Below are 72,089 nucleotides of genomic sequence, written 5' to 3'. Positions count from 1 at the left end.
AATTCACATTCCCAACTCTGGCATTAGGTAGACTGAGAGCCACGAACCAAGCAGAAGAGCCAGGACCCAACAGTAAAGTTGGTATGGATCTGAACAATTCCAAGACCAATCGCCCAGATCTGATGCTTCAGTTGTTGCTGGGACAACACAAGGCTGCATACGAGCTGGAATTCTGGATGATCACAAATGCTAAAGCAAAAATCCAGTGACACATTTTGTGGAGGTTCCTCACATCTGGGAGGCTAAAACTGAAACTGCAGGAAACACACCTCAGTCCTACAGCGATAAGAGACAACAGATCTCACAGACAAGAACTCACCCAAAGGGTTGTTTTCATCCTCAAACTGCCAACAAATGTCAGAACACGGAATCCATTTGCCTTTCCATTTGTCCATAGAAATGCCTGTAACTCCTCAAAAACTACATGAAGAAGTAGGTTCTCAACTCTGCTCTCAAAAATGCACTTAGCTGCTGAAGCTGGATTTTCTTTCTGCATGTAATATGGTAATAGAAATAAATACACGTTCTTACTTACTTCTAAGAATACAAAACACAGGAGACTCAATTTTTTTTTTTACAAATTTAATGAATTACAAATTTTCCCAGTAAAATGCACTTCTTTTAAAAAACATTTCAACATAGCAGTTTTGCTAATAAATCTATAGGTTTTTTTTTTTTTTAAAAGAATATTTACAAAACTTTAATGAAAAATAAGACTTAAGCACATGAAACTATGCAGCAAATAGCTTACAATTAAATGGATTGTAAAGCAGCACAGCTTCCTGACTGCTGTACTGATCAAAAGAAGAAGGGGATAAATACTATTAGAAAGGATTTATTTTTATATTTGCCATTCTGCACAAGCACCCCATGGTTTAAGAACCACTATACAGACAAATCTACTAAGAACAGGTATCTATGCTGTATCTGTAAACACATCAAGTGAAGCACTTCTGTAACATCATGATTGCTTTACAAAACCTGAATTTAACACCCGAGTGCAATTCAATTCATGTTAAAAACTTGTTCAATTACTGAATTGTTTCTAAAGTTGCTTCTGAAACTGTGAAGGCTATTTTCTGGTTCTTGCACTGGTTCTTGTGCTTGATCTTGTTCTCCTGTCTGTTCCTCCAGGATTCCGAGTTGCTTTTACACCCGTTCCGTCAAGCTCTTCTTTGGCTTTGTTTCTTCTTCCTCTTTTGGGTGATCTGTTTTCATCATTATCTATTTGTAGACAGAAACGTCAATTGGAAATTTATATTATAAATGAAACATTTCATACAAAGTCAGTGTTCAGTCACACAGTTTTTCAAGAAATCCCCAGTGACCACATTCCAAAGATCACATCCATGAATTCAACAAACCAGCTACAAAACCCACACTTCTGCACATCCAATATCCTTCAAGATAGATCCCCATGGACTTACAGCTATTCCGGAAAGTAGGTTAGCATTAATGAGAGCACCAAAACCAATTAGCTACCATTTCAGCTAAAATTCATTCCACCGATACGCAAAACTAAAATACAATGCTGGAGAAAAATCCAGCAAAAATGAATTTATAGGAAGAGTTGCATGGCACACCTACAGCTAAGTCGGGCTTTTAACTGTAAACAAAAGACTGGATCTCTATGTAAGAACCTAGATAGCAGAGAACAACAAAGCTGCTCTAAGAGATGAGCATCAAGCCAAACACCACACAAGGAAACCATCATTAAACCCACATGGGAAAAGACAACCTCCCCAGAAAAGAAACTATCCAGGCAGGTAGGAAAGCACCAGTACAGGTGACTCATTTGGGATGTACATATAGCAGAGTCAGGAAGTAGAAACTAACAAATAGCTAAAGAGAAGCAAAAATTTATAAACGGAGAGAGAAAGATGGCTGAATTGAAAAGCATGTTACATAAAGGTTACCCAGAAGCTACAGATGCAGGAGCAGGAATTCAGATGATATTTAGGAGAAAACAAGCGTGAACGATGGATCTTAAAGATGCAATGCTCACGTTATGCCATTACCTGCTACTCCTGCAGGTCAGTTAATTGCCATATTACTCTAAATTGAAAGTTGCAGATTGAGAGAGAACATGCACGAGGGCATTTGAATATCCCAGTAGAGAAATACAAGCATCACGTCCATAAAAATCAATTCATCCCACTTAGGAAAAGCATCTTTTTCGAATAGGATAACATAGCTGCTCTTTACTTAAGAATTCTTGCTGTATTAAAGAACCACTCTTTATCTACATTAGCCTATGGCAGTCTGCAGTAATCAGATCTTTACACACATTGTTCTATCAATACCCAACTTAGCTACACACAGAAAATAGAAAGTAAATTGTTGCCTCACCTGATTTTAACTTTTTGGGTGCTAAGACATTGAGTGCTGGCAATTGACATTTTCTTCTGCGAGAAGTGGAAGCTGGCTGTGGAGCAGGGCTAACCTCTTTCCTAGGCTGCTTGTTTTTCTCAAAACCAGTAGATGCCAAACACTTATTTTGAGTTCCTGAAGTGTTATCATTTTCTGGCAAGTTGCCCTTATCATGGAGAGAAGTAGAAGGAGCTGCCTTTGATTTGAATTCTACCTTTTCCCTCTTATTTCTCAGCTGCCTACGGTTTTCCTGGGATGAGTTATTTTCCACAGATGTAACTTCATCTTCATTAAGATTTCCCTTTTGCCTTCCGTTGTTGCAGAAGGTACGTTTTTCCCTGAGAAAACTGGAACTAGTATACTCAGATTTGAAAGAAACTGGGTTTTTTCTGCCCAATCTTGATGGATTTTCTTCTGAAGATGGAGTTATTTCCAGAAGCATACTCTGCTGTTTCTCTGGGGATTCATTCTTACCATCTTCTGGCAAGCCCTGAAGAGACCTAGAGTTAACAGGCTGTGAAGTGTTATTTTTTGTCCTCGTGTTGCCTTTTGAAAGATCCATTTTTTCTTGGGAAGCAGATTTTTCAGAAATCAGGTTTTTAGCTTCCCTATGATTATTCTTTCCACCACTTTCCTTTGATAAGCTGTGTGTTCCCTGAGCAGAACTTGTGGCTTCTGACAAGAAGGTCACTTGATTCCTCCTTCCTCTTCTCAGCTGATTTTCTTTCAGAGATGAAGTAACAGTTTCTAAAGGAACATTATCCTCTTTAGAAGCCTCTTCTCTAACACTGCTTGCTGGTTTTCCTCTAAGAGAAATTGAATTAGTTGTGTGTGACACCAGAGCTTCTTTCCTTCTGCCCCTTCCTAATGGGTTCACTCTTGTGAGGGACACTGATTCCAAAGGCTTATTTTTTTCTCCATTAGTATTCGCCTCTTTATCACCATTTTGTGACAAGCCACACTTCCCCTGGAGAGAAGATGAACTTTTTGCCTCTGCTGCTAGATCCATCTTTTTTCTTTTGTCCCTTGCTGATGCATTTGTCTCTGCCTGCAAAGTTTCATTTCCCAAAGCTGGATTTTGATCTTCTTTCACAGTCATCTTTTTATCGTCACCTTCTTGCAACCCACGTTTCTTTCTGACAGAAAGAAAACTCGTCACTTGTGATGCTACAGCAACCTTTCGTCTTCTTCCCCGTCTCGGTGGATTGTCTTCTGCTGAAGAGGGAGTAGTTTCCAAAGCTGGATCGTGGTCTTTTACAGAAGTCTCATCTTTACCATGATCTTCAATTAAGGTCTGCTCTTTTGAAAAGGTAGAACAAGTCGCTTGTGGAATGGAATTAACTTGCTTTCTTCTGCTCCTCCTTACTTGAGAAGAAGGATTTTCTGAAGTCTCTTGCTGTTTGCAAGTCATTCCTTCCTCGTCCCCAAGTGAACTCCTTTTTTGCCCAAGTGCTTTGGAACTGGTTTGTTCAAGTTCAGAATTAACTTTTCTAATTCTACCTCTTCTCCTCGTAGAGCCATTGTTTTGTGTTTGATTCTCTTGCAGAATTTCAGCTTGCTTTGATTTTAGTGCCTGTTCATTTTCTGTCTGCTCTTGATGGCTATGAGCACCACTGTCACTGTTTACAGCAGTAACTGTTGTGACAGATGTGTAGTTCTGGTCTTCTTCTATTTTGCCTATCTTCTTTTCATCAACACAGCCTGAAGGCTCTTTGGGAGCAGATTCCTCCATTTCTGTTTCTGATTTCAATTTGGGTGTTATTAGCTCTGAGCTGTCTACATTTTTAGCAGATTCATCAGTCTTTTGCTCTGAGGAGGCCTTCTTGCCTCTCCTGCTCCTAGTTCTGTTTGTTTCTTGCACTGTGCTGTTTGATTCCAAGACTAGAACAGTAGTTGGCATTTTGTTTGTTTCTCCAGGAGGTGACTGTGATTTTAATCTCCGAGATGCTTCTGTTGTATTTGCCTGAGTATTTTCAGCTTCATCTCCCAGAGACACTTCCCTCTCATTTTTGGTGGATGACCGTGTTTCAGTAATAGTTTCATCTAAAGTGTCCTTGATTTTCTGAACGTTCTGCGTATTTCCAGGTGCCATCCCACAAATGTTAGATTTTACTTCTGTCAAGTGTTTTCTAGCATTTCTTGAAGAGTTAACTCTTTTTTGTGTTATCTTCATTTCAACTTTGGCTCTGTTCTCAGACAGTTCTGTTGGAGCAGTCTCAAAAGCCCGCTCATCCTCTTGTATTACCTTTGCAGCTGGTTGTTTACGAAGCCTCCTTGCTGTTGCATGAAGCTCCTCTGAAGAAGCTTGCTTAACTTGGTCATTCTTGGCTCTCCTTCCTCTTTTAGGGGCGATTGGTTCTTCTGCATTTTCTACTTTTCTCACTCCTCTAGCCCTCTTTCTAGGCAGTAGAAGCATTTCTTCGCTGTCTCCTGGACTGGCTTCATGAGGTGTGTTTTCAGAGTTTTTAAAATCTGTCTGCAGTTGACAATTTTCATTTTGACTGTTCCTAGATGAACTTTCTGCCTTCATGCTTTGAACATCATCTTTTATTGATACGTCACTGATGATAAAATCCTGCAAAGCCAGTTTCACAGTTGCAGGTTCTTTTTGTAACACCGAAGAATCTTTGCCGCAAGACTCAAGGCTCTCATCCAGAAGTTTTAACTCCTCTGCTTCTTTCCTTTTACCTCTTCTGGGTCTTTGAGTAGCAACACGCATTCCCAAAGTTGAAACAGCTTCAACTTTTTTCTCATCATTATGTTTTGAAATGTTTTCTTCCACCACACAAGCATTTGTTCTCCTTCCTCTTCCTAGATTTTTAGCTACTGAACTTGAAGTTCTGACCTCTCCAGTCTCTTCTTGGAAGCTCTTTTTCTCCAGTCCTTGCAATTCTTCTAAATTTAAATCCTTTTCAGTCTGCTTTATTGAAGCAAGATGTACAGTCTTCCTCAATCTGCCCCTGGTTGGTCTCTGGGTAGACTGGTCTTCACTAGTTGACTTCCTCCATTGAGAATCTTCACCTTCTGAAGTATTTCGTTTGCCTTCTAAAACAGTTTTTTCACCCCATACAAAGTTTTCACATAGAAAAGAGCACAAGCAGAAGTTAATCAGTACTATGCCTGATAAAAGCATTTATGAGTTTTTCTAGCAGAGTGGTCTTGTATATTTCATATTCTTAATTAAAAAACAGGAAAGTGTGGTGATAATTTTAACAGATTCTAGCCAGCTTGCTGCACCAAGTTGTTTTATTTGATACTGATAGCCTTCAGATGAGTTACTGAAAGTCTTTGCTAAGAAAGGTGATTTTAAATGGTGACCTTTTCATTAGTGTTTTTTATACACTGGTATGTCTGGAGATGACACCATTACTACATCAGAACATTATACACCTCTCCACCAATAGAATTTCAGTTCCAGTGAAATTCAGCTCTAGGAATTACTGCACACATTTCACGAGCTACTTGCTTTGTATACTATATAATTTTGAGTTTTTAAAGCATGTGTTAAAAAACTTCCTAATAGCAAGTATATTCATTACAACCATTATTAAAATAAAAGTATTTATACGCACCACGTTCAGGACTGCAATTAGTAGAAGGACGTACAGTATCTTCTTGCTTAGGATCCATAACACTTACTGACTTGACCTAGGGGAATAAACAATAATCAATAATTCATGTCTGACGGGATTGGAAATAGTGAAGCTAGCCAATATAAAATTAAAATAGTTGGGGAAAAAAAAGGTCTTGTTGAGTATTCTTCTCATAAAACAAAGTTAATTTAGTATAGTGACTGTATCCATATACAATATTAGCACACAAACTGAATTTCATATTTGTCATCTGAGCGAATGTAGCAGTTTTTAAAGTGAAAGACAACACTGTACAGGTTTTTTAAAAAGTGCATTCACTAAATTGGCTGAGAAGTGTCAAAATAAAACCCCAAAAGAAAGGATACTGATGCTGAGTCATTCGATGTTCTGTAGCATTTTACTGCAGTTCAGCACAGACAAGCACTCAGCCCAGTGATACTCAGTGTTTTAGCTATGGATTCGGGAGCTTACACAAAAATCAATGCTAGTAAAATGCACAGACAAGAGTAATGAAGCTGTGTAAAATCAGAATGGTAACTCAACGTTACTTCAGTAACCACATGGACAGAGCTCCTTCAAACAAAATACAAGCAAATGTATAGCATTATAGTTCTCTCTCTATAGTGCGTCCATTCAGCAAGCAATGAATGAAAGACTTATAGGAACAATGAGCTATCAAATGACCAAGAGGTTTCACAGTATTTTGGCAAAAGCTTAATATTTTTCACGTTTAAAGAAAAGAGAGCTTTAATATTTAATCTAGAGGCTATGAAGAAGCTGTACAAAGAAGCATATATACTTTACTTATGAAAAGGAAGGCATAGTAAGAATTTGACTATACTACATAAGTAATGTAAGGGTGCTATAAAAAGGAAAAAAAAAATTGTTCCTTTATATTTGTACTAAGCTACATCTTGTCAAAGGGGGGTCAGACTTGCAAAAAGCTTCCAAGGAAAACACAGGTTGCAATCTTTACTCTTCCCAAATTACCATGGTATTTTTCGTCTAGAGGTTGCATGCATGAGCTATTTTAATCAAAATATGATGCAATAAAACATGAGGTAGTATTAATGGCCCAGGGGTTCATTTCAGCCACAGACTTCAAGTCTAAATAAATTCCTTCCAAAATAGATAGATAAATAAATAAGCTTTACCTTTGTTTTCTCTGGTGTATCAAATATTTCCTTCACTCCAATGTAGTCCATTTCAAACTCAGTATTTTTCTGTCTGGGTTCTGCCATCAGCCTACTCAGACCCACAAAATCATCAACTGGGTGAGATTTCTCTCTGGGAGTCTTCATTAATCTACTAATACCAAATACATCTTCTATGGGTTTAACTTTTTCCTTTGGTGTCTTGAAAATACGGCTGATTCCAATCATGTCTTCTACCGGTTGGGATTTCAATTTTGGAGTTTTCTTAATTAAATTAACTCTTGACACATCTTTTAATACTTCTTTTTTTTGTATTGGAGTCTCCAGCAATTTTTCAGAGGCGTTTTCATCTGTAATAGGTTTTGACTTTTGCTGTGGGCCTAATAGGACCTCTGCTGGCTTCAGCTTTTCTTCTGGGGTCTTCATGAGCTGCTTGATGCCCGACAAGGACTCCACAGGCTCTAACTTCTGCTTTGGGGTCTTCATGAGCTGCTTGATGCCTGACAGTACCTCTGCTGGCTCCAACTTCTGCTTCGGGGTCCTCAAGAGCTGCTTGATGCCTGACAGGGCCTCTGCTGGTTCCGACTTCTGCTTCGGCGTCCTCAAAAGCTGCTTGATGCCTGATAGAACCTCTGCTGGTTCTGACTTTTGCTTTGGAGTTCTCAAAAGTTTCTTGATGTCTGACAGGACATCTGCTGGCTCTGACTTCTGCTTTGGGGTTTTCAAAAGCTGTTTGATGCCTGACAAGGCCTCCACTGGCTCTAACTTCTGCTTTGGTGTCTTCATGAGCTGCTTGATGCCCGACAGTACCTCTGCTGGCTCCAACTTCTGCTTTGGGGTCCTCAAGAGCTGCTTGATGGCTGACAGGACTTCTGTTGGTTCTGACTTCTGTTTTGGTGTCTTCATGAGCTGCTTAATGCCTGACAAGGACTCTACAGGCTCTAACTTCTGCTTTGGGGTCCTCATGAGCTGCTTGACACCTGACAAGGACTCTACAGGCTCTAACTTCTGTTTTGGGGTCTTTAGAGGCTGCTTGATGCTTGATACAACTTCAACTGACTCCAACTTCTGACTTGGAGTTTTCCTTTTATTTGGTGACCTCATTTGAGATGCTTGTTTCTCTGGATTTACTGACACACTATCCATGCCAGTATCTTCTTTCAGCATACTTTTTCTCTTTTCAGGAGTTTTGGTGGATACTGCATCAAACACAGACTTTAGAGACTCTCTCTCTCTCAGAAAGTAAGAGATGTCTTGAAAATCCTGTTTTTGTTCTGAAACATCTGACGCATTTAATGGCGACACCATCATCTCTCCTGAAATAAAAGGTAGGTTTATACAATTTGGAAGAAACAAGAACCAACCAATAAAAAACAGTAAATCTAACCATACTAACTGCTGTATAGCTAAGCAGAAAACAGACTCAGTCAGTCCAAGCATTCTAATAAGCTAAAATCCAATAACGAGCTTCAGCAATTAATTTGGTAATTATCATTAAGATAATCAGCTCCTATAAGGCACATCATAAATCTAAAACAATGAGTAGAGGTTACATAGGAAACCAAGATTTATCAATCTGATATAAAAAATGATTTTATCAATGCCTCTTCTATAAACATTGGATTATTTATTCTTATTTTTTTCTTTTGCTAGATGCTCATCTTTACTAAATTCTTAAGAAAACAGAATTGAACAGAACTGTGATGAATTCTAAGCTACACAAGGACACAATGACTGGTATGCAATTAAAAAAATACACCTACTTCCTGTTGTAAGATGTTGCCATTGGACAAAGTCAAGTCCACAAATAACCAACTAAAGAACTGCCACGCTTCAACAAAAGATTTGCCTGAAGCTACACTTTATCATACAGAAATGTCACACTAAATCCAAATACTAAAAAAATTAAAGCCTACAAGAAATTACTGAAGCTACAAAACGTTTTTTTAATACATTACAGATATTAAAATCTAGTTGCAAAATATCTTGTCTCTACACCAAGTCTGTCTAGCTCAAGACTGTTCGCTGTCTCAAATAATTGTAGACACTATTACCTTACACGTACACATAAGTCTTCCTTTCCAAACAACATACCAGATTCTTCAGGAGTTTGCAGATCAGAAATCTCCATTGTAGTGAATGGTGGTGTAAAATCACGAGCAGTGGTCAAAGCTAAGTTTTTTCCACCCTTATTGTCTGGTGTTTGAAACATCTCGGTCAGTCCTATAAAACACATTCAAAACAAAACAAAACAAAACGCATACAGTAAAAACAAAACCCACACATCAAATCAAACCAAATCAGTATCAGAAAACCCCACAGTTGACAGAACCAGTAACAGATTTTAAGATTTCACAGCTTACCTGTGAAGTTTTCATCCATACTCATGTTCTGTTTCAAGATCGGATTTTTTACCACTTTAGGGACCTTCCCAGCTGTTTGAACTGTGGTGGAGTAAGCTCTACCTACAACTATTGTAGCAGGAGACTCTGCATGACCTGTACTAAAATGACCTTTTATTTTTCTTTCTGGTGCCTACAGCAAGAAAACAAAAAAACAACACCAAAACCATTAGTAAATATTGTATATTTAAAACCAAATGAGAATCGTGCAAGACTGCCACATATTTATTGGCCTTGTTTAGTTAATAAATGCTGTTTGTTCAGCATACAGAAGCTGTTAAATTGCAGCTAAACTAAAGGGTTAGATCTCTGTGAAATACAGCTTGTATCTTCTGTTAGAATTTGAGGGACTGTGCTCAACGAGCCGCGTGACGAGTACTCTTAGCTTAAGGAATGCTCAGAGATTACCCTGAGAGTGCTTCAGTCTTACTCCTTTTCATCTTCACAGAATCAACTATCTAGTTGATCTATTCAAGGTCATCAAGTCCAGTCATCAACAAGAAGTGTTTAAACTAAAATAGACACTCGTCCAAATGGCAGTACAGTTTGACTGTAGACCAAGGGCAAATACTTCATCCATCTACCCAATGTATTTGGTTATTTAGACATACTCTTACGACGCTTTGATTACCCTAAGTTCACTTTCAGTTAATGAAACTCGTTACTTATTTCACATGCTCAACATAGCACAGAACCCAGACGCTTACCTAGTCCTTAACTACTGCTAGCACCTAATGGAGCTCACCAGAAAGAATAACTAGACATGATTCTTGACTTCTTCTTACAAGTCACAATATTCTTACAAGCCATGAAAAAGACACCAATACCATTTAACATCTTCCTAAAAACTTACAGACTTCAAGCTTTTGTAGCAAAACACCTACAAGCCTTTTATAGTTCAGCAAACCCACACCCTTTAAATAGCAGTATAAGAATATACCTTTGGTGAGCGTGTGATTTTCCTTGCTGGTCTTCCTTTCTGAACACATTTTTTGACAGCCTTTGCCTGTGGTCTTGCAACACCTAATTTAACCACTTCCGCCCAAGTTTTTGCAACTAGAAAACAAAACAGGAATAACAACCTAAATTCTCAGCCATGTAAATAGGAGTTCCTACCTATTTCTTTACGATTCCAAAGGATTTGCGGCAGTCAAACATCAGAAATCAGAAGTTGTATCATCTGATGGCACCTATACTCAAGTGCTGCGTGAAGACACTTCCAAATGAAGATGCTATTTCAAGCTGAAGCTTAACAAGCATCCAGAATAGTTTTGTTTCCATGACCAAAGAACAGAAAGACTTACACAATGTCATACACTACAGAACCTGGAACTGAAGGCTGACCCGATTCTGTCTTCATACTTTTCATCAAGGAAATACTTTCCCCAACAGAAATTTGCCACCAGATTCTCAGCCCTGCTCATTATTATAGCGGAACTTTTCTTTGGCAGAATGAGGTTTTAAGTCAGGGAAATGATTTTTAAGAGAAAGGTACTGATTTTTCCTTCATCACTTAACCAAGAAACTTTGTCATCATAAAATTATGTATTTATACTGCTTAGAGCATTTAGGTACATGTAGAAATTCTGCAACTTTCTTATACTACCTTCATCACATGTCTCTGAAAATTGCCATGGTGCAGCTATCATTCTGTACACAGTAATCAGGAAATTAATCACAGCTGTGTAATAAAGCTGTCAGCTGGCAAGGCACCTGCCTCATTTACTGCAGAAATGGCAACAAGAAGACTTTAAGTAAAGATAAAAAATGGGAATGCCAGTTTTGAAGATATTCTGAAGATATTATTTTCTTGTCAGTTACTGTGAAAGTTAGAGAAAGCTGGCAAAACAAAAATCAAAAGCTGTCATTACTAGATGTGCAGAATATAAAGACGAAAGCCAACCATACAGGGAATTATCTAAAAAAAGAACTGGGAAGACAAAGTTCTCCCAATTAGACATCCAAAAATAAAAAAAATAATTGAAGATAATGGTGTTATTTTCATTTTACAGAAGAAATTGATGCACAGATACTAAAAACCACTTACATACTAGAAATGGAGTGAAAAAGTGTCAAAAATTTGTGAAGAACTCTTGCTGATAAGTGAATGAAACAGACAAAGCGACTAAAAAAACCACATTTTGCTTTCAGCAGCATTACTGAGGAAGGCCTGTGATTGTATCTCTATATAGTGCAACAATCACTGAGATACTGAATGCATACTGAATGTGTAGCTCACTCTAAAAATGCTACTACAGAAAAACAGATTTAGAAGAGAATGATAAAAACTACCAAATGAATGTTGGGGGAAACTTTAAATTTCACCTTGAAAGAGTCATCTGGACCTACTTCTTCAAATTAAAATGACATCCTGTCTTAAAGTATCTTCACAAACATTACATTTTCAAGAGCAAGTCTCAGTTTTTCCAAGGGCACCAAAACTATTTCAACCAACATTCAAATTTGAAGGACCCGACGGCTCATTACAGTTAACCTATCAAACAAAACCTTAATTCTACCATTTATAAACTTTGGAGTATTAAGATTTACATTTAAAAGCTTTAGTAATTTATTTTTATATGTAAGAGAATGTAAAATTTTGCAATTTTCAGATGTTTCAGAAAATCCAAAATCAGAATACGTGACAATCATTGATGACACGGGTGTAATCAATTAACAACAGGTCTAATTCAATATTGCCACCATTTTTTGCAGTATTTAAATTCGTATTAAAAATTAACTGCAGAAACAAACCTAGTAAATTGGCACTAGAAGCACCACTTCTTCTTTTTGCACTGAGTACTGCCACAGCCCCACTTCTCCTCTTCATGGGAGTCTTCTTCAAAGCATGTTGTGATCTTCTGGTTAATTTGTTAGGTGTAGTCATCAAAAAGGATTTCCCATCTTCTTTAACATGAGCAGATTTAGGTGTTTGCTCTTGGCCAGCGTTTTCCTCCTTTGTACTCATATCTTTCACACCTGCATTCTGCTCTTCTGCAGTGGGGGATGGAGTCGTTATTTGAGAAACAGAGAAACGTCCTTTTGTGTAAGGTGGAGAGCTTAAAGTAAATGCTGGTGTTGCTTTTCCAGAAGCAGAGGATGAGCCAGGTGGGGACTTCTGTGCCGACACACTTCTCGGTGACATTTTTTCTTTCTGCAAATGTACACTAAGTTCCTGATAGAAAATAATAGAAGTGAAAGACAAGTTACTGCACAAAGCTCAACTACAAATGAGCTCTACTTATCTGAAAAGTAAATACAGTCCTACAAAATATCATGAGATCATTTGAAAATCCTTAGACGTTACTCTCTAAAAAGAAAACACGTAACAGTGTTTAAATTTCAGAAGTCCCATTCAACTGAACAAATTAAGCAACTTTATTATTCAACTCAAAACAGGTTTACCCAAATCAAGTACCCTACAAAGTTTTACCAGCTTAAAACAGCAGCAAAACGTTTTCCAATTTCTGGCAAAGCCACGTAACAGTAGTTAGCACATTCTGCCAAACTTCTGCTCTAGACTGTGGCTATTTTCAATTCGTTATAGCAAACTGGTGCTGGCAATCACAAACACACAGAAATAGATGTATGAGAACAAGCAAAAGCACAGGAGGACAAGCACAAAAAAGCACAGGTAGACAAAGGTAGACTGCACCCCTTCCTCTTAAGGAGGAAGTTTGCCGATTAAAACTTGCTATTTACAAGAGCCATCTTAAATTGCAATTACTATGTCCAGTTCCAAACATATACCTAAACAAGACCTATTCTTCATTTTGAATTCAGTTTTAGAAGCCTTTGAATTTCTAAATTCCATCCATGTTAATTAGCTTAGCAACTTGATTAGCTTTAGCATTTGACATTTACCTGTATAGCAAAGTGCTTCAGTCCCTGGCCCTTTTTCAGGACTGCCCGTGGTGAGTTTCCAAACGGTAAGCTCAGCCTTGCGGGAATGGCACCTTTTTTAATGGGCGAGTTGGGAGGCAAGCTTTTATCAAAGAGTTCTGGACTCAGATGACCACCAAAAGACACTCTTTTTCTTTTTCCTAAAGGCTGAGGTAACAAATCACCACTTGTCCTCTTCTGAGATTTCCTTTTATCTATAATAAATAGCAATAAAAGAAAATGACCAAGAAACAAGGAAGTGACCCTGTTAAACAACATAGAAAACAGCGTTTGTATGTGCATTTTGAATTTGGAAACTTACCAGATGGTAACTAATTTAGATACAAAATTTTACCCAATTGAGTTACCCACTGTGTAATTTTAAGGTCAACTACATGATAAACACCTTAGAATTAATTCTGTATTCTACTTAAGCAAAGAAATTCTAACACCAGTAGAATTTCCCCAATTCAGTTCTAACAAGGCATGAGATTAAACCTATTTACCTGGTTGCTCCTCAGTTGACAGGCCAGAAGTATTTCTTTCTGAAGGAGTCTCATTCTCTTTTGGTACAGTAGCACTTCCAGAAGATCTTTTGGATGATAATCTGTGAGGTCTTAGAATACGGGCATCTGCTAAATCCAATTTTTTTTGACATCCCTCGTTGGCCAGCTCTTGGTTAGCTTCACTGTCTTTTCTGTCTGCAGTCTCATCGTGATGTTCTTGAACTGCATTCGCCTCCAATGCTTTTTCAGCTAATTGTCCAGAGGTTCTCGTCCTTCCCCTTTTTCTTCCAGAGCCAGATTTCTGACTAGCAGATGCCAGCTCTGATGTGAACTCTTCTGAAGTTGATGTTTCTGAATGGACGCTTTTGTTTGCTAACTCATTACTTTGCCTGCTTTTTCTTCTGGGACTCTTAGATGCTGCAGGAGACCCAGAATCTCTCTTTTTCAAGTTAACATTTGTCTGATCACAAATTTCTGTCAGCGTGTCTTCTTTCACTGATTTTCCTGGTGTTTGTTGTTTACTACTTCGCCTCTGTTTTAAGCATTTATTTTCTGCCAAAGGCAGTTGTCGGCGGCTATCATCTCTGCACACTGCAACTTCCCCTTGAGTATCAGCTGAAATTGATGAAAAAGACTCATGTTCGACCAACACATCTCCTCGAGTTGATGGAGTCCCAATACTTACAGAATCTGTACCACACACTTCTTTGGCAGGTGACATGAAGCCAGACCGAAGGCTCTTCCTTCTGGGCCTTGGTGTAGACAGAACGCATTTATCGCCTTCTGAAACATTTGTCACGTTAGCTGCTTGTGTTAGTTTCTCTAGTATTACTGCAGAGGTGTCCATTTTATCTGCATAACTCAAGCACGGTTTCAGTGAACGTGCTGCATTCCCACTGCTCACCTTACGGGGCTTGGGTGTAACTTCAGGACCTCTCAATTTCCCTGATGCACTTAAGTCCTTACGATCTTGCAGATGACTTCCCTTGCCATTATCTTCTGTCATCTCCTTTGAAACAGAATTTTGAGGAGTTTTTGTAAGACTCTTCCTGGTAGCATTTCCTACAGTTGAGCTCTGACTCAACTCTGAATTAATTACATCTTGATTAATTTTACATTCTTCAGTATTTTCATTTACATCCATTCCTTTTCCTTTAGTTGTGCTTCCCAATTCATAAACACAACTTGGTGAAATTTGAGCATTTGGTTCTAGCAGAACACTCTTCCCATCTTCTTCTCCAGTTTTTTGAAGTAAGTTTCCTTCTTGTAGAAGTCTTCTCCCTTTAACCTCATGTTTCAGCTTTTCATAGAGTTTACTAAAAGGAGACATTTCATTTTCCTTTATAGCAGGTTCTTGTATTTTGCAAGAATTGAGTGCTTGTAGCTTAGCTGGTATGGCTTTTGAACGGTTTTCCTCTGTACTTTGTTTATTTTCATCGGTGTTTTGTTCTTTGCACTCAGCATTATCTACAGTTTAAGCAAAACACGACAGGGAGTTACACAGAAGGTGCAGAAACACAACTGAAAGTTCCTTAAATAGAGATGATAATCCCTTCCTTTCGTCCACCAAGAGTATCAACCAGGGTCCAGGGCATAGTATTGTAAATAAAGCTCTGTTAACAATAGCAATTCTCTGATAATAAAAATCAGTGTCAAAATGTTAACAAATTTTCAGCTGTAATCTGGACTTCATTCCATATACAGATAAGGCAATCTATATTTTCTCTTATTTTCAACAGTTCATACACGTTTCATGGCTGCCGCACGATAAATCACTAAGTGCAACATAAAAACACTTTGACCGGCTTACCACTATTCACTAACTATCCTGTCTCGTGCTTGCAAAGGTGCTGCACCGCTTCAGCTGTACGTTCAGGACGTTACAACAACGTTCCTCTGGGGTAAAGCAAGGTAATAGAGAGCTAGAAGTTCCCAGATGAGACACAGCAAGTAATTTGCGTGCGTGCTGGAAGCATGAAGTAGCATGTGGCTTCCTTTAGACTTGGGACATTCTAGATTCTATGGAACTTTCTATCTTCTCATGAAAGTATCTTTACTGGCCACAGGGAGGATGGTTCTGGCAACTAACCTGTTTAAGGGCTATGGTTACTCCAAATCAGCACCTCTAGAATAAAGTTGCTTTGTACTACATCTACATAAAATAGGCACTGTGAACTATGATTTCAATCAGCAAAGCTAACTCTGTCTCTCTAGAATTATACCTTTTACAAATTATTTTTAGGAAAGAATACCTGACAAAATTTGTTTGCAACAACATTCGCTCAAAAGCAATCTGTGAACATCTTTTAATCACAAAAGTGACTTTGTGATGTTAGAGCTGTCACTGGAAAGTAAAATGCAGTAATCAGTAGTTTCACACATCTGTTTCAACTGTCATCTTGCACTGCAGTTTCAAAAATTGTATAATCTTTATAAAGCAAATCTGCAAAAAATTACTTAAAGCAATACAAACATATTCTGCTAGTTCCAGCTTAACTGTCCTGCCTGTTTGTCAGGATGAAACTACGTTATTTCTCTTGATAGGACCTTGTTTTTGGTAAATCACAAAGTACAATGAAACAGTACACAGGTGTAGAAGAGTGCACTGTACTCAGTCTTGAAGGCTAAAGTCTTTAATAACATTTTTTTTTTCAGCGTTGCTTTTCCTGCTGATGCTCATAGAGTAAAATAAGGTTGGAAGAAACATAGAATGGCCTGGGTTGCAAAGGAGCACAGTGCTCATCCAGTTCCAACCCCCTGCTGTGTGCAGGTCGCCAACCAGCAGTCCAGGCTGCCCAGAGCCACATCCAGCCTGGCCTTGAATGCCTGCAGGGATGGGGCATCCACAGCCTCCTTGGGCAACCTGTGCCAGTGCCTCACCACCCTCTGGTTGAAGAAAAATATAACCACCCCCCTGTAATACAGGTACAAACCTGAAGAACAAAGACTTTTAGGTCCTGAAGTTTGTTTGTGTAACAGCTCCGCTTCTGCCACCTGCTGAACATGAAGAACCTGTAAATTTGTACAATATTACAGCAGAGCAACACATATTTATACTTTCCCTTCTACTATGCATTGAAAAAAATACTGAATTTATAAACGTGCAAGCATTATTTACTGAACAGCTTTAAAAGGATTCAATTTTAACTGTTGAGTATTGCACAGGTTAGGAACACTGGTAGTTTATACAGTGAGAGTTCAAGCGCTGTCTTATCATTATCAGCTCTGAGTGCACCTGTAGCAGACAAATACATACAGCATATTCTAAGCTCACTTCATTACCAGATGTGGTGAAATAATTTTATTTAAATAGGAAAAAACAGAAGAAAGAAAAGTCTTCCAATAACCACAGTATTCACTGAGCAACAGTATCCCCTCAAAGGGATAAAACAGTAAAAAACATAAAAAATAAAAGAAGGAAACAAATGAAAATAAATTATTCAAAAATAGACTTATTTTGACACTTACAAACTCCTACACTGCATTACTGAAATAGCACACAGAACACATGATTTCTGAAAAAAAGCATGCTTAGTCTCTGTGGCAAACTCCCCCATTTAATGCACAAGGATTCTGAACGCCACACTCCTCATTTCCTGCATCCCGGGAGCTCCTCGAAAATGCTAAGGATTAATTTTTAATAGCATACCTGTATCACAAACATCACAGGCCATTAAGTACTACCTGAAACTGGCTACTCTCAAATTAAATAAATTATATGTATATTAGAAAGTGTTTCTCTAAAGGACTTCTCTTGCATTTCTAAACAGAAAGTCTACCAGCAGTTGAAAAATGATTTCTAACTTTCTAAAAAGAAGCACAAAACCCCACAACAAGCACACAGTACCACAGCTGTACCAATACTGACGTACTTGCAATAAGCAATCTGCTGACACAAAATTACCTGCAGTGCTTCATCCTTTGGAGATCTAGATTGTCTCTTCTTTGGAGTTGATTGGAGAGGATATTCAAATCTGGAGAAAGTATTTGCAAGTAAAATAGAATCATAGAATGGCCTGGGTTGCAAAGGACCACAATGCTCATTCAGTCCCAACCCCCTGCTGTGTGCAGGTCACCAACCAGCAGCCCAAGCTGCCCAGAGCCACATCCAGCCTGGCCTTGAATGCCTGCAGGGATGGGGCATCCACAGCCTCCTTGGGCAACCTGTGCCAGTGCCTCACCACCCTCTGGCTGAAAAACTTCCTCCTCAATCCAACCTCAACCTCCCCTGTCTCAGTTGAAAACCATTCCCCCTTGTCCTATCACTATCCACCCTAAATTCTCATTATTAAGACCAATGCCCTAGTCAGACTGGTCCCACTCTCAGCAATACACACACCGCTTTTAAATGCTTTAACGACAATAGAAACTCTCCTAACATTAGTCTTAGAAATGCTCATCCTGGAAATAAAATAACAAAACTCTCTCTCCAGACAATTCCAGCTTTTTGATTTAGCTTCACATAATACGGAAGCAATAAGAAAGTCTTTCAGCCACCCTGCCTTCTAAAGGAGCTCTATAAGTTGTTGTAAAGAAAAACTAAATAAAGCAGGTTAACTTCCATATCTGAAGCCTCTCAAGTGGCATTTTCATCTGTTCCACTCTCTACCATATCTTCATCCAGCTGCCAGAGCCTGTGCCATAGAGCTCTCAGCACTGCTGGTCTGCAGAGCACTCTCAAGGACCAAGACATTCACAGTGGGTCCTTGACACTCACCTGAAAGAACGATCGATAATAGTTAGCACATCCCCATGTTTCAGAGGTACAGGCTGCTGGAAATAACCACCATTCAGCTGAGTGGGATTTACTGTACTTAAATTAGTCAATATTGCCTAAAAATAAAGCAAATATATCAGAACCACAGTGAGATGCAACAACATGACACAAATGTTGTTAACACAAGTAACCCACCTCCTTGTTCTCATTTACTTCAATTTTACAGTGTTCTTTTGAGACCTGAGGCAAGTGGATGCGAATATCACATTCTGTTCTCCTACAGGTTAAAAGGAGAAAAAGCAGAAAAATGGGATTGCTGTGGAATTAGGATGTCCAAAATTCCAGCTAATAATCCATACAATAGCACACCACATCTGCTAGGCACATAGAACAGGTAAATACTATATTTAGTGCTGACTTTGGTGACTCAAAGTAGTGAGAAAAACACTGAACTAAAAAGAGTAGAAAATGGAATGAGGCAAAGAGAAAAACACATGATCTAAAGCTAAATCATCTTATTAGTGAAACATGTCATTTCTAAAACCTGCCCAAGTACTAACAGTACACAGATCCAAAAAAAAAAAAAAAAAAAAAAAAAAAGGGTCTGGATATGGCATGGCTAAGCACAAGCCTAGTGCTACCCAACTGGCACAAGCGTGAAGCCAGAGATTACCATTAGTATCATAGAATAGGCTGGGTTGAAAAGGACTACAATGATTCCAACCCCCTGCTGTGTGCAGGTCACCAACCAGCAGCCCAGGCTGCCCAGAGCACACATCCAGCCTGGCCTTGAATGCCTGCAGGGATGGGGCATCCACAGCCTCCTTGGGCAACCTGTGCCAGTGCCTCACCACCCTCTGGGGGAAAAACTTCCTCCTCATAGCCAACTCAGACCCCCCCTGTCTCAGTTTAAAACCATTCCCCTTTGTCCTATCAGTATCTCTGTTAATAGCGTCGAACTCAGTGATCTTAATTGACACTGGACATTTTGCCATAGACACCAAGGAATCTGACTTGGGACAGAGTACTTACTTATTTAAGATATCAACCAGTCAGTAAAATGCTGACCAAATAGTTCCAAAGAAATAAAAACATTTTATTCATCGATTCTAGAGCAGCTCCCGTATTCCGCAACCCACGTCTCAGAGAACCAACCAAAACTGCAATTAGTGCGGGCACGGTGAATATGGTTGAACACAATGCATGTGCTTCACTTCTAGAGATAAGAATCGCCCTGCTTGCCTGTCATGTGTACACTACTTTCAGTCTCAGGTTTGCCAAACTCGTTTGCCTCATTTTCCTTGGCCAGAAGCTTGGAGAAAAAGCAGTTTTAGCGAAGAAAGAATGCAAAGCAGTGACTGGTGAATCCAGCCCCAACCCACAGCACCGTCCCTCCCTCAAATATCACCCACAAGCATATAAACATTTTTGATAGCAAGCATCAAGGAGGTTCCAGCAGCACGAAATATGCTATTAGCGCTATTCTAGTACATTCAAAACACGCTCACCTTCCAAATAAACACGAGCTGGCAGTGAGTGGAAAATAAATGCCGTCCGTCCCATTCCGTTTAATGATAATAATTTTCCCAAAAAGTGGCATCTTCGCACGAAAGGATCCTTACCTGTGGGAGAACGCCAAGACAACTCACGTGTGCGATGCCCTATGTATTTAGGAAAGGAAAGTCGCTTTCCCAGCCGTGTCACAGCGCGGCGCTGCCCGCCTCCCCGCCGTTACACGCGCGGGAGCTCATGGCGTAAAGCACGGCCCGCCCGAAAAGCGCGTTAGGAGACGCTTAGAAGAGCGGTTTGAACAGACTTACCCCGAGGATCCTCAGCTGCGCCTTACGGAAGCGGCGCTCCGGCTCTTCTCCCTCAGCTGCAGCCCGCGGGAGCGACTGGGCTGAGCGCGGCGCTTCCGCCGCCACCGCCGCTCACTGCGTCTTCCCGCGCGCGCCAGCGCCGCCGCGCCGGGCCTTCTCACCGCCACGCGTATCCCTGCGCCGCGCACCGAGGGGCACGAGAGCGGCGCGGACAGCTCTGAAAGCAGCTTTCCGTCTCGCCGCCTTCACCTGCCGGCAGCCGCCGTGGCTGGCGAGACTTACCTAAGCCATCCGGTTGCGGCAGCCGCCCCGAGGCGGCGGGATTCTTTTAGCTTTACCGGGTGCCGGCTCGGCGGAAGGAGAAACGAAAAACGTGGTTAAACTTCTAAAACGACTTTCGAAAAGGCGCGCGGCCTCTCGCGATTGGTAGAAGGGAGGTCACGTGGCGGCGCGGCGCACCCAATGGGAGCGCGGGAACGGTTTGATTTCAAACACCCCCTCCCGCCTCAGAGCCGCCCCGCTCTCCGGTCCGTCCCTCAGCGCCTCCGGCACAAGGGGCAGCTCCGGAACTGCGCTGCTGCTGAGCCCCACAGAGCAGCTCCGGGCGGCGGAGCAGGACCAAAAGCAGCTTGCAGCAGTAAAACAGATTAAAAATAAAAATAAATACTCCTAACCCTAAAGCCATCTCTACTGTTAGGTTCTCTTACAGACAGAAATCCAATTCCCTGACAGGAGCTCACGTGAAATCGTCACTGAGCGCCCTTGCCACTTGCTTAGACGTTTTAACTTAATTCAACTAGTAAAAAGGTAATTAGAGGAAAGCTATTTCACTGAGATCCGCCTTCTTAATGATTAGGCTCATCAGTGGAAGATCCAACAATAAAAGAGCCCCGATCATTAAAACGTGCTGGGTCTGAAGGCTGCAGCCAAGAGCACAACAACAACGCGAACACAATAATTCCTCATCAGAAGGTCCCAACACAAGGCTGTTTTGTCCTGGTTCTCAACAGGTGGGTTGGAAGCACTTGAATGAACGGAGCTTATTTCTCACAGATTTGTACCATTAATGTCCATCAGCCGAAAGCCTCAAAGAGCAGAAATTCCAGTTAAAGCTTTCCCCACACTGGGGGTTTTATATAGAATATATACAGTATATATAGGCACTATATATATAGCATTATAGTATTATATATAATACATAATATTATAGTATATAGTATTACATATAGGCACTAAACTCAGGCAGCAGTCTTAGGGTTAGTGAGATCAGCCTGTTACCTTTGGATACAGCACAGCATCCTCAGAGCAGCTGCAGCGTGGGCAGCAAATCCAGAATGCACAGCTGGGAGGAGAAGGGAGACAACGAAGACAGTCCTGGTGCCTGGCTTCTACACCTGCCAGCACTAAAAGAGCTGAGAAACTGCTAGCTTCTCACAAAGCATTCAAGCAGATGTGATTGGCATCAATCGAGTTGCAGCTGTCATCGTGGATCGGTCCTCCATTTACAAACTTTCCTCATGCACTCTGAAACACTGCAGTCTATTCACACTGCACAACACACGGCCAGTTATTTTAAGACAAATCTCTTTGCAGTAGATAACATAATGGCATATTACATTGATGCTATTGCACCTAAGATTTTCAAATGTGCGTATTCATACAGAGAACCTAATTATTTACTTTTAATTCGTAGGAGAGAATCCTTCAGAAGTTTATTAACAAACAGGATGTTTTCTGAAATGGCTCTTATTACAGACAGCTGCTACTTGTGTAAAGGTTCCCGATTTGTACACCTGCTTATGGAGTACAGGGCAGGATTCTGTGTTCAGACTGATAGCCACCTGCAGAAGAGCCACTTCCATAGGACTCGCACCAGGGAGCAGAGCCATTCCACCTTACTGCTTCCTCACAGCAGCTTACACTCAAGCCTCCCACTTCCCATGAGATCTAAACTAGAAAACCCTCCTATACAATTCAGAAACAAGATCACTTGAAAGCAAAAGGTGTGCAACTTCACAGAGGCGGAGGCAGTTTGCAAGAAGAGAGGAACATAGCCTTCTCTTGCAGAGACCAGGAGCAGGAGGGACACAGCCCTCTGCTGCTCATTGCCTGAAGCAAGAATGCGCTAAATAATTCCACCTGGAGCTCTTCAGAAGTGCTACAGTTTCGTTTTTCCTTGTGTCTACCCAGCTGGCACACAGCAGCAACCTGGATCTGTTGTTCAATGTTAATGAGTAAGTTTGAGTGGCATCCATGAAAACGAGGAAACAGTCACAAAGCAGTGGAAACAGGGGAGGAAGGAATGCTTATTTGTGACAGAGCTTCCCTGGCAAAGTCTGAGCCCAATTAATAGTTTGGTAGAAATTCTCGCAGACTGAGAGAAGTGGCACAGAAAATGCATCAAAATCGTTAGAATAAAGCTCTTATTAAAATATCTAAATTACAAAACAATCCCTTAATACGCAAAATGAACAACATTCACAGTGAAGTTCAATTGCTCGAAAAATTCTCAGAGGCACTGAACAATTTGTGTATTAAGGAAAGCTTAGCTTCCACTTGACACGTGTGCCCCATACAGAACAAATACGTCTTTGATCTCGCTTAGTCTGTATTGTTTAACCAGCCCGCTGAAATCAATGTTTCATGAGCAGTTTACAACCAAAGTCCGTTCTTTCTGAAAGTTCAGTTTCTAAACGCATAACCTTCAGCCCCACAGGTTGTGAAACACAAAACCTTCATGAAGAAGCGCGAGGTCAAGGAAACAAAAAGAAAACACAGAACAAACCAGGAAGTGCAGAGGAGCGTTTGTACCACTGGAAGCCTTCTTGAAGAACTGCAGGGTCAGGCTTTGAGTCATTCCCTCAATGCTCACAAAGGAAGGATGCAACGGGACTCGGCACGTCAGAGCTCTGCATCGTCAGCTCTCATTTGTTAACACAGTTTGGGAAGGCCTGGCTTTCTAATCGCTGTCATGAGTTTACGTGCGCTTTGGTTACGACATGAATCAGAGCACTGCTTCCAATAGCGACGGATGGTAAGTACCAAGAAGTTATTGATGTAGATAATGGGTTTTCAGTCCTTTAGGATACTTCGCTTAAATGAACACACAGACAGGAATAAAATTTAAAGATTTAAAGAGAGCAGTGCAGTTTGAGAATAAAAACAAAGCTTTGTTCTTGCATCAGAATGTATTAGATCTTGGAATTTGCATATACAAATAATTCAGCAACATTCACCGGCATTAAAAACACAGCGAGATCAAATTATAAATGTAATAAAAGGAAATAATAATAGCCGAAACTGTATAATACATACATACATTATAAAGATTTGACAAATTAAATACAATTTGGTTATACAGAAAAGTTTCAATAGCTTTACATTAAAAATGGTACTAGGGAAATGAAAGCATTTCAAAAGATTGAACACAGGCGGTCAGGCTGGTTTTAAAAGTTTAAAAAACTGATACGTAAAAATACCCTAAAAAACACTGGTAATTACAGTAAGCATTCTTCATTAAGGCCCAATTCAGCAAAGCACTTAAGGGATTGCTCCAGGAACAAAGAGCCAATGGTACTGTGTGTTCTGTGGAAAGGATGTCGGCAAATGCTTAAATGCTCAGGTGAACTGGAACCTATCTTAACACATGAGAACAGTCAGTCAAGTCACACAGTGACCAAAACCACGCACAGATCAGAATGTACGACTTCTAATCAACTATTTGGCGTTTCCAAACCATTCCATGCAACGTAGGAAAATTTCAAACAGAATTCAGCTATATCCACGTTGAGCCACAGCTCCCAGCTGAAGGGCTGCTGCAACAGGCAGCCTCTCCATTACTCATCGCAAGAACTCGAAAGCAAGCTTCTCAAAATATTAAAAAAATAAACGTGAAAATCACTACGTAGCTATATTTACGACTTCTGAACTACATTATTGTTGTGGGTTTTTTTCCTGTTTCCCTCACAGATAATACAGCTAGCAACTACAACCCGATCACTCACTGAACAGCTGATATTTCAGCTGAACTCCATCCTGCTCCTTGCTCAGACAGAGGCCCTTTTGTCACCCACAGCCTAAATGTTTGCAGCGCTCCTGGGGACAAACAGGACCGTAAGATACATTTGTTTGGAGAGCAGCTTCATGGCATTACGTTCTATCATCACTGAATGCCTGGAGGCATTCGAGGCCAGGCTGGATGTGGCTCTGGGCAGCCTGGACTGTGATTGGTGACCCTGCACATAGCAGGGCTTTGGAACTGGATGAGCATTGTGGTCCTTTTCAATCCAGGCCTACCTATGGTCCTATGATCACTTTACCTCTCTGACTCTCTGTGCTGCAAATGACCGTACCGAAAACTCCACTGTCTCACACCAAATTTATTTGGTAGCTACTTGAAATTTGATTAAATTTTAGCACTCAGTAGTAATGCAAACTTTGCATTCTTCTCATCTAGTCAACACTTTGTGTTCTGAGCACATCCAACAGCAAGTCACAGCAAACGCTCAGTCCTCAAACCACCTCTTTAAGTGCATAACTGCATGATTCACTGTGCAAATAAACACAGAAGTGCATTAGTGGGAAGACAAGCAGCAGGAAACGGCAGCGCTCAGAGCAGTGTGCTTACAAGTTCTTAACCACACCTTTTCCATTCAGTATGAAAGCGAGGAGAGGCAGAAGGTGCTCTTGTCTCCTTGCGGTGCGTCAATGCGTGATGCTCCGTGTTAGCAGCTGGGAGAAATCCTCACAGGAGTGGTGAAAGGATCCGTTTCAGTTGCTTAATTTTAAGTAAGGCTTTTATGCTTGCATTGATAAAACCCCGCCAACTGGACAAGACAGGACTAGGGCATATTAGTTAGGTACCCAAAGTACACATTCACCTATTTTGTGCTCATTAATTCCTATGCGCGTTCTAAAGAGGGGGAAATCCAGACTTTCCATTTGTTCAACATGCAGACGCCCTGCGAGCTTTGACTTTCTAACCCCCAAGCACATCCTGCCCAGGGATACAACAAAGACTTGTAGAACATATTTCCCCAATCATACTATCAGTAGTACTTTCATTAAAAATACATCTATATACACAACCACATCCCCCCTTTTAGATAAAGGAAGCACTTCTTTGCTGATAATACATACGGGAAGGTAAGAACATAAAGGAATTTTCTTCGTGTTGCTCATGCTACGCAGTTCTTTTTTTGTTTTCCAGACGTGTAATATTCTTGTTGAATCTGAGAGAGTTCTGCCCTCTGCTTTTTCTCACAGTAGTTGGAAATGATGCACACATATAGTGAAGCTCTATATCCATGGCCAACCAGGGCTGTAATGCCTCTTGAATTAGACAAATGCAAAATATACACTCCTGATATGCAGAATATTGTTCAATAGTGACAAAATGACATTACTGTACTCCTAGATTGATTCAAGCTGGTGCAGTATTTAGGAAAGAACGAAACAGGTGAACTTTGAAAGTCATATGAAATCAGAAATTCCAACCTGCATTTCTAATGGTTGTGTCCTACTGACAGTAGAACACAAAACAGAGCTGCCACCCATGGGGAGGTTCTTACAAACAGACTTTAAAAGCAATACCATTTTTCAGCTGCACTGTGCACTATCACACATGAAGGGCTGTGTTCTGACACCTGGAACAGTTCCTTGGCCTTTCAGTGAGGCCATGAAGTCAATTCCAAGTAAGCAGCAGCAAGTTATCAGAACACGGCCCAAAATAAACATCTCTTTTCATTTGCTATTGACTTCTGTGTCAAAGGTTTGCGGCCAAAACGAGTTTCCTTTAAACAGATGTACCACAGCTCATTATTTTAGTATAAAAGGTAAATGTAAAGATGCACGAACCGGGCAATGGCACTGCTGATAAATATCTGTAAGTGGAAAAGGAAATAATCAAAGAAATAAACCTTCCAGAATTAATTTACTGTTATTTAGAATAAAGACTTCTCTACCATCTTATAGCGATATACTCTATATGAACATTATACTTTGCTTTAGAAGATATTTATATTTCAGAAATAATTTTGTACAGCAAATGCAAATTTTAGAGCAAACACGAGGTCCTATTTACAGTCAAAGTCAACAAACAAAACGACGTGGAATAAATTAATATCATATACAACTATTTATACAGACAACTTAAAAAATAAGGCAGAAGTTTTTCATTTAAAGTTAGCATAATCGGAAAATATGTCGATGAAGTCTTGTACCACTCTGTAGCAGAATTCATACTGTTCCTGAAAAACAAGAAGACACCAAAATGTACTCCGGTTGCATCACACCTTATGAATCGTCGTTACGCAAATCCAAGCGGGGCAACGCGTTCCAACTCCAAGCTCACAGCAACACCCATCAGTTCGACCTCATCTCCCCCCCGTCTGCTCACTGCCCACGGTTCCATGGCTCTGCTCTCCCTGCATCCAGCTCCACTCAGGCTCCCTCCTGTCGCTGTGAGGAGCTCTGCCACCGCGGACAGGTGACCAGAGGACCTCAGCGCGAGCAGAGCCGAGGTTCAAGCATAGACCCACAGCAGTGCTGACACGGGAGGCTTCTCTCGTCTCACATACAACCAACTTTTTGTAACGGCCAAATGAGAACACCCTGACCCCACAGAACCACAGACCCGGCAGCACGGCTTCCTCTTCAAAGCTGTCAGCTTCCCTTTTATGTGCAGAAGCAGCTGAGGATGAATCCATTCTGATTTTTTTCTTTAATAAAGGCAGCGCTACTTCTCTTTTGTCAAACAGGCTGATTCCCGCCTGTCAGTTAACACGATTTCAGCTTTCTAGGGGATAATTCTTCAAATGAACATCACTTCTTAAACCTGTCTTCTCATTCGGGCTGAGCTGCTGATGGCACTGAGCTGTTCCCATCGCGCTGCCGCGGGTGGCTCTTCCTGAGCACCCCAGGGAGCCTGCCTGCTTAACTCCAGGCTCTAACAGCTTCACAGCAGAAACTGTGTGACAACGCAACTTCAAATGGAGAGAACATTAAAAGAAAACAACTTCCCAGTTCATTTTTTTTCCTGAAATGGAGCTCCGCAGGTAAATGCTGTCGGTATGTATCTACATACACAGCCATCCACTGGCGACGTGAGCCTGCCGCCTAGTGCTGTGCGTCCCAGTGATGGGACACAGCCTGAACCTGCAGGCATGCCCACAGCCTTCAGTGTGATCTGCCGGGCTGCCCGATGCCTAATACCTGATCAGAGCTGGAACAGGCATCTGCCGGAAAGCGGCACTGAACAGAAGCCATTCCACAGCGGCAGCTCAGCTGAGGATAGCCCTGGCTATTACACAGCACCACTAAACCACAGAGTCGGAGCCCCAAAAGAAAGATTTCCTCCCTGCAGGTAATCCCGGCGGAGCTCTTCAGCCCCTTCCCCAATACATAACAAGGAGATTTCTACCTGGGAAAGCTGCTTTCAGATAACTGTTTCTAAAGAAGTTCCTAATGGAAATTGTTACCAACATACAAAGCATCAGTGCTTCTATGTATTTCCCAAAACAGTGTCCCCATACATTTTCTTCTATTTGATCAGTAAGGAAAACACTCACACCAAGTCAGCATTTCTCCATGTGACAACTGCAAGCCCATTCAGCCCTGACATTTTCATGTAAAGAAAGAAAAACCTGAGCTATGGAGATAGGGCTTAAAAGGCATTTACTTCTTGACTTTGTCATCAGCACCGCAAACAAGATTTTGGTTTATTTAACTGTCACCAGTTCCTAACAAAGCACGGAACGTTTAGCTAAGCTTTACTTTCAGACAGGCTGTAAAAAAAAATCTGGAAAAGATACAGATTTCTGATGCCTTGTTCATACACAGCCGTCATACATTATTTATTTCAACCTGCAACAAACCCCCTTTGTTCTCCTCCCACAAGGATATTTACAAACATACATCCTTTGAGAAAGGTTCGGATTGTTAAATACCATACCAGTGTTTGCACCATATGTGGCCTCTGCAGTCTTAAGCTCTTCACAGCTTGAAATACATCTAAGAGCCCCTCAGCCTTCACTCGCTCCAGAATATTGCTGAGTGCAATGAATGTACCTGTCCTTCCAGCACCGGCACTGCAACACAAACACATCTGCTTGGCATACAGCAGGATAAAAACTGCAAAGATAATATTGATAGAGAATACCCAAATACTAAGAGCAGCTGATTTTGTCACGTCAGCCATGCTGAAAGCGAGCCAGAATTAATTCAAATGAATTGTGAGCCAGGCAGCAATTGAAGACACTGTTATAAAGAGGAGGGGGAACGGCTGTTTGTGAGTGTGGATGGTGATAGGACAAGGGGGAATGGTTTTAAACTGAGACAGGGGAGGTTTCAGTTGGATATGAGGAGGAAGTTTTTCACCCAGAGGGTGGTGAGGCACTGGAACAGGTTGCCCAAGGAGGCTGTGGATGCCCCATCCCTGCAGGCATTTAAGGCCAGGCTGGATGTGGCTCTGGGCAGCCTGGGCTGCTGGTTGGTGACCTGCACACAGCAGGGGGTTGGAGCTGGATGAGCACTGTGCTCCTTTGCAACCCAGGCCATTCTGTGATTCACTCTATGATTCACTGGAATTATTATTCCAAAGCAACGTGATGGACAGTGTCCAATCCAACAAAAAGATTGTAACTGCCCTTACAATCTCAATCATTCCTTTTCACACAGAGAAGTTAATATAAGGAAAACCCCAATAAGTCTGCATGCAGGGTGATGTTACATACAACTAAACAGAAGCGACTGCTCTGCCTCTAACCTGATTACAGCAAGCCACCAAATATAGTCCCCAGTAACTGTGGTTCCTTTTGTTCTGGCATGCTTCACTCAGGATATTTTGCTCTTTTATTCACTTCAGAACACAATTCTACACCAGCAAAATAGATTTGAGTGACTGTTACCTGACTTAGATACCTAACGTCAGAGACAAAAAAAAAAAGAAGTGCTTTCTCTCTTCTAACAAAATTGTGGCCCGTGTGACACCACACAAATACAACCACAAAAACATCAACAATCAACAGTGGCCGTGCACTGCCAGACCAATAGTCAATAAAAACAGGCTGGAATTTAGCACTCGGTGCTAAGCTGGATTGCAGAACAAGAAGCACAAAATAATTTATGAAACTTAAAAATTTTAATGTTTTTCAATCATTTACAAGCAGATAAAACGTAATCATGTGTCACTGCTTCTATCTTATTCCCATCAAATGAAAAAACATCTGATAAGCACAGCCCTATGCAAAGATTAAGTGCAAGTGCACATATCCTCAGCTGGAGGAAAAACAAACAGGAATGCTGCATGGGATGCATCCCTCCCTTCAGATAATTACTTTTATCAGGTTAAAGACAAAATCTGTGAAATCTAACAGGGCTGAGGTCTATTTATCCTTAGCTAACCTGTAGTAACAATATGTGTCTTTTAAAGCAACCTGTGAGCAATGCCCTTCATCTACAGCTCCAAAAGCAGGAGGAAAAAGACATGGAGTAACCCGGGATGCACAGGGTGCTCATCCACACACTGCTCTTCATGTGTTTATGTCTATACTCCTCATGCTGAACACTCACTCTCTTTCCTCCCAAAACACATTCTCAGCTTCTCTTTAAAGAGTTTGGTTTATGTTGGCTTAAGATTTTTTTGTATAGAGAACTGCATTTGAAATACCACGAAGAAATAGATGCGTTTCACGGGAACATGGCGCTGCTCTTTTCGTACCCGCTTCTCTCTCTGCACTTCTTCCAACACTTGTCTTAAGGAAAGGAAACTTTTCACTTTGACTCTCAAACTTTTCTCGAGACAAGTTCCAAAGCCAAGGGTGCTCTGAAAGGACACTGGGCAAGAGGCAGAAGGAAGGGGCCTTCAAACAACCCTGCAGTCTGGCGTTGTTTATTACAGAACAGAAAGAGTGAAGAGAGAAAAGCACAGGGAGCTGTGAGCTAAACAGAAGGCAGTGGGAGACGTACACTGGAAGTGAAGGGAGTTGGGATTCAGAACAGATTGGCTTTGAATTCCGTTGGCAACTCAGTCAGCAAAACCCTTCTAATCCACTTAGGGCCGTGCCTCTGTCCCAATTAATAATCGCTGTCTTCAACAGCTCCTGAAAGGGTTCATTAATATCCGGAAAAAACGAACTGCAGTTTCCACAAGTTTAAGTGAGCACTCCTCTAAACCAGTCTTTGAGTTGAGATGTGTTTACTTACTCATGAATTTACATTCATTTACATCTGAAGCCTCAGGTCTGACTTCATGGAGGGGTTCAACTACGCTGTGTAGAGGATGTCAAAACAGATGCAGCAGAAAATTCTCAGTGTGGTAAAACCAGGGGCGCACTGCATGCTTAGTTTCATTGTCCTTATTTTTTTTTTTCCCCCCTTTTTTAATTGTTACAGCAAGTTTTGAAAAATTCACTCCAAATGATTAAGCCAATGCTTAATTGCATTGGTTGCAATGCTGAAAGCTCAAAGTAGCAGCAGCAATGCATAACCCACATAGTTCTTCGAATCATAGAATGGCTGGGGCTGGAAGGGACCTCAGGGATCATCAAAAGCTCCAACTCCCTGCTGCAGGGCCACCAACCTCCCCATTTCATAGCTGCCCAGGGCCCCATCCAACCTGGCCTTGAACACCTCCAGGGATGGACGGGGCACCACAGCCTCTCTGGGCAGCTGTTCCAGCACCTCACCTTCTTATGCATCTAATTTGTGTATATCAAAGACAACAATTGCTTTTACCTCTCACTTTACTGGTTAGAACTATTTGATACTTTACCCACTGTCACTATCGCTCAGAATTGTACCTCCCCAGCTTTTCATTAAAAAGTGGCTGTTCAAATGGAAGCATCAAACTTAAAATAACATTGCTGCCATTGAGTTCAGCCACCACAGGGTTGGGGAACACACAACGCCCCAGGAAAAACACACGAGAACAGCAAAGAGCAAAACAGTGAGTAAACAAGAAAGAGAAGAAAGCTTTAACAATGAACACATGCTACTGCAAGATCCCCATGTCCAAAATACTCCAACAAAGCTGAGATCCCAGGATCTTTTTGCTTCAGCAGCACCTGAAAATGCATGATGCTGCAGACAGCCAAAATACAGACCATGCTTCTCAGGCTGAGACTCCTCAGAAACTCTTTAAAACTCACATCAGAAGAAACAAGAAGTCAGCATGCACTGCGGAGAACAGCTCTAACAAAGTCAGTCCTAATTCTAACTCGGGCTCATCTATCAAAACACTTCCATGGATTAAATAATCAATTTTGAGGTCAGAGACATGCTGCTTTTCCCTTTTCTCTATCTTTGCCTTGTATTTCTTCTTTTTTTATGGATGCAGCCCACTCACAAAGCTCACAAAGGAGAGCTGCCCTACCAGCAGCCAGACAGGAGAAAAAGAAAGCCTAGCACTTGGCTGACTGTGGGAAGGAGAGGGAGCCTCACCTGCAGTGCACCGTGATGGGGTGATTCCCCGTCTGCTGCTGCTGCTTTTGGACAGCTGCAATCAGGTCAATCATCCCTTTTCCTTCCGCAGGAATTCCGATTTCTGGCCACCCATGGAAGTGGAACTGCCGAACCAGCCTGCTTTGCTTCTCTTGGTTACCCTACGTGCATGCAAAGAACAGGTTCATCCAGATGTTAATTCCAGACAGCAATGAACTTCATACCTTAAAGATAAGCATAGGTTTTGTACCATCACGGTGAAGGGGGTTATTTTCAACCTGGTTTGTTATATATGAATCTGTTACATACATATCTACATACATGTAAGAGTTCTGTTTCTACATTACCTCTGCCTCTTAGCTTGAAACTAACATTACTTGTCTTGCCTTTATGTCAGCTGATTAAAAGCAGCCCTAAAAGTTCAAGTGAGCACTACCACCCTGCCAGTTTTGCCAGGCAATCTGAATGTTCCATCATTATTCCATATGTAATTCAATAGGATGTTTGGGAACAGACTTCACACGAAGCACTGCGTATTCACACCTTATCCACCATCCTCCTACGAAATGAAATGCACAGCATTTCAGAGGCCTTTGGCTTTGCACATGCCAGCTAGCTAAGTGCATAAATTAGATGCAGTGCAATTAATTAAATTCATCATATTCTAAACTGCCAGTAATTTCTTTCCCCCAAATGTAGCAATGCAAACCAGTTCTGAATGAAATGAAGGAGTGAGCAAAGAGATGCATGCAAGTTCAAAAACAGGTTTGTGTAGAGCCTGCCTGTAGCAGAGGTGCATGAAGGGGCAGCTGCCAGGCAGAGGTCAGTACGTGTGCACTAGAATGCTTCACAGGACTCTAATATCTGGAATTAAGTTTTCAGTAATAGGTACATGAGAGATGGTAGGAAAGGCAAGAATGCCAGCAGAGCAAAATACTACCAAAAAATCAACACCTTGCTTTGATCAAAGGTGTGCTTTACTGACCAAGATTTTCATGACACTTTATGCAAGTGTTCCATACAAGCTTCCTCGTGGCTGCTAATGTGACAGATGACAACTAACAGCAGTTATCTTTAGTCAGAAATTCCAGCATTGAAGTCACATCATCACATTTACGAATGCATTAAAACAAACAAACAACTCATATAATTAAAAACAGTACCTGATTATATGTAACTATGAAGTCCCTTACGCTTATAGCATCTAAAAGGCTGTCATTCTTTATCTCTACAGTTATCTCTCCGTGAGTTACTGAGCCCTCTGATGGCCAGTACTGGAAGCACTTCTCCTGCAAAATGGAGAGGGAATTGTAAGCATTCCTCGATTCGTTTTTTCCACTTATCTACACCACCACCACCCTGTGATACAGGATGTAACAAAGCATAACGTGTTCTGGACACTTTGCAATGAAAAGGCTAGAGCCCAAGAACACAGTTGTAAAACATTTCTGTAACACAAAGCATTAAGATGAAACGGGAGCAGAAGTCATATCTGATAAATGCTGCTTTACAAATAGACCAGGAGAAAACTAAGTAACTCTTACAATCAGTGCAGGGTTGTTAAAAATACTCAACAGAAAAACGCAACAACAGAAACCATTTAATGGCACTGAAGTATAAGGTGAACACTGCAGAGCAGGGAGATGCTGTTCTCTTCATTAATGAATGACAAAGGATGCAGAGGAGAGGTTCAGAAGCTTACAGAGACGTAACAGAGAGGGAAGTTTTCAAGAAAGCGTTGTCTGGCTCTTCTCAGACCCACATCAAGCATCCCTAAGAACCGTGCTTTTAAAATCAAACTGGGCCCTCTGAAAACCAATTCTGTAGCTTAGGTGTTTTTGTCCGACAAATCAAGCAAAAGCAGCAACACTGGCCTACACCTACTAGTGAAGCAAGAGCTCATTTAGAATCACAGAATGGCCTGGGTTGCAAAGGAGCACAATGCCCATCCAGTTCCAACCCCCTGCTGTGTGCAGGTCACCAGCAGCCCAGGCTGCCCAGAGCCACATCCAGCCTGGCCTTGGATGCCTGCAGGGATGGGGCATCCACAGCCTCCTTGGGCAACCTGTGCCAGTGCCTCACCACCCTCCTGGGGAAAATCTTCCTCCTAACATCTACAGAATCATAGAAATTTCAGAAAAGGCAACAAATCTTATATTGCTAGAATTTGTAGGAAAGTGTTAATCTCGTGTGAAGATTCATATCTACTGCATTTGTAAAATGGAGCCGTGGGACCCATACCTGCTCCCTCTCCTGCACCTCTGTGAGCATGACAATGGTGTGGCACTTCCACTCCCACACCATCCGCCAGAAATCCTCCACGGTGTGTGGCAGCGGCCCTTGCGTGGCAATGAAATAATCCTTCTGGCGATAGCCCTGCAGAGAAAGGCTGGGTTGTGAGTATGTCATGGCAGCACAGACAGAAGTCGGTGTTTGGAGAGAGCAGCACCAGCTTCTGTTCAGCTGCTGCCCACACGAGATGTGTTCCTGCACAGCGTGAGCATCACCCAAATCTTCCACGTGCTCTGGGGATGCAGAGCCCACCTGATTCTTGCTCACCCCTCCAGCACTGAAATGCACCTGAGATCTGAAAATCCACATTCTCAATCCTTTTGTCTACAGGTCACAGCAGTAACACAGAAGCAGCCCCACGGACATCAGGGGCTGGATACAGGCTCTGCTTTAAGGAGCACCATCGGTTCCTGCTGCTCACTGTCCTCATTAGTTCACCTTGCCTCCTCTCAGAAATGAAGATTCACGATCCTGAGTCTTACTTTATGACTTTTTACAGCCGTGGCTGAAGGAATGAAGTTCTGCTGTGAGAGCTGACGTTTTCACCAGGAGATTATTAACAACTGCAGTCATTACTATGGAATGAACATTAGACTTGTTTTTTGAGCTACAGTCCTATTTCCATACTGATGTGATCACATTGTAGAGTGTTCACAATCCTCAGTCACCGGTGGGCTTTTACTGTTTTGGGATATAATTAATTGCCATATTTAAATAAACTTAGGAATGGAAAGTGTTACCCAGGTTCCATCAGGAAGCCAGGAACTAAGCTGGGAATTAATGCAGGTCCCCTCAGTAAATGCTGGCTCCCAAACACTATGAGAGCTGTTCTCCATGATAGAAGTGGAGAGTGGGAAGTACATATTTGAGTTAAAAAACCACAAACAGTCAGACTCTTTATTAACCTGGATACAGGCAAGAGAACTGCTGGATGTTTGCTGCTTAGTGAGTCTGGTTCTCTGTCTGCTTTTCTCAGAACTGAATACAAACCTTAGTTTATAAATCTAGCAACAACAACAGGAGCGTTTAAATTACACAACACTTAAACTGGAATTCAGAACACTGAATAAGATTAGAAATTCATTTGGGAACTCTCATAAGCCAAGCCCAAACAAAACTAATGCTCTTCATAAGCCAACTTGGCTGAAACTCTTTAAGAAGACTTGCAAGAAGCAGTAAAATATTTGACTTGTAGCCTAAATGCATTGAAAATATTTATACTTACATCTATGAAGGAAGCATTGATGTAGTCTGTGTACTCCTGCCCTCTTTTCATTGACAGAATCACTCTATTAAAATCATCTGGAAGGAAAAAAAGCCACAAACATTCACTCTTTTTTTATTGCTAACTGTACGTTAACCGTTCCACAATTACATGTGTGGAAGAACTACAGATTGCTTATCTGAAAGCCAGACAAGGGGCCCTAAAGATCTTACTCAGGATCTACCGAGTGCGAGGAGGAAGGCAGTATTTTTTCTGTGGATTATTTCTGCATTCACACAGCAAGCAAGGTGTAACACTTATGTTCATGTGCAGACATTGCAGCACTGCCTCGGAGGAGGCAAGGAATCGTACAGAAGGTACGTTGGTGCAGTAGGTGGAACGGCTCCATTATTTCATTCTGTTCTTAAAACTACCTATCATACATTTTGTGCACACACTGTAAGGACATCTCTCTGTCCCTGACTTACCCAGCACAGCTGTATTCTGATACGAGCTGCACTGCCACCAGCATGTAGGCATAACTTACATTTATTCACAACAACCTTAGGATAACCACACATTTACAGCACCACTTTCTATACAAAGTGAATCATCTTACACGGGATAATCTGGATGACTCTAGCTTTCTTCATATTTGCTGGAAGATTGCCAGTTCTCATGTTCTCTTTCATTATCCGAACGTTTGTTAATTTCTGTAATGAACCACACAAACGAGGACGAGGATTAATTGAAACGGAAATGGCTTTATTTCATTATATTCTTCATAACCTGCACCCAGAGGATTGCTCACTGGGTACAGACCAATAGTGCAGTCATAGTTAGCTGACCGTTATGAATGGTGAGGTGCTGGAACAGCTGCCCAGAGAGGCTGTGATGCCCCGTCCATCCCTGGAGGTGTTCAAGGCCAGGTTGGATGGGGCCCTGGGCAGCCTGGGCTGCTATGAAATGTGGAGGTTGGTGACCCTGCCTGTGGCAGGGGGTTGGAGCTTCGTGATCCTTGAGGTCCCTTCCAACCCAAGCCATTCTGCGATTCTGTGAAAGCCACTTTGCTGCCTTGTCTGTACAAACATAATCATGAGAATAACACAACAGACCACTAAGATCATCATGTCCAACCAGCAGCTCCGCACACCCAGCACGACCCAGCAGGCTGCTCAGTCACACGCTCCAGTTCTACACCACTTCCCTTTTTAGAACCTCCACTTCCCCCATCACCGAAACGCACCCTGAGCTCACAGGCTCATATTCATCCTGTTCCTCCAGCAATCTTTCATTTATCAACGATCCTTCTTAAGATTATTAGAACTCTGCGACGCTCCGCAGGGCATGAGAAGGCTGCACGGGCTCAGAGCCTGCTGTGCACCAAATAACCTCATGGGGCTCCACATATCCGTGCCACTGCTGCTGCAGTGACCAGTGCCCTCTATTTCATCAGTGATGAGAGCACACACAGGACACAGAAGACAAGCACTGCCCTTGCCCACCAATCCGTAATAGCAGAGTTTACACACATGCATGGTTGTGCCAGCTGACCTGACAGCAACCAGCTGCTTCTGCTGGGGGGATCTGCCAGGTAACCACCAGTGACAGGGCTGTGTTTCAGCAGCTATTTAATACAACTTCAATTTACACTGATCTGAATTTAATTTGCAAACTGCAAGCACTTTTTCAGGCAGTGTTCTATATTTGCCAGTTTCAGAAGCACTTCTAATTCCAGCAAAAATCCAAGTACCACCAACAAACCATCAAAAAGAAATTCCCACATCTCAGAAATCACTTTTCAGCTGCTCTGTAACACTGTGGTTAACAGTGTGTGTCAGAGGGTCCCACACTGAGAGCACTCTTCTGTTCCTCGCTGTGGATGAGCTCCCGTGCCTCTAGACCATCTTTCAGAACACAGCACAACTGAACGCTGCTCGTAAGCTTCCTGCAAAGCCTTTCTAGCACAATGCACAGCAAAAAACAACACTGAGTATTCTAGTTTTTCCAAAATTCCTATCTGTTTGCTTGCTTGTTTCCCCTCAGCGTCATACTTTTGAATTCTAAACTTGCTGCTTCAACTTTTACTTCATTTTCTTCTCCCAGTTCCCAATTTCTGATTAAATGAATCCTTTAAAAGTAGAAGGGAAATGCAGTGAACACTGAATTCACTTGGACTGAATGACTGAAATGGTTTAATCTTTTAGATCTAGAGTACATATTTCAGCATAGTAAGTAGCACAGAAAAGTTCTATTTCCTCAGCATAATTAAAGTCTGTTTTAAACAGCCATCACAAAAATCCAGTATCATCTGTTTCTCCATTAGGGGTTTCTCCACAAAACATTTCTTTTTTCCTTTTTCCCCCCGGAAGATGTGAGTGTTCAGCACAAAATGTGAGAGTTCTCCATAATTCACTCTGCCAGCAGCAGTGACTGAATTAACATTTCTGCTGACATGCCAATTAGGTCAATGTAATCCAGCTTCATCCTCCAGCTTTATCTGATCTGGCATCCAGTTCAAGACCAGAAGAATAATTCCTTTTGTTGTTTTTTTTTTGTTTGTTTGTTTGTTTTTAAAGTAAATAAAATGCATAGGGGAAAACACCCACCAAACGATGTAGGTCTGAATGGGCTCCCATCACTGAGTCCATCGGAGCAATTCACAACAAGCTGAAAATACAACTGGCATCTCAGTTTGGACAGCCCTTCTCTTTTAAGATTGCACTTGCTCTGCTTCTTAAGTACCTTTTTGTTGTGAGGATTTCGACACTTGAAAGTCTCAGAGCAAAGGCCTTTCCTACTTACCTTAAATTCTTCTTCCAGCCCTATTTTGACAAGGTTTGGTGCTGCACTGTGTGATGTTTGTAGATGTTTCTCCAAGGATGACACATCTAGCTCTGTGTCACCGTAGAGGTAGTACTCAAGTAAGGCTTGATAAATGAAGGAGTACTGCATCTGGAACAAACAGCAGGCAGATAAGCACCCCCTGAGGCAACGGAGCAAAACAATCTCATGTCTGGCACTTTCATCTGTCTCATTCAGTAATGAACGAACTGATCACCAACGCACACCTAAGGCTAAAACTGAATTCCTGTCACATCATTCACGTTCTTTACAATTCCATTCAATCACAAAAGGGGAAAGCCTGGACATACCACAAGATAACGTGCTTCGTGGCATGGTCTTTACTGCCAAGGCCTCTATCTCCTTTCCCAGTGCTACCTTCCATAGAATGGTTGGGTAGGAACGGACCTTCAAGATCACCAGTTCCACCCCGCTGCCACCCTCTAGAGCAAGGTTCCTGTTCCAGTTATCCAGGCATGCAGTGGAACAGGGCACACTCACACACACACGTACATTATTTGTGCCGATGACGGCTTGAAACTTGGAGAGCTGTAATTCCAACCGGTGACTACTTACATCAGTCTGAACCATCTGCGGGCGCTGATTGCGTATTCTTGAAACAAACTCAAAAACGTCAACTTTCTGCTCAGCATGCATCATGTCTATCATGGCATCTATAACGATAAACGTGCCCGTCCGGCCCACACCGGCGCTTCGGAAGGAAACAAAAGACAAAAAAATGCCTCAGTTGAACAACAGAGTCTGCAGGAATCACTGCACCAATGACAAAGGTGGAACTTGTGCTGCTCTCAAGGGATGAAAATTCTCATCACTGCAAAACACGGGGCTTCAGTTTTTATTTTAGTAGTGACAATTACGACAAAACTAAATTTTAGCATTAAAAAAACCTCTTCTAACAGCTCAGAAGCTGACCAAAATTATATTACTCGAAGACCATTGGAACTTGTGCTTGTCCTGCTATAATTTCTCTTTTTAGCACTTACCTGCATGGTTGCTATTCCACACCACTTAGACACTTAGTAACTTACTGTGACTTCTACACTTCCTAACGCTGCTATTCCCATTTTGTTTTCTTTTCAGACATCCTCCGAAATCCACAAGAGGGAGCAAGATTCCCACAAATTACATCACTCCAGCGACATTCAGTTCTTCCTTTCAGAGGAAAAGGGCATGGCATCCTGTGCTAGGCATTAATAGCCCTCCTTTGACCTTCTGCTAGCTTACTTCATACAGCCACTGCTGCAAGGTCCCAAATCACGACGCACGCTTCTCCCTCCATCCCCACGTGCCCAAAGATACAGCTCAACTCTCAGCAAGGAAAAAATCAGGTTTGAAATAATATCAGGGCACAAGCAAACAAACAACGCCCCACCAACAATCTCTGTCTGTGGCCATTTCCTACCGCCAAGCCTCCCTTCCCTCTTGCTTCCTTTCACTCACGTGTGACCTCTCCGTGCTGCCGACAAGCCCACCATGTTCCCACAAAGGCTGCTCACTTTACTGACCCCCATGTTTGCCTTAAAGCCCCTTGCTTTTCCCCACACGATCCCCCTCTGGGCCCCCCCTCACTCAGTTGTTGCTTAGGATGACTGGATGGTATCCTTGTAAAAGCTTACTGAAGAAAAACAAAAGCACGGTTACTCACTACCGATGAGTTTCCCTTTCCTTTTCCCAACAATTCAATAGTGTCACATCCTGGCTGTGACGGAAATCGAGTGTCACCTTCCTCACTTGTCACCTCGAGCACACACTGAAGCTCTGCACTATCGCCCAGCCCACACGTCATGGCATCAGTGTGCTGTGCTGCACTGGCTGACTGAAATCTCTGGAGATTTTAATGAGATATTTTACACTTATCTCTATTTTGGCTCAACTTCTGTTGATTAAGTTAAGCACAGAATTTCCTGCTTGTGCAAAATAATGCTTAAACCCAGCATTGGTCTCCAGAGAACATCACTGCAAGAGGGTTTCCCAAAGGAAAGGCTGTGTGACACTGCTAAAAATCTCATTCCTTCCAAGAGTTTTCCTCAAGACTCCGATGTATGACACATGAGGGAGAAGACAAATTCTAGCCCAGAAAGGTCTGTAGAGAGGAACCAAAAGCTGGGCTGGGCAGGACAAACAGGCTGCTTTCAACAGCACACAGTGACTCTCCAATGTTCTCTGGGCAACATAAGCAACAGAAAAGAAAGAAATATATCAATCTACAACCACTGCCTTGAAAACAAAGCCCAGAAGGACAAGGCCACTACTCTTTTCTTTTTACTTCAACCTCGATACAATAATTGTTCCTAAAAAGACACTTCTAAAACTCCTTTTTATTGTGATTTCATTAACATCCAATTTCAAACACTTTTCAGAAATGTCTAATGCAACAAGTTCGTGTGTCGGCAACTGAAGGAGTGGGATTATGTTCTGCATTGGCATGTGGTACATTTCTTACATTGCAGCATTTAAATCTCCTAAATGCAAGCCTTTATTTCAAGATTTCTCGGCATTTGACAATTCACATAGCAAACTAATTCTGTTGTGGGAAAAGTGGAGGATGAATTCTCAGAGGAGCAGTTAATGGCGAAGGTCACAGATTTGTAATGACGAGGCTGTATTCTGACAAAGGACGTATTTATACCAAAGATCACTCACGGATAAAACAAAACCTTCTGTTTGAATATTAAAGTGACAGCAAAGACAGATCTTTTGGAATTGTTCTTGTCCCCAGCTCTAAGAAAGCTTAGCATAGTATTACATACCCATAAGCACATAAAATTGACAGCCTGTTATCAGAAAATACATCTTCAGCCTCCATTATCTGCCCCTAACTCCAGGTCAGCCAAGCACAGTGGCCTAACGAACGCCGACCTACCTGCAGTGAACCACAATTGGCCCAGCAAGGGCAGGATTCAACGCCTTGACTTTCTTCAGGAATTTCAGCATCCCAATAGGTGTGAAAGGCACCCCGAAATCAGGCCAGCTGGTGAAGTGGAGCTGCGTCACGAGCCTCAGCGCCTTACAGCCATCGTGGAGCTGCAGGGAATACATGAGCTCTGAGTCTGACTTTCATTTTCCACTCGGAGATTTAGAAAAGAACTCTCAGGATTGTTTATGACTTGCATTCCTGCAACACCTGGATCCTGACTTCACAGCATACATTCAATATAAACATCCGTTACCACACATCCTTAAAATGCATCTTGGCAGAGAAAAGGAGTAATCCCAAAGTAGGGTACGTGAAGAACGAGATTCACAATTTATGGTAACAATGGACCAAATCTTAAGTCCTTTTTCTGTCATAAAACCTTCACGACTCTCCTTTCAGCAACCTGACTGGAAGCTCAGAAAATGTGATCTAAACGTGCAGGATCTGCATTGTTACAAGGTGCCAAATGCCAGCTTTTGCAAACTGTTTTATTAGGACAAGGAGGAAGATGGGGACAAACTCTTAAGATCAACGCAGTAGAGGACAATGGTGGGTGTTCTGCAGTACTTCAAAAGGCCTGCGTTGAGTATTAGCACTCTGTACCACACATGAGAAGTGAAATTCGAGTACTTCCATGCAGCTGTGCATAGCTTATCACCTCTCACTAGATGCACTGGCTGAAATTAACATTACGGTCTAATCTGATGGCTTCCATCTGCATCAGATTATCACCGCATTAGGAGCAGCACAGCCTTTCCTTCCAGGAGCGAGATCTACAGGAACTTGTACCCATACAAGGCAACACGCTGTGTATGTGTATGGAGCCACCATCACTGTTTGCCTCTCTCCTGGGACCCAAGGAGTCAGCACTCTGCTCCTGTTCTCTCTCCCTGACAATCCAAATGAGTGACTTTCTGCGGCACCTGACTACACAGAATCACAGCATGGCCTGGGTTGCAAAGGAGCACAGTGCTCATCCAGTTCCAACCCCTTGCTGTGTGCAGAGTCACCAACCAGCAGCCCAGGCTGCCCAGAGCCACATCCAGCCTGGCCTTGGATGCCTGCAGGGATGGGGCATCCACAGCCTCCTTGGGCAAGAACAGCACCGAGCAGAGCCTCCTGCAGTTCATCAGCTGGCTGCAGACACATGGCGGCTGTCCCCCAGTGCCCACCATCCTGCCAGGCCTGGCACTGCACCCTTCTTAATAATTTGCAAACACACCAAACTGATTTTCCTCACTTCTTTCAAGCAGATATGGGACTTTGCGACCACCTGCTTGAAAAATTCAAACGCAGACGGAGCACAAGGATTGCGCCTTACCGACTGGACGCAGAACTTGCGAATGGTGTAGTCCACCAGCACAATGCAATCCTCCACTGACACACGGATGTTCCCATAAGTCCAGCACCCTTGGTCAGGCCAGTACTGATAACATTTATCCTGCAGAAACACACAGTGCATTTTATAACACTGAGCCTGACTCCATTGCTGGTCACACAGAGAACAAGGAAGTTACTTGAAAACAGAACGTAAGTATGCATAAGAGTATGTGGAGTTGATCATTTGACAGCAGACAGCTTTAACGCTTTGCCAGTGCTATTGATGATTAAATTTATGCACAGAAGGGTGTGAATATAGCTTAGAAACTTTTTTTTTTTTCAAGCTACCCAAAACTGAACAGCATGGGAGAAGGGCTTTCTGGTGATAGAAAGGGAACCTGATGTCCTGACCCTTTAATTTTAAGCTTTAGGTGTTCTTGGTGAGAAAAGTGAGGATGTCCTCATGTAAGAGTCAGCAGGAACACTGAGTTTTAACAGTTCTGGCTGCAAGAATGTGCCTCTGGTTACAGGCTGTGCAGGACAACATGAGCTATCAGGTTTCTTTCACAAATTCATATTTTTAGAAATTAAAGCTACATTTATTAGCAGGCGCTCATTTGTGCTAAGGGCTAAAAAAGAAAGCAGATGCTGAGCAGCCACAGCTGCTTCTGGAGCACACCTCCACGCACCCTCAGTTACGCTGAAAGCCCTTTACCTCTTTCCTTTCTTTCAAGTTTGTTAACATGACAATAACGGCAGACTTCTGCTCCCACACCATCCTCCAGAAGTCATTGACTGTTTCTTGCTTGGGTCCTGCACACAGAACACAGAGCTGCTCAAGAGATGTGGCAGAGCACCTACAACACATTCCTTACCAAGCAAAACAATAATAATTAAAAAAAGAAACAAACAACAACAAAAACAACTTATTTCTCTTTACCCAATTAGTTTTCCTCCCCCAGCTCCCCCGGATGAGATAAAAGAAGAGAAGCAAAGTGCAAGTGCTGGAAGTGAGTCTCCAAACTGAGAGCAGTATTAGTGGGTGAAAAGGCAGTGGCCTCCCTCATGCTCACCTTCCTTTCATTTACACTCTAACCTTTAAAGCTCACCTCACATTTAGCCACCATCTGCACCTGAAAACAAACCCTAACACTTCTAAACCCAAACACTTCTAAAATTAAGTACTTTTAGACACAAAATTAAGACTTGAGAATAAATTGATTACCTTGTGCAGCTATAAATTTATTCTTTTCTTTATAACCCTGAGGAAATAAACATCATAGTTAAAAAATGAAATGCCAACGTGTGCAAGCATAAAAATACCTATTTAATATTAATTGACAGGCAAAGTTAGCAGTTTGGCTAGCAGAGAAAAACTGAACTTACGTCTATATATGATGCATTAATGTAGTCTGAAGGCGAGACTCCATCTACTTGGGTCAAAATCACTCTGGAATGATCATCTAGAAGAAAAAGCATTATGAGAACATTTGCATTTGAACCATCTGCACTGGGTTTTGTCCTTGCAAACATCAGGATGGGTCCAGCATCAGCTGCCTCCCAGAACACAGGCTGGACACCAGCCGCTTCAGATCAGCTCCCACCAAACCCACTGACAACACGGATGGGTTTCGGTGGCCCTCCCCCTCCTGCTGCCACAGCCTGGAATGGCAAAAGCTGCAAGGGACAGCAGCTGCCTAAGGTTTGTGGCTGTGAGACCTGCAGCTCAGACCCAGTCGTGCACTGCTCCCAGCTCTCAGTAAGAAACTTCCCCCACAGAAGCACTGTTCTCACACTTGAGGGTTACCAGGACTGCATCTTTACAACAGCTGAAGCCCAAACTGCACTGCGCTGTCTCACCCAATGCTAACCTGAAATATCAGTTTGATGTACTGTCACTTGGTAGAACACCAGCTGCTGAAGGCCTTCTAGAACAACAGCTGATTAGCATTACACAGCAGCATCACGTAAAATGATCAACAGCTAGAGACACACCATGGCAAAACAAACAGGTTTTACAAAGACATGAAGAACATCTGCAACCAATGAAATTATGACCACCACCAGCATGCTCAATGCCAGACAGGCAGCTAAGGGCCTGGCTTAGAAGGAAGGGTAACATCTTACATGGGAGGATGTTAGGATATCTGTTTTTCTCCCTGTTTTCTTCCTTATTTGCCATTTCAAACGTTCCCTGCACATATCCAGGTGTTAAAGACTGAAAAAAAGAAAAAAAAAATACACAGAGTCAGTGTGTTATATCAGCTAAGGGCTGACTGCACGTGGCACAGGACAAATCTGCATTTGTACGTACTGCCTCTCAGCCAACAGAATCAAACATATTCGACTTCTTTCAAAAATAACTTTCATTCCTCTAAAACAGGAAACCGTGCCCTGGCAGATTTCACATCAGAAAAAGAGTTCAGCAGTTTTGAAAAATAAGTGATTTTTTTTCTACCAGCGATCGCAGTTATTGAGAAGCCTGTCGCAATCTGAGCTGCTGCTTTAAGATGCCATCTGCCACCGTGATTCACGGCGCCGCGACCCAGCCCCCGATGCACCGCTCTGCTCCCAGAGCTACTTTTAGCAAGAGCAGTTGGTTAATAACAGGAACAGAGTTTGATTGTTAAGAGCCCAGCGCTGAGAACGTGAAATATCAAATAGCTTTCCAAAATCTATAGGTGAGGACCCAACTCTGGCAGAAAGGGTAGAAAAAAAAGCAGTGGTTCCTTTCTGTTGAAGCTCACTGTAAGAGCACAAGTCAAAATTCTGCTCGTAACCAGTAAGATCTCAGACTGCAGATAAATTTAGTCCGGCTTAAAAAAAGTCTTGCAGAGCAATCAAATGAAGAAGAGAAATAAAGAGGGTCAGGATGAAAGCAAGGAGGAGCCCAAGGTGCGACTGCTGCACCTCCACGGGCAGAGCTGCTGAGCTGCACCTGCCAAGAAGTCATGAGAGAATGAAAGGGATGCTCTGGGAGGGCCCATGGAAAAGCAAGGAACGCTGCTCACTTGGAGACGTGGCCTTGTATTCCGTGTGTACTGAGACACCCCACTCACAGCCAAGGGTGTAAACTGAATGGAACTTCTTCAAGGTTCTTCTACTGAACATCTAGAGCAGTGTTAAGGTAAAACTGCTGTCTGGGAGTCAGAACTGCCTTCTCCCACTCATCACCTTCCTCCTCCACTTCCCCCAGACCTGCTCCATCTGCCCTGAATCACAAAGCAGAAAGGAAAATCGGAAAATGACTGCGTTTTATGAGGTACCCTAAAGAAACTGCCCTTGCCTGCCCGTCAGAAAGCACTGCTCAGTATTTCTCCTTAGAAACAAATGGGTGCTGCCAGGTTAAAAGGGAGGAAAGGGGCGGAGGGGAAGGAAGGACTTCACCACCGTCACAGAAAGAACAGCAACTTGCAATCGTGGGGTTTTTTTTCCAGCATCACTTAAACTTGTGAAGGTAAGTAGAGATAAGGTTAAAATAAGAGCTAGGAATTGAAAAATGAAAACTACTTTCGGTAAGCTGCTTAGCTCCTTATTTGATTGAAACCAGCTTCTTTGCTAATTAAACTTATTAAAATCCATTTACAGTCACAAAAACCCTCCCTGCCCCTTCCCCACGCACCGAAGGAGAACTCCACCTCACTGCTCACACCCCAGAGCAGAGGATGTGATTCACCACAGCTGCACAGTGGGCACTCCATCCCCCGCACCCCACCAGGACCTGATGCGTCAGGGTGGCACTGGGTCAGCAGCCACAGCACAGCCTTATCTGCTTCCCCTCCCACCAATGAAGGGCTACGACCTATCCCAACATCAGTGTGTTTTCTCAGCTTCCCACCATGCAAACCACAGGGACATGTGGCAGCAAAGTCAAATTTCTGCAAATTGTGTTCAAAAAAATCTTCCTTTCATCAATCTGAAGACTGAGGCAATGACCAGGCCGTCATAGGCTTCAACAAACAACGCACTCATTTTGCCCTATGGACAATAAGCAGAGACAAGGTTCACCTGAGGGGCCCGTGCTGGAAGGAATATATTTGGGTTTGGGCACAGTTTGTTGCTCTGCCTTGCTGTGAAGAAGAAGAACGGTCCCGCAGTGCTCCATTTGCACCAAAAAAATGAAGAAGTTGCTACTTTGGGTAGTGTACATGTGCAGTGTAGGGTAATTTAGGCTTTAAGTGTAAAACAGAAAGCATGACACCACAATCAGGACCACAATTCTATGAAAACCATCCATCTTATTCATAAGGGTGGATAGTGATAGGAGAAGGGGGAATGGTTTTAAACTGAGACAGGGGAGGTTGAGGTTGGATATGAGGAGGAAGTTTTTCCCCCAGAGGGTGGTGAGGCACTGGCACAGGTCGCCCAGGGAGGCTGTGGATGCCCCATCCCTGCAGGCATTCAAGGCCAGGCTGGATGTGGCTCTGGGCAGCCTGGGCTGCTGGTTGCTGACCTGCACACAGCAGGGGGTTGGAACTGGATGAGCATTGGTGTCCTTTTCAACCCAGGCCATGCTGTGATTCTATCACTGCATGTCTTTGCAGAAGGGCGCTCGCTTTGTTTTCCTTTCCTCAGAAACCCCTGGGCCCAGCTTCTCTGTGCAGCCAGTGCCAGCTCACAGGAGGGCCAAAACACCGATTTCAGCCCAAATCTACTTCAAAACTGCAAAGGAGACCAGGTACTCGTGCTCCCCAAACCTCACAGCAGGCATCAGAACCCTGGGTGCTGCTGCCAGGACAGAGCAGAATTCTCACCCACACGAACAACCACAGGCAACACAAGGGGAAACCAAGCGCAAACCCCTCCAAGCAGATGCTACAAGCCATCACCTCAGCCACCTCCAGGCCTGCTCTATGGATGCCTGCTCACTTGTGGGCACAGGAGCACAGCCTTCAGACTTGAAGCTCACCCGCTCACAGCACGGTACAGAAAGCAATCCGAGCAGAGGAGGTTTTAAAATGAAAACAGATTGCTTGCTTCAATCCTGACTGGGGAACATGTTAATCAGGGGAGTCAAAATTCACAAGCGTGCATCTTGTCAAATGAGTTTTTGCATTCATTTTGTCGACTTCGATAAATATCTCCGCAGTCCTCTTCCTCTCACAAGGAAAAGAAATTATATCTTTCAAATATATCGTCAAATAAATCACGGCTATAAATACACTACCAATTAAGAAGGTAACATAACAGACTGTCTAATCAACGCAAGCATTGGCTTTGAGAACTCTGTATTTGACATTTAAGCTCCTGCTCTGTGCAACTTGCTTCTGCTGCTATGGGAAGTGAAGAGGAATAACAAAAGTTTGGAAAAGGTCCTTGAAGTTGTGGGAGTGCAGTTCTATGTCTGCTCGCGGGCACCGGCTCTGCAACAGCTCACCTCAGGCTCTGGATAAGACTCATCACCACGACCACATGCAGCTGAAGTTGGGTTGAGTGCAGGAAACAAAATCCCCTTTCTGACCGAGTGCTTCAAAGAAAAACCCTCACAGCTGAGACACTCAATGGAAACACGAGGGCACCAAGCCCTACGAAAAGGGAAGTGATGGGATGATGAAGTGCAGACGGTCAAATCACCAGAAAACCCCCAAAGCTCATTAGGGTGACATTAAGGCCGCTCTCTCCTCCTACCTTAAGTACTTCCCACAGAGGTGAAGCACTCACTTGTAAAAAAAAAAAAAAAATGCTCCTTTCCATCACAAACAAGAAAAGTCAATGCTAAAGATATTTCACTTCCCTCCAGCTTTCAGGCAAACACTAAAGATCTTTAAGTGCTAGTGAGTGGCAAAGAGTCCATACATCACACACTGGGCATCGCAGTGTCACACAGCTCCAGATTACTCCCAGAAAAAGAGAGACTACACATGACAGCAGGAGCAGGCACGCAGAGGTGTATGAGCATTAAGGGATGCGAGCACTGGGCTGGAACTGCCCAAATGCCTCAAGCAACCTAACACGAACAGCAGTTCTGCCTCAAAACTGACCCAGCTTAAATGAAAGAGTGTTTAAGGATGACAAACTGTACCAGGACGCTCACGTAACACGCGCTAAGGCTCTGAGACATCAGCATCACACACATAACGTTTTAACAAATCGGTTTCCATTTGCCCCTTATTTTTCATATGCTGCTCTTCACTCCAAATCTGAGGACTTACATTAAACTCTTCCCGGAACAGTTTCCCTTCATCTGCTGATCGTATCCTTATTTCCTCTTCAAGATTTTCTACTGGAATAGGGAAATACTTCTTGGGGCCCGAAGGAGACCTGCTGAGCAGCATCACCCTTTGCTGTTCTGTCAGTTCAAGGAAAATCAATGTTAAAACCACGTTCAGAACATAGTGATAAATTATTTTACATGGCAAATTTGTATGCTGAAAGATGCCGAAATGCACTTCTCAAATGAAGCTCCAATGAGTTACAAAGCTGATTTTAAATGAAGTAAAAAACAAAAGCACAAGCCAAATGACTTCTTCAGGAATGCACTAGGCTCAAGTGGAACCACTACTGGTAAAAACAATAGCTTCTGCACCTACACCTGATAAAGAGGCAACGAGCTTTGTTTACAAAAGGAGAAGATTCCCTTCCTCCTGCTGAGGAGCACTGCAGAAGCTGAGAGCTGCTTTGCAGCATAGCAGGGACCAGAGGGACCATTTCTGGTATTTATTACCTGCCAGAACCCCAGCGTGGAGCAGGTTCCTGCTTGGCCTCAGCAAGCCAGAAGAGATGCTCTGGGTAGGCCAGGCCTGCCAAGGCAGCACAGATCGGATCTCTGCTGTCACCCTCATCTTACAGCCACGAGAACCAGCATGGCCTCCAGGAACTCAAACATTTGTCTCTCAATAGGGCTGGGAGGAATTAAGAGCCTGCTTCACTAAGACAAGTTTCACTTGCATCCAACAGCAAGCACGAAACTGGATTATCTCCCAAATGCTCCCTGCACACAGCAAGGGGGTTGAAACTAGACGGTCATTATAGTGCTTTTCAACCCAGGCCATTCTATGATATGCTGGCATGATTTCTAGCAGCCAGGCTCCAACACAGCCATACCAGTGAGTCAGGACCCTGCATGGATGGGGCACAGGAAGCTCCCAGCAGGCTGCCATGGGCTCATGCACAGCAGCCAGCACAGAGCAGGAAGTCTGGGCTCTGTATATTTAGCAGCCTGACTTTCTCAATGACTGTCTGTTACTTCTAACCAACTCTTCTATTCAAATGTAGCATCAAGGAGTTGACTGAAAGCACCAAAATAATTTTCTCACATTATCTTTTTTTCCCCCTTTGTTTTGGTAGAAAGAATTTCTAAGCAAGAAACGAACAGCTCCTACACACGTGCTAGACTTGAACTTCCTGAGCCCCACAGAGCAACCAGCCCCAGGGCTCTGTGCTCAAGGAAGTAAAAGCAGCACATTCAAAGAGGCGAGGGGAACGTGTTTATCCGTTCCTAGGAGTACTTTATTTTGGCACAACTGCCTTGCACCTCTTCTCCATCCCATTCTCTTGCTTCTCTCTGCTTATGCGCAGGGACCAGCTGGTACTTTCGCAGAGTGAATGAGGGGTTCTCCCTCTTTTAAGAAGAAACTGTGCAATCCTTTCTCCAAATCCAAAGAATCACAGTGCCAAAAACTCAGGTCTCAGTCAGCATCTTAACACTTCTAAATAGCTTAAAGAATGTTTACAAAGAAATATTTGCTGCATCACAACATAAAGTGTGAGGTGTTTAAATCCAACAGCTGGAAGTTAACAGAGAGATGAATAGATAAGAGATAAACGTGGACTTCTGTTGTTTTATGCTGTTGTTTTTACTGTTTTCACTAAAAACTCGAATTTACATTATACAGTAAGCAGCAAACATAACTAATGACTGAAAAACTGAATTCTTGAGTAACAAAGGAACGTGTGCACACAAACACAACTCCCATAGAAAAGGAAAACAACCCCCCTTACCTTGCTCCTCTAAGATTCCATTTGGCATCTTCTTGTCACCAGAGCTCACCACAGCTTTCCTGTGTCTCCGGAACCTTAAACACACACACACACACACACACACCACGTTAAACTGAGAAACTACATTTAAAGGCACCTGGTGTTTTTCCAGCCCAGTCTTTACCAACCAGGTAAGCCTGGAGAAGCTGCTCCTGTTCATCATCCTGCGACCAGCAGCCAGGAGCAGAACCGCTCGCTCCCTGCTGCGATGAAGGCTGTGCACCCCACGCACGCCGTGCTTTCACTTCCTCATTAGATCAACCCAACATGAGGCTGAGCAATGCGTGCACAGCTCCACACAGACATACCTGAAAAAATAGCCGGCCAACAGGATGAAGATGATGAACACCAGGAGCAGGATCAGCATGGAGGTCAGCAGGTCCTTGTGTAAGTTGTTCTCCTCTGTAGAGTCTGCAAATTGAAACACGGCTGACGTGAAGCGCTGCAGATGCAGACTGCCTTGTGCAGCACAGGCAGAATCAGCACAGGATATCAGCAGTCTTTGGAACACAACCATGTCCTGCACTTACTAAAAGCATCACAAATTATGTAACAGAAGCCAAACTGAAAGAGAACATTGGGGGAATTTTTTTTTTTTTCCTTCCAAGGAGCACAAACCGCTCCTGTGACGTGGAGATTTCTGGCTAGCAAAATCATAGAATCACAGAATGGCCTGGGTTGCAAAGGACCACAGTGCTCATCCAGTTCCAACCCCCTGCTATGTGCAGGGTCGCCAGGCTGCCCAGAGCCACATCCAGCCTGGCCTTGAATGCCTGCAGGGATGGGGCATCCACAGCCTCCTTGGGCAACCTGTGCCAGTGCGACACAAGCTGAAGGAGTGCATGATGCTAAGTAACACTTGAAGCCTATTCAGGAGGTTTCCTTGTGCAAGCATCCTGTGCACAGCTGCTGCTGCTCAGCCAGCCAGAAATCAGCCAGGCGTTACCTACTCCACAGATACAAATGTCTACTTAAAGCACACAGAGCTCATCCAGTCTGACACGCCACGACAGATGTGGCAACAGACAGTAACTTCTGCACCTGCCCAGAATGAAGACTACAGAAGAAATCTGTTACATCTAATATGAACTGCTGTTAACAGTGGCACTTTGCATTTCAGTTTCATTACATTCACGCTTACCAATACTCTTTCATTTTGTTTGCTTGCAGCAAACGCTTTTTGAACAGTCCCAGCCACAAGCCTTGACACAAACAGTCACCACAAGAGTACAGTAGCCATGTACACCCACAGAGCAAGTCCTCCTAAGGACAGCAGCACTGCACCCAAGGGTGCAGCTCTTCCACATCCTGAATGAACACCAAAGGGAAGCAGTTAGATTTAAGATATGGGTGAGAGAGCAGGAGGCAAGTCAGAGCATTAAAAAGAAACACCAAAAAGATGGGGAACATAACACCCAGAGAGATGTGAGGTTACACTAACAGCACATGAAGGTACGGAGTCACTTGCTTTACCTGAGTCAGAGTAACAGGATGAAGAAAAGAAAGGCTACAAAACCTGATGTTTCACTGGTATCTAGAGACCAAACAGGCAGTGCATACAGAATAGTCATCAGGAAACAGCACTTGAGAGCCTTTCAGAAGTACTGTGGCAGGGAGTGCTTGGATGAAGCACAGCATACAGGGCACTGTCCCAGCTGCTGAGTGGCGTGCAGCAATGCTGAGCCCCGTACAGAAACGGCACTCTTGACAAAGACAGAAACAGAAAGTACAGACCGGTCCTTCGCAGCCAAAATCTCCTCTGCTGCTTCTGACTGACAATTTCAGATCCTCTGCAGCCAAGGCCTTGGGGATTTCATCAGTTCTTATAACCAGTTTGGTTGCGAGGCACCCGAGATGCAAAGAAATCCAGCACAAAGCCTGAGTCACGGGAAATTACATTTTCCCGCAGTCCCTCACACGATGCAAAATCCCCTGTCTCCTTTCCGAGGAGCTGACACATCTCACACCCCATTTCTGAGGCAGCTTTGGACGTGTACCACCAGGCAGCAGAGGCCGGGGCAGCCCTGCCAGCTGCTGAAGGAGCTCAGAACCTTTCCTTTGGGAAGCTGAGCTTTGATACCACCCCATTCTTCCTCCTGGAATATGGGCACATTTATTGAGCTGCTTTGGTCTTGCAGGGCCACAGCAGGGGCTTCATGCTGCAGAGGCTGCACGTAAAGCATGGCATGTTTTCAAGTAGTTCTGAGATACGGTTTAGTAGCTTCTGGTACCAATAGGAATGGGAGGGTGGTTGGACTAGATGATCTTGCAGGTCGTTTCCAACCTTGCAATTCTGTGATTCTTCCACATTTGCCTACACTATCTTATAAGCATAATCCAAAAGTTGTAAGAGGAAGCTCTGATACGGATTCACAGACAAAAAGCCCTTAGGCCCACAAAACCAACCAACAGACACGGATTTTAAAGGGAAACTGACCCACAGACCTGAAATATTTCTTTAATCAGCTCTGCTTCAGAAGCTGACAACTGAAGCATCAGTCAGAACACGGAGGAAAGGCCGGTGGTTTCTGCAGCTGCTCTGTCCTGCAGCCACCGCCAGGGAAACGTCCCACAACCCCAAGGAGACAGCAGCCCCAAACCACACAGCTTCCTGCTGACAGCAAACAGGGCTTTCCAGCTGGTGGTTGGCATCCCGGCAAGGGCAGAGATGGGCCACCAGAAGGACGGTGACACCCTCGTGGTCCCCCCACCGCCCACAGCTCTGCCCCACGTGCCCCCCACGCTGCTGTCACAGCCCTTTGCTGGCAATGCGTCACCGCTTCCTTCAGGCTTAGGATGTTCCCAGTTTTAGCGTGTCAGCACCAAAAACAAAACCGACCACAACAAAAGGGAACTAACAGCAGCACAAAGCATCCCGCTCTCCTCCTTCCCGGCTCCCCCCAGACTTCTCCCTTCCTCATCCCTGGATCAGTTCCTTCGCATTTAGCTCTGGGGCTGAGAAGTGGCCCATGAATGTACGTGGAATTAGAACTCTTATTTTTTGTTTCCATTCCACAAAGGCTCAGCTACGTGACATATTGTGGATTAGCAAGTCATGTATCTGAAATAAGTTGGGGATTTGACAAAGAGCAAGCAGGACATCGTTCATCTGAGAGCGGGCTCCAACTATCCACAGCTCTCAATCTGCAGACAAGAAAATACACATACAATCCTCATCTTTCCACAGCTCAAAGCTAACCACTCTCACCAACTTGTGTTACATTTCAAGTGCCTTCTCTTGTCATTTTTCAGGCTGCGCCACAACACAGCTCATACCCATCCCACGTGTACAGAGCACACAGCCACAGAACAAACACACAAGTAGGGATGAAACTTTGAGCCCAATTTTAACAGAGCTGTTTTGTCACCTGCAGGTACAGCAGCATTGCTGCACAGGCACTGCTCCCACCAGGGACACTTCCATCAGGAGCTTCTGGACACAGCTCTGCTGCAGGTTTCAGCCCAGCCCGAACCAGATTGTGCACCCAGCTTGCCTAGAGAGCGTGCAAACATCAAGCAGTAATTTAGGAGCAACTTCAGAATGGAGGATCTACCAGGTAGGAGTGCTGAGCATCTTTCAACTCGTTGCTGAGCTGCAGGCACTGGGTATGCTGTTTGCATTGCTGTCCTCACGCTGCTCCTTGGGCTGATTTTGAGCTAAAGACACACCTGAGTGGCACACTTAGAGCAGAACTCAGCACTTATCACAGGCAGTTCTGATATCTCTGGATTGCATGAGAAAATGGAAGAATTTTGTTGTTTCTGTAAATACTGCTCCCAGGGCATAACTCCTTGGCATCTCAGCACATTCCTACACATTGATCCCATCACTTTCAGTACAAGAGAACACATCGTATGTTCTGTGTTCCAGAGAAGGCTATCACAATGATCAAGGGACTCAAGCACCTCTCCTAAGAGCTGAAAGGTAGCAGGACACGGGGAAATGGTTTTAAGTTGAGGGAGGAAAGATTGAGGTTGGATGTCAGGAGGAAGTTCTTTGCTATGAGAGTGGTGAGGTGCTGCAACAGCTGCCCAGAGAGGCTGTGATGCCCCGTCCATCCCTGGAGGTGTTCAAGGCCAGGTTGGATGGGGCCCTGGGCAGCCTGGACTGCTATGAAATGGGGAGGTTGGTGGCCCTGCCTGTGGCAGGGGGTTGGAGCTTGACGATCCCTGAGGTCCCTTCCAACCCGGGTCATTCTGTGATTCTGTGAAAGATCTCAATCTCAAAATATCAGCAGAAAACAGGGCAACAGAAGCTGCACATTTGTTATCTCCCAAGCTCCTGCTCATCTGATAGATTCATTACCCAAACATGTCAGTACTGATAGCAGAAAGGAAGCACAAAGAGGGGCATGAAACACGTGAAGTGTTCATGCGGTAAACTCTGCTGACATTCAATGTTTGGAAAGGACTTAAAAGCTCAGTAGTGCAATTCTGCCACTGCTTTCCCACTGAAATGACCCGACTGGTAGAACACAGCAAGGAGAGATTAAAAAAAAATGCAGCTGTGATTAATACTGGATAACTAATTAATCCTTAACGAACCAGTCGGCGTTTGCTATGGACAGCATCATCTGTAAGCAATTTGTTAGGTGTATTTGATAGTGCAAGGTCCTACCTACTTGAAAGATAGATATAAACCAACATAAATACTGATCTACATTGACAATTTCTCCAGTAAATGAAGGTGCAGTAAAAGACAACATTCTGATTTTGCAAAAAGGAAAATTCACAGTAGCAATTTCACAGTACTCCCATATGAGGAAAAGCTGCATAACACCGATTGTGCACCCATGTTTAGAATAAGAAGATTGCAATTCAGCAAATGTTTTAACAATTCACCCCTCCAGAATGAGGACATGCAATAAATTACAACTGTTTTTCTCATAATCAAATGCACCACATCTCTTTGGATCATTCAGCAAACCCGCATGCAAAATGAAAGCTCTTCTCAGTTACCTCCACATCCATTCAAGAGTCTTCTTAATGCTCTAATCAGAATTATTTTAATTAAAAATATTGTGTTAATTCAATGGCTTTTAAAAGTCTAGGATAATTCTACTGTCTTGCAACCCTCTATACAGGAAAATATTATATTTTCCACATGCACATATTTGTTTAAACAGACAAAACCTCTCCTCACAGCACAGTAAGGAAGGCTTTGATAGTTCTAAAAAGCAGTTTAGTTGTACTGATCATTTCTAACCCGGATCACTCAAATGAAGGTTTAATTAAGACATGATTTCTTTTACCCACATTACCATATTCACAGTGAACACAATACTGCATGAAAACATGAATCAAAGAACCATAGGATGGCTTGGGTTGGAAGGGACCTCAAGGATCATGAAGCTCCAACCCCACTGATGCAGGGCTGCCAGCCCTCATATCTAATACTAGAGCAGGCTGCCCAGGGCCCCATCCAACCTGGCTTTGAAGGTGAACAGCATCTACGAACAAACTCCCTTTCTACTCAGTTTATTAAAATATTCTCAGAAGCAGCAGAACTCACAAGCTGCTCCTTTTTCCCAATTCCTACACTGTTACACACTCAGACAAATACTAACACCTTGCTCTTACATTGCTGCAAGCGCCAGAGAAGAAGCAAGGCAAGGACAACCACTTGACAGCATGACAGCAGAGCTATTTACTAGCAATTTCATACTCAGCTACATTTGAATTGATATAAACATTCTACATCATCTCAAAGCTGTAAGCAAACAACAGAATCACAGAATGGCCAGGGTTGGAAGGGACCTCAAGGATCATGAAGCTCCAACCCTCCTGCTGCATGCAGGGCCACCAACCTCCACATCTAATGCAAGACCAGAAACACAGAAGTTTTCTCCATTGCTGCTTGAACCCCTTCCTCCTCTAACCAACCCTAAGGTTTGCTGGTGCTGGTATGCTGAGCACAAACTCCTGCACTGCTTGCCAATGTGGGCCATCCCACCACCAGCCATGCCTGGCACCCGACTCCTGCTTGGCTTCCTGGCCACACAGCCATAAAGCTCACAGGCAGAATGAAAACAACAAAAAGAAAACAACACAGAAACGCCTTCCTATAAAGACAGGGCATCAACAACAGAAGTCATCACGATTTCACAGGCTATTTATATGGAAAACAATCAGCTTGATTTTCTTTCAGCCCAGTCCATAGAGAAGCTATTCATACCCAAATCCACCTCTGATGTGAGTTGCAAGCCAAATCCTCAACAGATAACTGCTGTCAGACAACCAAGACCCAGCAGCAGCACGGGCAGGTGGAAGGCACCAAGCTAGGTTTGGGAAGCAAAAGGGCAACAAGCAACTGAAACTTGACATCCAACTACAGAAAGTAACACCAGCATCAATGGTCTTTAAAATATACATATCTGTCTTGAGCCAGCCCCTCTATGGGACTGCAATGGGTTAGGACAGCTATAGGAGGGCTTGGAGGAAAAGGAAGAAATTTGAAGGAGGTGGAACAGATGTGGTGGATTGGTGAGTAGAAGATCGCCCTTGGGCCTTCACAAAAACCTCTTCTGTTTTCACCTGAGCTCATCTTCCGCAGGATGCTGTGCTCTTATCCATCTCAGGTCTTTCCTTAGATAGCTCATAGGACTGAAAACACGGAATACACACAAAAATTCTAGTTGCTCACAATGTTTAGCTATACCACCTTGCCTTTTAAACAATCAACTCTTCATTTCATTATATCAGTCTCCAAGTCCCATCACGCCAATCTCATACGTCAGCATCATACTGCACTTCCCTGATACTGGAAACAGAAAGTAAACTGTAGGACACCAATAAAACACATCAAATTGATGTCATCAGGTAAGATTAGAGCATTAGTGGTGTCAAAGTCCCGCAAAAATATTCATGATGCCACTGCAGGGACCTCACCTGAAGTCCCTTCCACCCCTGCTCCCATCCTCACAAATTAAATGCTGTCCTTACTTGTAGTGCTGGTGGGTTTGGGTAATTCAGTTCCATTTGGTGGTAAAGCTCGCACAAACAGAAAGCTAACACAGAGCAGCAGGCATGGACAGGGCTGTTCCATCCTGGATCTGAAAGAAAACAAAAGCATGTGATGAATTTTGAGGTCAAACTGCTTTGTTTCAGAATCAAAATTAAAAGAAAAAAAAAAAACAAAAAAAAAAAAAACAAAAAAAAAAACAAAACAGTGCTTACTTTGGAAGAGGAAAGAGTTAAATCTCTCTTTATACCCTCCATTGCCTCATCACTTGACTTTCATTTTTGATGTGAAGAGGAAGGAAAAACTACAAGTTGCTGCATTAAGAATTCATTACAAAAATCCACGAAGAGGAAGACAGCGTTCAGACATCGCTCAAAGGCAGCTGTGGAAATGGGGCCAGAAGAGCTGTTCTGCACCAGCGACCCACAGCACACAGCTACACTGGAGCAACGAACCCAGGAATCATTTCCAAACTATTAAGTACCAGGCTCTGGAATCACGAGCATAAGAGCCCATCAGAAGTAGAGCACACGTTCAGTGGTTCCTGCCTTGATTGCAGGTTCGATGCTGGGGCTCTAAGCCACGTTTCTGTATTTTCTTATCTTACGTTTTCTTATGTTTCCATCCACACACAGAGCATCACAATGCATTCTTTAGGAGAACAGTTGTCACAGCTATCAGCCTATGGGTATAAAACATCCCAGCAGAGCCTTCCAACAACACAACACTTCATGCTTTGTGAGATCAGAAAATAATTCCCTGAGTACCGTAGCATCACAGAATGGCCCGGGTTGCAAAGAAGCACAATGCTCATCCAGTTCCATCCCCCTGCTGTGTGCAGGTCCCCAACCAGCAGCCCAGGCTGCCCAGAGCCACATCCAGCCTGGCCTTGAATGCCTGCAGGGATGGGGCATCCACAGCCTCCTTGGGCAACCTGTGCCAGTGCCCCACCACCCTCTGGGGGAAAAACTTCCTCCTCATATCCAACCTAAACCTCCCCTGTCTCAGTTTAAAACCATTCCCCCTTGTCCTGTCACCATCCACCCTCACAAGCATCTGCCCCCCCTCCTGTTTATCTGCTCCCTTCAAGCACTGGAAGGCCACAATGAGGTCTCCCTGAAGCCTTCTCTTCTCCAAGCTAAACAAGCCCACCTACCCAGTCCCTAAAGAACAGGTGAATTACAAAGGCTGCACCTCAGCCAGCAGGGCCAGCCTAGCCCAATTTTTGTGGTGTCTTTGGCAAAACCCCCCTGAGCTCTGTGTGCTGCATTGCACAGACAGCAGAACGTGGTCAGGCAGTGGTTCTCCATCCATGGCCAAAATTACAGCAACAGTAATACCGTGCAACAAAGCTCCTGATGTTATCAGTGTAATATATTTAACAGTACAATTTCCACAGGATATTATATAGCACTGCTTAACAACAGACCGAAAACACACACAGGAACTTCGCAGTCATTACAACTGTGATAGAATCCCTCCTTTCAGCACAAAATGCTTAAATCCCACAGCCTCGAGCCCCAGACCATAGATAGCTGCTGGCTTTTCCAACCTTAATGACTCTATGATGCCATATCAGCAGATTGGACACCTTATACCCCTCACAGCACTGCTGGTACTTTATGGATGCACTCACTGTGTCAGACACCTTGCATCTGTTCTCTTGGAAGTGCAACCTGGTTACACATTCAGGGCCCCCAGATTTATCAGAAATAAACACATCTACGTGACAATGAAAATTCTGGGATCACCCCTTTGTCTGAAGCTATGATTAAGTGCTTTGCATTGCTGCTTGCTGAAGGAGGAAGGATCAAAGCTGACAGCAAATGTAGGGGCAGATGCAGCAGACTGAGCTCCGTGTGCCCAGGCACTGCGCTCTGTATCTCTTGTTGCACTGCAGTGAGCGAGGTCAGCAAGTTACAACAATACACAACAGCATGGAATGTTTTACAGCATATTTATCTCCTCCATAAGCTCAGTGGCTTACAGTTACTGCAGGACCTCAGCTACAGCATTTTCTGATGCCCAAACTCAACTTGGACAGACCCAGCAACGCTTCCTTTCCTCAAGGAGGTGCAGTGCTGTGACATACTGTTAAAAAACAACAAAAACAAAACAACTCATCTCTGGAAAGGATAGGTAAGTAGAAAGGCACCTTAGACAAGGAACCATATACAACAAAAGCCTCTTGCTGATAAAATCAGAAAGGAAGAAATAGGGGAGCGAGGTGTCCACTGCCATTATCACAGGGCTTCCAGGCAGCCCAACGCTGTCAAGGCACAAAGCCATCTCCTGCCTGCAAAAAGCAACAGGGGCTGCTTTGGGAACTGCACTTTTGTCTGCTGGTGTGCCTCTACATCCACTCCTTATTTCATGGGTATTCAGCTCAGGTGCTTCAGCTCTAAAGGTGTGGAATCACATTTTTGTATTACAGGATTATGAGCTATTCCTGATGAGCTAAAGCTCCAAAAAGGCAGAAATCTGCCAGCAACTCCTGCAACAATTGCAATTCTCGCAGTCTGCACTGTTACAGAAAAATGATTCCACGTCCCACTCAATAGCATGATAAAGAAAAAAAAAAACCATCACTGTAAAACTGCACAGCAACCACAAACCCTGCCATGCTTAGGATGAAGATGCCACCCCAACATCAGTCTGGCTCAGAACCCTGCAAGGACACAGCCCTGCCCAGCACTCGGTCTAACTCCATGCATGAGCTCCTCCACAGCGCCTGCATCTTCCCAAAGTGGAATCAAAACAGCAAAGCTTCCCATCCAACGGTGGGACAGTGCAGAGACCACATTTCTCCCCAGGCTTTAGTATCATACAGCAAGTCTTCAGCTTGGTGCCAAATAGATTCTGCAGCCTAAGCACCAGGAGCTCAGTGCTTTCAGCCCACAGTTATGTTCTGTTCCACAAAGCCCCAGGCCAGCCCAGTGCTTTGGAGGGCAGAGCACCCGCCTCAGGCAGCACCCAGCTACAACTTCACTTACACACTGCTGCGTGACTCCAATCCTGGTTGGATTTTATTGCTGCATTAAGTCATAAGGCTGATAAGGGAATATGAGCGCTTACAGCACGGTAAGGATAATCATTCATTCCATTGTGTATTTTTCCTAAACAACCTGACAAAGAAGTGCACCTTCCCAGCACAGATGTCAACTTACGAAACTCTGAGAGTCACATCTGAGAGATCAGCATAGAACAGATGAAGTGCCAGGTATTCCAAGTGAAGAATACAGAACTTGCTTTGAAACCCACCACCAAGGATTTGAAGGCAAGGAAAGCAGGGATCTGGGTGAAGGTGAACTCCAAAGCTGTGGCTCCAAGATGCCCTTCTTATTTGGGTATCTTCCAATAATGCTGCTTAACCTGTGGTTACACCTGAAGCACCAAAGGACAATTTCAAGAAGTTGGATAGCAGTTGAACGTTGTGATCTGCCTTAAAAACCAGGAATTTGGAAAAAGAAAATAAAGTCATCAAGTATCTTTCCTTTCCTTTTTTTTTTTTTTTTTTTTTTTTTTTTTGAATCCTTGCGATTCAATCTGGCTCAGACAATGAAGATCTCCTAAAATCCCTAAAGAGAAGGACTTGAGATTGGTTTTGCCTGCGTTTGGCTTTGTGTGCATTTGACAGACAGGCTGCCTCAAAACTGAAAGCAACATCTGGCTGTCGGCAGCAGCTCACGCTGATCACAGCAGAGGGGGGAGGAAATACAACACTGGAAATATAAAGAAATGTCTTCAGATACACAAATACAGTAACATCTATACAGCATGCACGTACAGACACAGAGCTCCTCATGCAGGCAGTGCAGCAGCACAGAGGGGCTCGCTAAGTTCTGCACGAGCTGATGGAGCTGGATCCTCTCTCTTGCTTTGCCCAGAAGCAAAAAAACCCACCACAATTAAAGACTGCACTATGAACCAAAATTAGCAACCTGAGCTACTCAGAACGCCTTGAACTTCCCTCCCAGCCCCTTTCTAAAGTGCCAGAAGCTGTGATGGATGACCAGCAGGAGCGCAGCTGCACGCAGCCAGCACAGCAAGGCTCTGCCGTGGCCCCAGTGCAGAGGGAGCACTCCCTCTGCTGCTCCTCAGTGCCAACTTACAGACAATTGCACCCTAAAAACTTACCTGTTCTAGGACGGGGCTGCCCATAGCACACTCATCATCATTTCTGTTGTATGTATCTAAATACAGATATTGCTACAGAGCTCTTCAGAAACAGCACAAGAATGGAGGGAGTAAATACCTACAGATAGAATTTAATACAACTGCTCACAAAATCACATCTGACCAAAACAGCTCCTGATGTGCCTAGAATAGGTGCAACACAGGCTTTTAAAGCAGACTGAAAGAATCAGATTAAAGACTACAAATTAAAGCAGCCACTTACATGTAAGCAATCGAGCAAGGCAGGGTAGCAATCAGCCAACTAAAATTAATTTTCATTTAGAATAACAAAGCCTGATGGACCATCTCATAGTCCATTCACAATTGTTTTTTTTTTATTTTTTAATTGCTTGGCTTTTTAGTTTTGCTCCTCACCAGGACTGGATTGAAAGCATCATGAAGATACGCGATGAATTATATAAAGATGATTGCTTTAGATTTAGTGTTCAAAACCAAGAACGTAAACTGTCACTGCGGCCTTAGTTTGGGAAAATGGTGATATATTCACGTGGTAATCATTACTATGTGAGGTATCATCGATCAGGATGAAGTTAGCTAACAGTCCCAGCCTATAAAACAGCCTGCCATAGATGACGCAGCAGCTAACGCAGTCTGTAGCTGTGACATTGCTTATAGCTGTGATAAGCATTAATGCTTTCTCCCAAAGCTCCAAAACCACAGAATGTCCCAACCTGGGAGGGACCCATGAGGACAAGCAAGTCCAACTCCTGGCTCCACACAGGAGCACCCAAACATTTAACCTTACGCCTGCTGACCCCATGTTAACGCACTGAGGATATCACCTTGCAATCTGCTTACCTGATATACAAACAAGTGTCTAAACAGCCTCAAAAACTTCAAATAGAATTCCTGTAGATCCTCCTGTTATAAAAAAAAATAAGCCAAGCAAGCAAAAAAATAAAAACAAAACCAACATATCTACGTCAATTAAGGATCCTCTAATAATTTTTAAATATTCGTACCCATTAAGTCACAAACGGAGGTTTGAAGCACAAAGGAGGAAGTTTCAGCAACTCCTATCTAACACTAAGTGTAAAGTCCCATGATTTCAGTGCAATTAGTGCAATGAGTCACATCTTACATAGGTTTGCAAGAGGATTAAAAGCTAAATATAACCATTCTAGCTGTGAAAGAGTTGAACAGTACAGCTGAGCTTTGCAGCAGATCCGTGGCAGATCACCTCTGACTCTATGACAGGTTTGTCTGAAGCGTGCATCTGAATCCCAGCAACACCATGCAGCCCTCAGCTCTGCAGCCCAGCCCTTCACCTGTCTGCCTTTCCTTGTAGGGTTAATTGCTGCTCTCTGAGCACAGTGCCATCACACTATTATTCTTGGTCTTGCTTCTCATAAAGCAATGCCCGAGACCAGGCCAAAACCTCACTACAGCACCTGCAGGAGCCACAGGATTGATGCTTCACAGCACACTGTGGCACTTCGTACCCATCTGTCCAACTGCTTCCAAGGCTTTATGCTATTTCACAGAATCACAGAATGGCCTGGGTTGAAAAGGACACAATGCTCATCCAGTTCCATCCCCCTGCTGTGTGCAGGTCAGCAACCAGCAGACCAGGCTGCCCAGAGCCACATCCAGCCTGGCCTTGAATGCCTGCAGGGATGGGGCATCCACAGCCTCCTTGGGCAACCTGTGCCAGTGCCTCACCACCCTCTGGGGGAAAAACTTCCTCCTAAAATTCCTCCAATTTCACTGTCTGGGGCTCACAGAATCACAGCAGTATGAAGGGACCTCTGGGGACCATCAAGTGCAACCCCGTGCTGAAGCAGGTTCTCGGCACTAGGTTGCAAACAAAGGTAAGCAGACTGCTCCCCAGAGCACGTCTATACAACGCCCTCTGTGCTCTGACCAACAACTCGTGGCCCCACAAGCTTCCAGACAGCCCCTATGGGGCTCAGTCTGGTGTGCAGTGTGAATTCACACAGCCCATGGGTGTGAGAAAACATCCATCTTCCTTGAAACTCTGCCTCGTCCCATCTGTGCAGCAGCCGAGTTGCCATGCTGTGACACACAGGAGGAGCTGCTCAGGACCCCCCCCCTCTACCTGCTGCCAGTGTTCCCATCCAAAGCCCCAGGAAGATGGCTTCTCTCAGTGACACCTACAGCAAAAAACCTACAGGCGTTCTGTGAGGCTGCAAAGGAGCCGAGCAACGTCAACTCTGCAAAAACAGAAGTCTCTCAGAAACCAGAAACTTCACCAGAAGTCACTTCTCTTTTCAGACAACAGGGAGAGACGCTGTTCCTCTCCTGAGCAGCAATTTGCAGTCCTTCCCCCCATGCAGCAATTCAGCACTGATGCTCCATACAGCAGCAATCCTGACCCGAACTGCCAGCTCCAAAACAGGCTGCGCTCCGCTGCACCCCAGCCGCAGGGGCTGTGCAGCCAACTAGCAGCCCTCCACGCCATCACTGCATCCCCTGAGTTCGCCCCAGCAGCCACCCAGGACCCTCCCTTGCTCACCATCCTCACAGCAGTGCCTACACCCAGGCAAAGCACCGTAACAGCTGGAGAAAAACTTCCCAAGCCAAGGAAAGCTGGATCAGCCATCTGAGGTGTTTACAGCTGCACCGCTTCTGTAAGCAGTGTGATATCCATGATACCCAGCTTCTCACCCTGACTGCATGGACTTGTTCCCCTTCTGCAGCACCACTATCACCATCTCCTTGCTGGTGATATGCTCAGCCACTAAAGTGGTTTCTGCAGCGCAGGTCAGGCTTTTACTGAGCTAAGCACCACGCTGGGCTTGTACAGAAATGCCTCACCAAGAGCAATTTTATATACAGAAAAGCCAAAAGCCAGCCCTCACTTGTCCTGTGTTTGCTTGCACAAGAGAGCATTCTACCGGCATTTTGATGAACATTTCAGTAACCTCAGCTTTTAGAGCATACAGAGAGGAGCAAACCGACCCAAAGACAGCGTGGGAGGAAAGGCCTCATCTTATTTTTAACAGAGAAGGTTTACAAAACCCCTGAAGCATCACTTTGTGCCATCGTTCCCTCTGCTACCACTAGAAGTTCTCCACCCTCTAGAGGCCAAACCCCAAGAAAGCAGTTCAAGTTTTGGGATGCTCAGCACGGCACAAACCATGTCCAGATAACGAGTTTTCAAGTTGAAAACCCCAGGCAGCCCCAGGGTGAGGAGCAGCTGTAACCCTGGCCAACAGTGCTGTCAGTACCAGAACAGCCGTGTACCCACAGCAGGGCCCTGCCATGGAGCTCTGAGTTGAGATGCAAGCATTGGAAAATACAACAGTGAAAGGAGAAGAAAAAACACTGGATTATTTTAAATAGTAGATGCTGTCTAGCGTTCAGTCTGCACCACAGCCATTTCACAGCCCTATTCCATACCCAATGTGTGTCTCTTGCTGCATCAATATTCACTGTCTGCCCTTCTGGGTCTAATTTTAGATAAATAAAGACCTCTGCAGCAAGGTTCTGATTTGAATACTTACCGTTTTACCTGCAAGCTCACAAGAGTTGTAAATTCACAATAACAGAAACATGGAGAAGGAAAGGACCAGCCCTCTCAGAGCACCAAGCAAACATGCAACACTGGCCAACAAAGGTTGGACGTCTGTAAAAAATCTTACAGGAACAAATACTGCAGGATAAACACCCTGACTCATTCTAAAGTCTCATGAATACCTTCTATAATACCAAGCAGTTGCCACCTACACCCCAAATTCATTAAGCTTTACTGAATACACACGCAGACCCTTTGCAGCAAGCACAAAGATTTGCATGCACATTTCTGCAACTTCTAGTATCTCTTTCTTCCCTGTAGGCCTGTACAGGAGACTGAAGTGACAAATTGGGGTCACCTTTCCCCAGCGTTGTCAGCAAATCAATTTGCAACGCCTTTCAGACAGAGTTCATACGTAAATTAGGCAGCGTGCAATCGATTCGCAGGAGAAACCCTGGAGCAGCGGAGTGAAACACCAATAAAATCTTACAATTAACTTGAGAAGTTGCCTTTTGTTCCATCCCAGTGGTCCTTTTATTCTTCAGATGCAGAAAACATATCATCATACAGAGGCTCCCTTGTACTGGATCCATATGAATATTTAAAATCAGTCCTTGAGAACTGAAACTAATTGCATACAATGGAAAACGTGTATGGGAGGATTATAAGCAGCACAACGGCCAGATTAAACCCTTGTGTTTCAACAGCAAGGTATCTGATTTTGGAGGAAAGGAGAGCAGGAAGAAAGAAAAACAAACCAAAAGCAGAAGTATATGCTCAGTCTGCATATTCAGAGAGGCTGGATGAGGAGAACACCATGTCTGCATACTTGAGACTTCACTCATAAACATACAGAAAAAGTTAGGCGGCAACTTTTTGGCTTAGAACCATCGAGCCCAGAAGGGCTTGAAAATCTCACGGGTCGGCTTCACAATACAAAAATAAATGAAGGAATGAATGACCTCCCATCCTATTGCTGTTACCTGGGAGAGCAGTGAGGCCAACCCTGAGCCTCCTCTCCCCACCAGACTTCTGCTCCACAACCTGCACAGCTTTGTTGCCCTTCTCCAGATGCGCTCTGGAGCTCCCATTAAAAAGTGATAACTCTGTGACTCAATGTCTCACCCAGCAAATGCAGACCTCTGGGCGCAGCAGGGATGCAGGAAGGTCCCCCAGTGGTGCCCAGCAGGCTGGATGCAGCACTCCCTGCTCAGACCCCCAACACCAACACTCTCCACCAACCAGCAGCGCCGTCTGCCAATTGAGATGCATAAGGAGCAGTGACAAAGCCAATGGAGCAAGCTGTGCCAGATGTTGAACTTGTGATCCAGACAATTCCACTCAACACCTGCTTTGTGACTGCTGTCGTACCTTAACAAGGCAGCAGCGCGCACAGGGATTCATCCAACAGCTGTTGCTGTAGTTAGGTGCTGGCTGGGCATGTAGCAAAACTACTCCTCCAATTATTTACATGAAAGGCACAGCTGTAATGGGGACAGACAGCTGCAATGGGGACAGGCAGTAGCTTGGGGTCCTCCAGCTCCCCTGTTCTAAGTCACAGCGATGGCTGGGCTGCTCCCTTGACACCGGGGCAGCTGCAGGCAGCTCCTTCCCTGCGCCATTCCCCAAGACAGCAGATGTATTCACTTTATATAGCTTAATTTATGACAAACAGCAGCAGCCTTGATTTAAAAATCAGGCTTTGGGACATTAAACACATTTGAATTTCTCATCTGTTACTAAGTCCTTTGCCCGCTAATAGGCCACTTCTCCCAGAGAGATCATCCCCAATGCAAATATCTAGGGATGCTCAAGTTCTCTACAGACTAGAGCCTCAAAAAATAAACAGAACCACGTATCTACAATTCAAACTAAACTAGCAAGCCTCTGAGATGTTTGAAATGTAAAACCCAAGACCCAAGCCTGCAGCTTAGCTTGTGTGCTGCGCTCGGGGACACAAGCTCCACAGCGCACGAATCGCTTTCTCAGGGCAAGTTAAGGCTTCCTGGGGAAGGAAGGACATTATTCTCTGCTCTAGTCCTAAAAAGAAGAATTTGTATCATAAAGGAGGAACAAGAAATAAAAGTTAACTCAAGAGCAAAATACCGCTGCAGAGTGGGAGCGCCACCAGGCAGACAGCGGCAGGAGCACGCAGCTCTGCAGTGCTGCAGCAGAAGGGTGCTGTGCTGCAGGAGCTTCTCCTCCTCCCTGCCATTTCACCACCGACGCAAAGCCCCAGAGCTGTGCCACATTAACCCCCCCCCCAACCCTCCAGCTGACCCCTGCAGGAGCAGCTGCTGAGAAGCACCCAGGGCACTGCTGAGGCAGCACTTCCCCTCTCCTAGGCATATGGCTATGCAAGGAGATGGCACAGAACTGCAGTGCATCAATGGGATTTCTCTGTTTATGCAGGTAACCCAGATGTGCAGTTCAAGCAAGCATCATCACAACATTTCAATAGGTTGTGCAATGCCTTAGCAAAATGCTGTGACCTTGCTTCCTGCACAGAGGCATCCATACCACGCAGCACACTGCTCACTAATTGCCTTTAGAAGCCTCCCAGCGAGCAGCCAGGGGCAGGAGCAGTGCCTGTCCTGTTAGCTAAGAGCCTGCACGATGGGGCCGAGAGACAGGCGGCTCAGAGAAGGGACAAGACTTGGGGTCCAGAAATACACCACACTGTTAGGCACTCGTAAGTATACACTGCTGATAAGTTTCCCTAAAGTGAGTTTATTAAATACAATAAGAAGCTTTAAGAGTTCTCCTACCCAGCCCCATCTCAGCTTTATAGCCCTGCAATGCTTTGGTACTTGGTGGCATAAGAGATAAGGCAGCCAGCACTGAGCTGCCTGACCCCAGTGCACTGACCCCAGCCCTCTGACTGCCACACAAAGCAGCCCACGAGGAAGCTGCTGCTGCACACCTGCCCTGGGTAGAGGTGCAGTGTCCTGTGCAAAGGGCAGGCTGGGGGGAAAAAGCGAATTTATCTTCTGAACAGAACGAGGTTCTTTCCATTACCCTGCTAGGTATTACCAAAAGGGAAACACAGCATCAAAACAAGGAAATGCCTTCCAAACCCACACCTTACACTGAGGTCCTATCAAAACAGCAAATTACCCCAAAGCTGTTTCCCTAGTGACTCAGAAACCTGCTTCAGACATATCTCTTTGTGCTACTGCTCACAAGGAGCGATGCAGGACATCCAGCAAGCTTGTTTGCAGGACCTATCTGACCAACGGATATAAGCTTACAGATTTTAACAAGCATTTAAAACGTATTTTTAGCAACAGACACCCGTGTTTCTACTCTATGAGGCCGTAAGCAGGACTAAGCACTGAGGTGGTGCAAAGCTCCTAAGGAGCCCTTTCCCAACAGCACTAGGCCAGGGAGTTAAATCAGAAGTTCAGTCCTATGCACAGAGGACAATTTGTGCCATTTCAAATCCCCAGGTCTGCCTGCCATCCCCAGCCCTTCATGCCATCAAGAGCCACGCAGATAACAACTCTTCCTCCTTAACTTCTACCTCATGTCAGCTAGATTCTGTTTGTTTCCTTCCGAGCGGAAACATAAATTTCATTACTGGATCATCATTAAACTTCTCATTTCTTTACCTTTTTGAACACCAGCAATCCACTCTGAAAACACAGGTGGCTTCCACCCGGCCTTACATTTCCCTAAACATGCAAGCAGGGAAGAGCTCCCACAGCACAAAGCATGGACAACTGGTCATGCCAACATCTTCCAGGTGCTCCTGTCCTTGGCTCTTGAAAAGCCAGATTTACACCCGTCATTACTAACAGCTTGCAGCAAACAGCACGTGGGTCACCATCGGACCCAAAGCACATCCCATACATCTCCACCTCCTTTCCATCCAAAAACACACAGCAGCATCTGAGCATCACACACACAAATTCCACCAGCCTCCACCTCTTATCTGCAAGAACTTAAGCAGGCAGTAATTAGGCTGAGACAAAGCAGAGCAATAAAACGCAAGCTATGCAGCGTGCTGTGAGTGCAGGAGAGCCACCTGAAGATCATGATTTCTTATGCAAGGAAACAGAAAGCTTTCCTTCAATAATTGGTCTTAATTGCCCTGCTTTTACTTTTTCTCCTTAAACTCCCACGTAATTAGTGATAGGACTTGAAGGAATGGCCTCAAGTTGCACCAGGACAGATTCAGGTTGGAAGGCAGGAGAAACTTCTCCAGAAGAGCAGATGGGTGCTGGAATGCACTGCCCAGGAAGCGGTGGAGTCACCAACCAAGAAGATGATCAAGGAACATTTGATGTTGTACTGAGGGACATGGTTTAGTGGGGAATATGGGTGGCAGGTGGATGGTTGGACTGGATGGTCTTGGAGGTCTTTTCCAACCTTGGTGATCCTATGATAGGATGCCCCATGACGAAGTTTCTGCACTGACCAGTCCTCTGCTCCTTTCCACTCAATTTGGTCTTAAAAGAGGGGGAAAAAAAAGCAAGATATCTTGCTTCCAAGCTGCAAAAGCAAGGTGCCTGTGAGCTCGCCAGCTGGCATCCTCCTGCTGGTCCTGGCACCCCTCAGTCCACTCATTACAACTCTTTAAACCAAGATTCTAACACCCGCCCCTAAAAGAAGGAGGAAAAAATATTCAAGAGCCACCTACTGCATCACTGAGACACAGGAAAGTGATGGCTGGGAACACCTGAGCCTCATAGGAGCAGAACCCTCAGCCAGCACAGTGCATTTTCACACCGCCATTCTGCAGAGGGAACACAGGCACGCACCAGTCAGCGCTCTGCCCCTCCTCAATTGCCACCACTTCTTTAAAACACTTCTCCTTAAGGTGCCCCCCAAGAATGCTGGGTGTGTGTTCTGTGGTACTACCAGGGTGCACGTCTGCAGCCTCTTTAGCATGCCAGAGATGCAACTTGCAAATGTGAGAAAGACGGGAAAAGACTTCATTCTTCACAGTATACAGAGTTATTAATTGCACTCATTAGCAGGAAGAAAATAATCTAAATTTCCCGGAGCCTTAAAAAAAACATTTGAACTGATCCACACAGCAAATGTTCTCCTCTGAAATGTAAAAGAAAGCGGTGAAAATGAGGTAAATCTGCTGCAGAGCAGACACTCCTTAAATTGGTTCTGTACCTACATGCATGCTAACGGAAAAGGCAATGATAAATAGCAAGAGAATTAAAGACGATAAAAAACTGTAATAAAGGAAGAGAAGTCCATGCAAATTTTATCAGGTCCTGTAGTCTCTAAAATCACCAAAGCCCTCCTGAGGCTGAGCACTGCAATGAAGATGGCTTTGATTTAAAGGCCTCCTTGTAACGCAATAGCTCTCAGATAAACATGTATGTAGGTCAGGGCTTCCCCGCACTCTCCAACACACGTGCTGCTCACCCCAACTGCAGCAGCATCTCTGGCAGAGCTGCAGTAGCTTTTGGGACATCACACCACAGACACCTCATTCACTTGGTTGTTTGATGTTGGTCTAAAGATTTCTATCAGGATCTCTCAGTCTTCGGTGCCACGTGAAGAACGGTCTGTACTACAGAAATAAGTTTCCCAGTCAACCGTGGCATTGATTACAAACTAAAAATCATTGCAATTTCTGTAGTAAGATTCTTTTTGAGAACCGTAAGGACAAATCAGCAAGACTGCTCATCGCTGCTTAAAAAATACATATGACAACGAGCACATATTTGTGGGATTTCACAAACAAAATCTGCAGCATTAGGCGCCCGCAGCTTCACGGCTGTGCAAGTCCCACATTGCACTGCTTTAGCAAAAGCAGGCTGCGTCCTCATAAATATGCAAGATAACTGCAGAGCCTTCCCAAGACTTCAGTTGTCTGCATATTCAGAGAAAACAACCTGGTTTAGGCCTTCTTCCAAAAACGTTGATTTGCACGCTACGCTGACTTCTGCCCATTTAACGCTTCCTCTTGCCATGACAGCGCACTGTACGACGCACCCAGAAAGGACAAAACTGTGCCAGAAGATGCAAGTCGTCTGAAAAGCACACATCCACCAAGGAAAAGGTGAGGAAGAGCCATTATAAGCACTGACTGCACGGCCAGCCTGTAGGTACCCACACATTTACCTTCATCTTGGTGTGACTGCAATTCCAACACTGGCAGACCACTCCATCCAAGAGATTTAAACAGCAATAATAATAAAAGCAGAGGTGCTCCTGGGGGGGCTTGAAGGTCTGCTGTGTAACAGCTGCTCCTGCAGCCTATTACTGCTGCCCTCCTGCAGCTCCCACTCCCAGCTCCATAGCAGACACAGCACACGGCACGCACCCCTTCTGCTGGCAGGCATTAAACACTGCTGAAGATCCCAATTTGATTTACACCAAATGAGCACAATGAGCATTTGCATACGCACGTGGCCAAATTTTAAGTGACAGCCATCTCTGCAAGTGCTGCTGTTTTAGAAAGCTATGCCTCAAACACTGATGCACAACGCAGCGCTGAAGCCAAGCTTGCACGATGCTGGCCATGCAAAGGCTGAACACCAACAGAGAGGCACAGCTGCAGATTTGGGTAGATGGGGGCACGTCCCCACCCTTGTTCAGGCCACCTCGCTGCCAAGCCCACAGCTCCCCAGCTTCAGTTCATCCTCACAATATTTCAGTGGCACAGGAGAACAGTGTTAAGTATATAAAATGTATGCACAGCCTCCACAGCCACAAATTAGTTTCATTGCTGCCTACACACTCCACAATCACATTCACCACTTCAGAAACCCGAACACAAATTGAGCTTTTCTTGCCCCAAACACGAGGAGAGAATTATAAATTAAATATCACCACTATAGTTAGAAAATAAGCTCTCTCTCTCCACTGTGGTTATAATTACAGAAGTGTCAAAACAGCTTGAGCTTCCTGGGATAAATAAGTATTATCTGCAGCAAAAACATTTAAGCAAGGCATATTCTCACCTACATTAACAGCTAGTGTGGGTCCAAAAAAACCCTTCCCATGAAAAGCCAGTGTAAGCA

At 43.9% G+C, this 72,089-nt stretch overlaps 2 protein-coding genes across 3 annotated transcripts; both read right to left on the bottom strand.

Moving 5' to 3' along the window:
* Positions 1-1,072: 1,072 nt before the first annotated feature.
* Positions 1,073-20,224, bottom strand: MKI67 (marker of proliferation Ki-67; the record flags this gene model as incomplete). The annotated part of the gene is made up of 15 exons (XM_079535955.1): positions 1,073-1,224; positions 2,350-5,415; positions 5,943-6,018; positions 7,118-8,433; positions 9,212-9,340; positions 9,481-9,652; positions 10,460-10,575; positions 12,274-12,694; positions 13,384-13,616; positions 13,908-15,374; positions 16,841-16,919; positions 17,812-17,881; positions 18,625-18,740; positions 18,820-18,901; positions 20,133-20,224. 15 exons carry the CDS (start codon positions 20,222-20,224, stop codon positions 1,073-1,075), a joined length of 7,587 nt encoding a protein of 2,528 aa, XP_079392081.1.
* Positions 20,225-26,617: 6,393 nt separating this feature from the next.
* Positions 26,618-57,506, bottom strand: PTPRE (protein tyrosine phosphatase receptor type E; the record flags this gene model as incomplete). 2 transcript variants are annotated; one of them, XM_079536237.1, is made up of 19 exons in its annotated part: positions 26,618-26,692; positions 28,396-28,531; positions 31,884-32,044; positions 33,047-33,172; positions 34,125-34,259; positions 35,401-35,477; positions 35,999-36,092; positions 38,185-38,334; positions 38,800-38,935; positions 41,108-41,268; positions 42,483-42,602; positions 43,197-43,294; positions 43,707-43,743; positions 43,868-43,944; positions 44,609-44,699; positions 48,634-48,770; positions 50,423-50,496; positions 50,770-50,872; positions 57,404-57,506. In XM_079536237.1, the coding sequence occupies 19 exons, from the start codon at positions 57,504-57,506 to the stop codon at positions 26,618-26,620; spliced, it is 2,091 nt and encodes a 696-aa protein (XP_079392363.1). The 2 variants fall into 2 exon arrangements, with proteins under 2 accessions (XP_079392363.1, XP_079392364.1); XM_079536238.1 differs by lacking the exon at positions 57,404-57,506 and having other exon boundaries at positions 31,884-32,035; positions 50,770-50,828.
* Positions 57,507-72,089: the final 14,583 nt, after the last annotated feature.

This window comes from Tetrao urogallus, assembly GCF_951394365.1.
Source record: "Tetrao urogallus genome assembly, chromosome: 5".
Taxonomy (NCBI): Eukaryota; Metazoa; Chordata; class Aves; order Galliformes; family Phasianidae; genus Tetrao; species Tetrao urogallus.
The sequence above is the reverse complement of the archived record's forward strand: the minus strand, read 5'-3'. Positions and strand labels throughout refer to the sequence as shown.